The sequence below is a fragment of the Nicotiana tabacum genome, chromosome 18 (assembly GCF_000715075.1).
Source record: "Nicotiana tabacum cultivar K326 chromosome 18, ASM71507v2, whole genome shotgun sequence".
Lineage (NCBI taxonomy): Eukaryota > Viridiplantae > Streptophyta > Magnoliopsida > Solanales > Solanaceae > Nicotiana > Nicotiana tabacum.
In genome coordinates this window covers 11,719,392-11,791,480 of record NC_134097.1, presented here as the reverse complement: position 1 = coordinate 11,791,480, position 72,089 = coordinate 11,719,392, and the positions used below count along the sequence as shown (strand labels likewise).

General features: G+C 39.1%; 2 protein-coding genes and 1 long non-coding RNA gene across 3 annotated transcripts; all 3 read right to left on the bottom strand.

Annotated features, from left to right (window-relative positions):
- Positions 1–21,255: 21,255 nt before the first annotated feature.
- LOC142172868 (uncharacterized) lies at positions 21,256–23,987 on the bottom strand. Its single transcript, XR_012701893.1, has 2 exons — positions 23,778–23,987; positions 21,256–22,623 (listed from the first exon to the last, which is right to left on the bottom strand). It is a non-coding gene; the product is annotated as an uncharacterized LOC142172868 (long non-coding RNA).
- Positions 23,988–27,532: 3,545 nt separating this feature from the next.
- LOC107771581 (uncharacterized) lies at positions 27,533–28,369 on the bottom strand. The gene has a single exon (XM_016590988.1). The coding sequence runs from the start codon at positions 28,367–28,369 to the stop codon at positions 27,533–27,535; it is 837 nt and encodes a 278-aa protein (XP_016446474.1).
- Positions 28,370–41,712: 13,343 nt separating this feature from the next.
- Positions 41,713–42,793, bottom strand: LOC142172415 (uncharacterized). Its single transcript, XM_075236024.1, has 2 exons — positions 42,662–42,793; positions 41,713–42,237 (listed from the first exon to the last, which is right to left on the bottom strand). The coding sequence occupies exons 1-2, from the start codon at positions 42,791–42,793 to the stop codon at positions 41,713–41,715; spliced, it is 657 nt and encodes a 218-aa protein (XP_075092125.1).
- Between the last annotated feature and the right edge of the window lie 29,296 nt (positions 42,794–72,089).

Here is a 72,089-nt window from a genome sequence, read left to right as displayed (position 1 = left end):
CTTCGATGATCATCCTCAGGCATAGCAGGAACTACATAATCCTGAGCAACTGCAACCAGTTGGGCTGGTTGTGCCTTTGGTGTCTGAAGTCCCTGAATAATCTGCTCGGGTGTGCGAGCGACGGGAGTCCGAGTGCCTCCCCGGCCTGAGAAGTGGTTGCGGCCGTCGAGATAGAGACCGCCTGAGCAAGGCCGGTACATGCTGTCAGAATCTGAGCTAGGGCCTCGTGAAGGCCTGGAATCACAATAGGCACAGGTGGTGCCTGAGCTAGTGCATCAACAACTGGAACCTGGTCCTGATCTGGGACAACCAGTGTATCTGCAAGTACTACCCCAGCTCTGCCCCCACCACGGCCTCTACCGCGGCCTCGGCCTCTTGCGGCCCTGGCTGGTGGTATTGGTGGCTGGCCCTCTTGACCGGTAGCACGAGTCCTCACCATCTGTGAAAGAATGAAACAACAAATGTTTAGTTACCAGAGTCAACAAATTCGCACGACTAGAATTCAAGAATGTGGAGTTTCTTAAAGGTTATGCAGCCTCTCGAAGATAAGTACAGACATCTCCGTATCGATCCGCAAGACTCTACTAAATCCGCTCATGACTCGTGAGACCTATGTAACCTAGGCTCTGATACCAATCTGTCACGACCCAAACTAACCCTGTCGTGATGGCGTCTATCATGGAACTAGGCAAGCCGACTTATTTCCAAAACAAACCAATATTTTTATTTCAAGGATAAATTTCAAGGCCATTTAACATAAAAACCTTCGTAAAGGAGTTCAAATCAAAATAAAAGTGTGGAAAGAAAAGTCCGGCATCGGGGTGTCACTAGTCATGAGCATCTACTACAATTTGTCTAACAATATCAAGGCTAGCTCAGCCTAGAAAATAACTAAATACAACTAGAGGAAGATAACAGGGAGAATAGCAGGATGATTAACCTACAATTTGAGTCTAAAAGAATTTGAGTCTAAAAGAATAAAGTTTTCTATATGGAGGAAAAAAAAGGATGATTAACCTGCAATTTGAACTTTGAATTTGCTGCTATGAAGAAGAATGTAGTTCTCTTTGTATTTGTAAAACAAATTAAATATTCGTTGCTTTTGGGAGATATTAGCAGACTAGCGGACAAGATAAAAAATTGGAAAAATCATGAATTAGGGCTTAAATCAATAAAAAAAAAAGGTCTTTACTTTTAAATTTAATACTTTAGAGTTCCTTTTTAAACCTTTTGAATAATTACCAAATTGAATTTTGAGAATTTGGGTATTATATGAAGGACTAATTCAACAAATTTTGTTTTAATTTGAAAAAGTCTCTGGGACTTACTCCTTACTAAAAGAACGCGCCCCGAACGCCCCGACGTACGCCCCGAACACCCGGGTATACGCTCCAAATTGCGGGGCGTACGCCTCTTGAGACTTTCGCCCCACACCATCGCTCCGGGACGTTTTTGGTACGCCTCGCCCTGGGGCTCGCCCCAAAAACGCCTTTTAAAACAGAGATGTTGATACGCAAAACGTGGTCCATATATAGGATTTGGAAAAGTTTATCCAATAATGTATAGTAATTGATTAAAAAGTTGTATTACTTGAAAAATGTTGTATGTGGTAGTTATTGGTGATGGGTCCCAAAATTGGGATTTTTCATTTAAATATTTGGTTAAATTATTGCTTGTACGACTTGTGACGATGATGATGCTAGTAACATGGTATTACATGGCTTCATCTAATTTAATTAATGAGATTTAGGTGGGATACTTGTAGTTTGGTCAGAAATTTTGAGTGTTCCACACATAATAGTTTGGTTTTTTTATTCTTATTTTGAAATTTAATTAATTTGGTTCGTGCCGCTAAATTACATTTAGGACATAGAGCTTTTCCTATCAAATATGATTTTATACACAGAATTTTAACCCAAAACCTCTATTTAAATATATAAGAATATATATATATATATATATTTATACACAGAATTTTAACCCAAAACCTCTATTTAAATATATAAGAATATTTATCACTCCACATTAATCTTTGGTGATGATAGAAAACATCCTAATTGCAGTATTTCCTCCATCTTATTTTATTCATCTTCCTTGAATTAGACACGTTTAGATATGAAAATGAGCCAAATATATTTTTTTTCCTGAATTTGTCACATATATATATAGACCCTCCCCTTACCTTATGAAAGTAGAAAGATGTTTCCGACAGACCCTCAACTGTTATTACAAAGCCATCAAAAAACGGGGAGGGATGGGGGTTGGGGGTGGGGTGGGGGCAAAAAGAGAAAGGAAATGAAGTTACCTAAATTAGTCCCAATTTTCGATCAATCAATCATTCTATATTGATTGATCGGGGTGGGGTGGGGTGGGTGGGGAGGGGGCAAAAAGAGAAAGGAATGATCCCAATTTTCGATCAATCATTCCTTATATCATCACTCTGAATTAAATCTCTGAGATCACTCAATTTTCGATCCACATTTTTTATCATCGCTCTAAATTAAACCTCTGAGATCACTCAATTTTTCATCGATCATTCTATATCATTATTCTCAATTAAACCTCCGAGTTCACTCAATTTTCAATCGGTCAATTTTTTGTCATAGCTATCTCGTTCGGTGTAGCAATGTGAATAATTGAAGTGAAAGAATAGTCTTCTATTTTGCTGTTTTTTCTCCTTATTTTGAGATGAATTTGGAGACTAGTTCATTGTGTCAGGTTGGTGCGATAACGTGTATGGTAAAACTCACTTTTTTTATTTGGCCAGTCATAAGTATTAGGGCCAGTCATATGTAACCGATTCACCAAAAATAATTACAGCGCCAAATATATAAAATATATATACAAATTATGTATGAAATATATAAATTATATGTATATTATACATTAATATACAAAAAATAATTCATTGGGTATTATTTTAAAAGGCGACTACTCTATATAGATTTCCCAAAGTAATTATGCTATGTCATTGTCAAAATGTATTTCACAAATATTTTAGACTTTATATCATTGTCATATTAATGGTGATGAGAGGACCATTTCTTGCAAGTTGCAAAGGGTTGCTTTTTCCAAATGGGACTATTTTTAATTTTCTTTGGTAATATTACTGTCGACATGCATGCAAAATTATTTCAAAATTTACTCTCTTCTCAATTAATTAATTTTGTAAGATTTTGGAAGACACTTCCTTTTGTTTTCTAAAACAAATCATTAGTTTCCTCAACCCCCCCCCCCCTCCCCCCATGCAAAAGAAAAAAGAAAAAGAATCAAAAAGAAAATACCGTAATTGTTTTTTCTATATCCACTTTTAAAATTTTGATCATTGAGAAATATTTTTTGTGGTAAATAATATTTTTTTTCTTGTTTTTAGCTATTCAACTATGATCTATATTGCCATTTTTTTCTAGAAAATTTAATCCAAGCACAGATATCTTTTCCAAAGAATAAATAAAAGTTAACCTTAGTTTTTCAATGAAAACGCTCGCCAGTTAATTGTCTCAGACATCGTTAGAGAAGAAGCCGTTGATAAATTCTTTTCAGTTAAGTTGAGCTTAAATGCGCTCCATATAGAAACTATTTTTTAAAATTGTGATATTCGGATCAACTTGCATGTATCTCAATTAATTTTACGAGGTACTTGTTATCTTCCACAAGCATACGTATAAAATAACTCTATCCATACAAAATCCTTTTTATCTAAAAGAATTTATTGTTAATTAGTAGAAATTTAGTGTTGGAACAATTTTTAGAGGCGGAGGATGGCCGAAGGGTAGTCAGTTGAGCATCCTTCACTTATATGATTTTCATTTAGTGTATGGGTGCCATCAAATAAATATAATATGATATGGGTAATTTAAAAGGCAATTGTAGGAAGGACGTGCAATTAATTTAACGTGTCTTGTTTAATGGAATAAATTTCAGGATGATTAAGGAAATTAAAAATAATTAATTTTTAGTAATGATTAAATAACTTAAGGAAGCATGATAATTTGTTTTTCACAAATAGATGGATCAATTAAGTCGTAAAGATTATGAAATTCAAGCTAACAACTTTTATTGTATCTCTTGTTTTTTAATTACTAAACAAGTAAACATTTATAGGATCTTTGTTTCTTACCACTTTTTTCTCAAGAAAAAAAAAAATGTTCTCGTACTTTTTCATCAATTAATCGTATCTTTTCACCTCAAGTCTACCTCGTATAAGAGACTCAGCGGTGAAGATGTAAATTCAAACTGCAATATCACATATATTTTATCCGGTAAATTCGGGGGGAAGTACCTAAATGGATATCTTAGGATTGCTATTTACGGATTAGTCACGTACATATTTTGTCTTGAAAATTTAAACTAAAAATATTAAATTTCAGGACAATTTAGGACATATGTGTCCGAAAAATGAACAGAAAAATTAAAATTTAAAATTTTGGCTAATTTCTAAATAGCAGTCCTTTTAGAGTAGTTACATGGTGTCATTTCTATAGTAAACACCTAACTGGGCCAAAATATCAAGTAACCAAATTGGTAAATAAGGCCTATAATAGTGGTGGGCTAACTGGGCCAAAATGTTAGAGACATATATCTCATCAATTCCCAAAATCACAGCTCACATATAGTTTTGAGATTTTTATAATGTCGGTGTAACAACTCAGCTCATTAGTGATGATGTTCGTTTTGGGTCTAGGCCCGCTTGGTTTTAAAACGCCTCACTAGAGTCCAAAACTTGTTTACTTATATACCGAGCATAAGGGTGGCAAGTGGGCCGGTCCAGACCCGGGACCGTGGGCCAAACGGGCTAAACCGGTTTTAGTGGGCCTGGGCCGGTCCTATAATTTGGGCCCGCCAGGCCCTGGACCATTTATCCCGCCAGGGACCGGACCGGTCCCTTAGCGAGCCAAACGGTCCCAACGGCTATTTTTTTTATTTTTTATTTTAAAATATAGCCGTTGGGCTGTCAAAAATAGTCGTTGGCTATTTATAAAATAGCCATTTAATCCCCCAACTTTGTTTTAATCCCAAACTTTATATAATTACACTTTTCTCTATTTTCAACTATAAATACCCCCTCATTCTTTCATTTTTTCTTACAAAATCATCAATCTATCACAATCTCTCTCTAATTTTCTTCTATAATTGCTACTATTGCTTACTTTATTGTTACAATTTGTGAAACAATTGTGAAGTTGGTGAATTGAAATCTTCAACGATAATCAATTTTCAACAAGTTGTTCGTCAATTCGGTAAACTCGTTCCAACTCTTAAGTGGCATCAGAGAGCGCTTTCAGTCAAACAAGACTTCAACTCGGTGATTATAGAGCGTCTATGAGGGAGAGCTTGGAAAAATCAGTACTTTTCAAAGATTGGATTTGGTCGGAAAGAAGGAATTTTGGACTTGCTGAATCACAACCAGATGAAGACGAAGATAACGAAGAAATGCTAGCTGAACTTGCGGAGGATGTTTCTTCGCCCGGAAGTGGCGATGACCAAGCTACCTTTTCGCCACCACCAACAGAAATTCCTCCGGACCTTGATAGATTTATGAAGTTTATATGAGATACCATGTAACTTGTATGAACGAAAATTAGTATGTATTATGTAACTTATATTTTGGCACATCTTAATTAGTTTCTTTTTCTTCTCAATGGTGGTATTAGCTCCTTGTTGTGCTCATTCCATAAGGGGATAAAGACTAAGAAAGATATTGCCATATTTTTAATGCTATAATAAAATTACAAGGCATATCTCTTTACAATATTTTTATCTTTAGACTTAGATATTATTTTTAACATCCTTTTATCTCTAATTTCTTTTTATTTTTTTTTTTAAAAATTCGTTGGGCCCACTTAGCCCATTTAGTCAGTGGGCCGGGACCGTTTAGCCCGGGACCAAACGGTCCCGGGTCGGTCCCTGCAAAAAGACCGTTTAGTCCGGGCCCGTTTAGCTCGTTTAATTTGGGACCGTCCCGCGATCGGGACCCCTTGCCACCCTTAACCGAGCATCTCTCCTGTGTTTTGTCAATGTAGGATTCACGTAAATGGTGGCACATACACCTCCCCCTCAGAGTCCTCACTGAGGTTTGCCGAACCATCGTTCAAGGTTGCACGCAAACTTGCAAAGTGACGCTATACCCTATGTAAAGTAACTCGCCCAAAATAATATCGTACCTAACACTTTATAGTAGTAAAAAATAGCTTACGAGCTGACACTCTCTAATGCCATGAAAATTCATTTATAATATATGTATAACCGTGTATAATCTATATATAAAGAGAATTGGCACTCACTAAAACCAAAAAAACATTATTTTCCCCCTCAATTTTTTGGCTTTTCTTTCTATTTCTTTCATTTATGTGCTATATCAAAAAAAAAAAAATCTAAATACATGGCTCTTCATTAAATGTCTTAATTTCATATTAGTTACAATCTTTAATATGCAATATTAAAAAATCCAAACGATATGACTATTCATTAAACATTACAATTATTCCATATCTTTTTTTTCTTCATAATAATTATTTCATATTAGTTACAACTCTTTTCACCTCCCCAACTTCTCCTATTCTTTTCGTATAAATTCACTTTCGTTTGTGTCTGTATTTCAACTTATGTAGGTTAGAGGTAATGCTTTCTTTCATGATCTGAATTTGTCAGTTACGTAATTCAATTCCTACGTATCTAATTCTGCCTTGGCCATTCAGAACGTGCTTTAGTTATTTCACTTTAGATACCTTAGCTTCTTTTAGGATTAACTCCATTTCGTGACCTCTAATATTTATTTTTGGTTATCTTCTCGTTTATTTCATTACAGAAAGTTAGGAAGATTAATGGATGATGCAAGTAGCATACGTGAAGAGTGAATTACTTCACAAAAATTAGCAAAGCAGAAGATAGAATTGAAAGTTGCAATTTATAAGGTTGTTCAACACCCAAAGAAAATGTATCAACAAGACATGATGCAAGACATCTATCATAAGGCATCGTATGTCCTCCAAGAAAATGAAAGACCTATAAGAATCTCAATTATTATGGACATACTCCGTCATATTCCTCAAATAATTCTGAATACTTACCAAAATTATCACGAGAAAGCATAGGAGAATTAGATCGAGTTGATAGAGCAAGTCGCTAAATTGCCCTTATTAGAAGAGATTCGATTTGTGTTAATTCCTGCACATGCGATTAAAGCAGTGTAAGAAGTGAAGGTGCAGAAGATGAATATGAAGGAGAATGGGGTGAGAATTATAGTATATTTCTTGATTTATTAATGTCAAAAGATGTTGTTGAAGTAATTTGCATGCCATGCAACGAAGAAGGTGCTTGCATGGTGATGACGTCCAAAACACACCTCGATAAGAGATATGCTACGGTTGTATGCAGTATAATTTACCCAACTATGAGTCGGGGTCGAATCCCACAGGGAGCTATGAAACGTTCTAATTGACTCAATTACTAAATAATCTAAGCTGAACAAAGAGGAACAAATATACTTGGATTTTTGTGGCTATTAACTAATGAATTAGATTCGACTAACTAACAACAAACTAAACTAGAAGTCGAGAATAACTTAAGAAAAGTTGTAGATGATAAAAAGGACTAAAGTAGAGAATCCCCCAATTGTCGGGCTAACTTTGAGTGAAATCCTGAAACTTTGTTTGACATTATTCTATCAACCTTGGACCTAAAGTTGTTCGCTAGAGTTTCCCAACTACTAACGACACCATTCTTGAACTATTTTCCCCAAAATAATCAAGATAATAAACTTGTCCAATTCTAGGTCATAGTCGAATCATGATATCCCGATAACGATTCTAAATCGGGTTAAGTAATTCCTTAATTCAACCCAAATTACTGTTATTTGGCTGACCTAACCTTGTCAATCTTTCCCAATAATAACAAGAAATAGGGCATAAATAATTGCGAGCTCAAACAAATGAATTTATTAAAACCGCAACCAAACAAATAGAATAAGTATCAACGATTCAGGAATATTTACTCAAAACTGCCCAACAACGGGTTCATCAATACCCTAGCTAGGGAATTTAGCTACTCATGTTTATACTAAAAATAATAATAACTATTCTCAAAACAATCTCCATAATAAATGAAAATAAGAAAAATTGAGAGAAACTCTTCAAATCTTCGATTAGGATGGTTTTTGGACTCTTCCAAGCCCTTACTTGCTTCGAAAGTAGTGTTCTCTTCTTTCCCCGTTGAGATCCGACTGGGGAGGCGAAAGAAGCTTTTATATCGTGTAAAATTTGCTCCAAAGACCAAAATATCCTTATAAATTTTGCCCAGAAATTCCTGTTCGTGTGCTAGGCTCGCGTTGCGCGCGCACCGTGCACTCTGCATTTGATGTTGTCCAGATGAGCGCACACTGAGTGCACACTAGAGGAAAAATGTGTTGTTTTTGCACTTTATCTTTTTCTTCAATTTGAGCAGATTTTCGTCCCAAAACTTCAAAAATTCCTTCAATTCTTCTTTCAACTCCCTATCAACCAAAGAGCATCAATTATGCATAATTTTGGTGAATTTTAACCACTAAACTATTCAAGAACACTTGAGAATGAGGTTAAACTACTATTAAAATATAGAGAATTATGCCAAATATCACTACCTCACACTTAGGCTTTTACTCATCCTCGAGCAAACAAGAGAAATGGTTCAATCTTAACACACATAAACAATCAAAACCAATTCAAAACTTCTCAACAAGCAGATTCTGGTGAGATCAACCATGAAATTCAGATGTCCTTTAGTTTACTCATACTCACACATTGAAAAATTGAAACTTCGTGACCACATAACTTTCAATGTACCTCACAAGCAACGAAGTGCCCCAGAACTCACACATCATGTAATTAATCACATAAAAATGGGGCAATTAGCAATCACGAACTCTCACACTCAGCAATGAATTTTCACGTGCACATTAAACAATACCATAAGCTTGACTATTTTGTTGCTATCCACTAATATAGGCATCTCAAGTAAAGAGCAAGTAGGACTTTTCTATGGTTGTGATGTAGGCTCAGGACATGTAGGATAATAATGGCAACAATGGCTCAACTCCCTATGGCACTACCATCACCTCATACTTAAGTACATTTTCTTTTTTTTGAATTATATTCTCCCTTTCTAAATTACACACCAAAGCGAAGAACTTTCCACCATCACCGTGTATTGTCAAGCCATTGATCATAGTAGCCCCACCATAGCCATCTTTGTATGGTAACTTCAAAACCAACAATGCTTCATTGATGTACCCCTACCTTGCATACATATCTCTTAAGGTTGTGCATATCTTCAATAATTTTCTAGGCATGTTCATAAAATTAGTTACACATCAACAACATAAGATTTGTCATTAACACTGCTTCTATTTTGCACTAAAAAGCACGATTGACATCCCTTTTCTTTTATTTCTCACATTACTTCCTTCATACACTCAGTACTTTCACAATGTTCAAGTGACGAGTGCCATTAGGGAATAGAGTAAGAATTTATGCAATTAACTTCACTGGCTAAGGGGAATCATTAGGTTATCAAAGAAAGAAGGTGAACATGTCATTAGGTACAAAGGGGTTATCTAGGGGTAATTTACAATTATAGGTAGGTCAATTTAGGCTCGTGTGGCTAGACAAAGATGGTGTCATGACCCGAAATTTCCACCTCCGGACCGTGATGACGTCTAATATTTCACTTGCTAGGCAAGCCAAAGTTAGAATAATATTATCTATTTTTAAATAATTTTTATATTATTAATAATTAAGGAAACAAAGGCGGAAGCAAAGTTTGAAGCATAGTGAAATAATCCATAAAATAAGGGTGTCTAAATACCATCCCAGAATTGGTGTCACAAGTACATGAGCTTCTAGAATAATACAAATAAAGGTTTTAATAAAATAAAGTTGTCTGGAAATAAACACACAACTAAAGTAAAATAGACGGGGACTTCAGAACTGCGGACGCCATGTAGTTATACCTCAAGTCTCCTCTGAATAGCTAAAATCCGAGCAAGTCTATGGCACGCCGCTAGGACCAACTCCAAAATCAGCACAAGAAGTGCAGAGTGTAGTATCAGTACAACCGACCCCATATACTGGTAAGTGCTGAGCCTAACCTCGATGAAGTAGTGACGAGGCTAAAGCGGGTAACTTACATTACCTGTACGCAATATGAGTAACAACAACAATAATAGAAATAAATCAGGTAACTCATTCATAATAATTGAAGCCAACTCAGCAGTCATAACTAATTATCATTTCCATCAATTCTGTTACAGCGTGCAACCCGCTCTCACAATATATTCACATTCAATTCTGTTGCAGCGTGCAACCCGCTCTCACAATATATTCCTTTAATCAAATCTGTTGCGGCGTACAACTCAATCCACCAATATACATATATATGTATGCCGACTTTTAATAAGTCTGTTGCGGCGTGCAACCCGATCCTCCAATCTGGACTTTTCATAAGTCGGTCGCGGCATGCAACCCGATCTTTCAATATGGACTTTTCATAAGTCTGTTGCGGCGTGCAACCCGATCCTCCAATATATTTATTATAATTAATTCTGTTGTGGCGTGCAACCCGCTACTCCAATATATTCATTTACCAATTCTTATAGAAGAAATTTCCCCAATAATTGCAACAATTAATAAAAATTATAAGACAACAAGCATATAATAATTATAATTTAATTATGAAACAAACAATGACAAATAGCAGATTATTATAGAATTCAGGGAGAAAATAGGCAGTTTAATATTTAATATGCTAAATGTCAAATAACAATTAAAACACATAATTCAAATAGCATGTAACAATTAATGCAGAAATTCAAGAATTAATATTTGACAAAGAATAGGAGAGAAACAGTTAATATAATAATTAATTTATAATTTTTCAAGTAAGCAGGCAAATAATTAATTTGACGACGTATAGACACTCGTCACCTTGCCTATACGTCGTTCACATGCAATTCACATAACAATTAAATTAAGGATTCTATTCCCTCAAGTCAAGGTTAACCACGACACTTACCTCGCTTTGCAAATTCCAATCAATTACTCAACCACAACTTTTCCTTTTAAATTTGTCTCCAAAAGTTTCAAATCTATTCACAAACAATTCGATATATTCAATACTAATTATATGAATTAATTTCATATGAATTTACTAATTTTCCGGATAAAATTTGAAATTCATTAAAATATTCGGTAGTGGAACCCAAGTCTTAAATCTCAGAAAAACTTACGAAATCCGAAAACTCATTCCGAGACGAGTCCAACCATATAAAAATTATCAAATTTCGATATCAAATGGACTTTCAAATCTAAATTTCTCGTTTTTGGAAGATTTTAGAAAAATCTGAATTTTCTTCCATAAATTCACGGATTCATGATATAAATGAGTATGAAATCATAAAATATAATAAATATAGGATAAGAAACACTTACCCCAATATTTTCCCGTGAAAATCGCCCAAAATCGCCTCTTGAGGTTTTAGATTTTGAAGATTTGGGAAATGAATCAAAAATCCCGTCCAAAAGTCATTTTGTTCAGCTACAGGTGTCGCAATTGCGACCTGAGCTTCGCATTTTCGCAAATGCGAAGAAACACTTGCAATTGCGATGCCCTTCACAATCCCGCTGCCTTCGCAAATGCGAAGATTATGTCGCATTTGCGACAATTGGCCCTTCGTAATTGCGAGGACTGTTGGCCTAGGCTTTCTTCAAAATTGCGATAAAAATCTCGCAATTGCCATACCTGCTTGGTTCGCATTTGCGATGCCTGATCTCGCAATTGCGAGATCAGAGGCGTGCAACAAGTTCAGTTATACCACCAAAATTTTCTAAGTTCAAAACATCCCGTGGCCTATCCGAAACTCACCCGAGCCCCTCAAGACCTTATCCAAATATCGCAACAAGTCCCATAACATCTTACGGACTTACTCTGGGAGAGGGGGGGGGGGGCCCAAATCACATCAAATAACATCGAAGTTGCAATTCACACCTCGATTCGAACTTTGAGTTTTAAACTTTTCCATTTGCAAATCTCGTGCCAAAACATATTAAATGAATTCAGAAAGACATCAAATTTGGCACACAAGTCATAAATGACATAATAGAGCTGTTCAAATTTCCAGAATTGGATTCCGGCTCCGATATCAAAAAGTCAACCCCGTGGTTAAACTTGAAAATCTTTAGCCTTTAAATTACTAGTTTCCGTTAAATGGTCATAACTTGAGCTAGGGACCTCCAAATTAAATTCCGGGAATATGCCCAAGTCTCAAATCACGATACGAAGCTACCTAAGCTGTCAAAACACTGATCTGGGTCCGTTTGCTCAAAATGTTGACCAAAGTTAACTTAGTTGAGTTTTAAGGCTCTATTTCACATTTTAATCCATTTTTCGCATGAAAACTTTCCAGAAAATCGTACGTACTGCGCACGCAAGTCGAGGAATGATAAATGATGATTTTCGAGGTCTTAGAATACAGAATTACTTATTAAATTTAAAGATGACATTTTAGGTCATCACATTCTCCACTTCTAAAACAAACGTTCGTCCTCGAACGGAGTTAGAAAAAGTACCTGAGCTGGAGAAAAGGTGTGGATATTTACTCCGCATGTCCGACTCGGACTCCTAGGTAGATGCCTCTACCGGCTGACCTCTCCAGTGCACCCGAACTGAAGGATAACTCTTAGACTTCTACTGTCGGACCTACCGGGCTAGAATAGCCACCGGCTCCTCCTCGTAAGTCAAATCTTTATCCAATTGGACTGAGCTGAAATCTAACACATGGGACCGATCACCATGATATTTACGGAGCATAGACATATGGAACACCAGATGAACCGCCGATAAACTAGGTGGTAATGCAAGCCTGTAGGCTACTTCACCCACCCTTTCAAGAATTTCAAAGGGTCCGATATACCTAGGGCTCAACTTGCCCTTCTTCCCGAACCTCATTACACCTTTCATAGGTGAAACCCGGAGCAATATTCTTTCTCCAACCATGAATGCAATATCACGAACTTTATGGTCGGCATAACTCTTTTTCCTAGACTGAGATGTGCGAAGTCGATCCTGAATAATCTTGACCTTATCCAAGGTATCCTGTACCAAATCGGTACCCAACAACCGAGCCTCTCCCAATTCAAACCAACCAACTGGCGATCGGCATCGCCTTTCGTATAATGCCTCATATGGAGCCATCTGGATGCTCGACTGGTAGCTATTATTATAAGCAAACTCCGCAAGTGGCAAGAAATGATCCCAAGAACCTCCAAAATCTATAGCACAAGTGCGGAGCATATCTTTCAATATTTGAATAGTGCGCTCTGACTGTCTGTCTGTTTGTGGATGAAATGCTATACTCAACTCCATCCGCGTGCCTACCTCACACTGTACAACCCTCCAGAAATGTGAGGTAAACTACGTACCACGATATGAAATAATAGACATGGGCACACCGTGAAGGCGGACAATCTTACGAATGTAAATTTCAGCTAACCTCTCTGAAGAATAGGTAACTGCCACTGGAATGAAATGTGCTGACTTGGTCAACCTGTCCACAATGACCCAAACTGCGTCAAAGTTTCTCTGCGTCCGTGGGAGCCCAACAACAAAATCCATAGTGATACGCTCCCACTTCCACTCAGGAATTTCTAACTTCTGAAGCAAACCACCAGGTATCTGATGCTCGTACTTAACTTGCTGGCAATTCAGACACCGACCTACATAGGTAACTATGAGCCCGTTTGGATTGGCTTATTTTAAGTGCTTTTAAGCCAAAATAACTTTTAAGCCATTTTGTAGTGTTTGGATAGAGTAAAAAAGTGCTTTTAAGCATTTGTTTTTAAGCTAAAATGACAAAAACAAGCCAAAAGCCAAAAGTTAGAATTCCTAACTTATGGCTTAAAAGCTATTTTGGCTTAAAAGTCACTTAAAATAAGCCCATCCAAACGGACTCTAAATGTCAAACTTCTCCAAAAATAATGTTGCCGCAAATCTTGATATATTTTGGCGGTACCTGGATGAATAGAATACCTGGAACTGTGTGCTTCTTCACGAATTAATTCACGAAATCCATCCACATTAGGCACACAAATATGACCCTGCATTCGCAGAACCCCATCTTCCCCCACAACAACCGGTTTGGCATCACCGTGCCGCACCGTGTCCTTAAGGACAAGTAAGTGAGGGTCATCATACTGCCTCTCTCTGATGCGCTCATATAAAGAAGACCGAGCGACTGTGCAAGCTAGAACTCGACTGGGTTTTGAAACATCTAACCTCACAAACTGATTAGCCAAAGTCTGAACATCTGCAGCTAAAGGCCTCTCACCAACATGAATATACGCAAGACTGCCCATACTCACAGCCTTTCTACTCAAAGCATCGGCCACCACATTGGCCTTTCCGGGGTGATACAAAATGGTGATATCATAGTCTTTCAACAACTCCAACCATATTCTCTGCCTCAAATTAAGATCTTTTTGTTTGAACAGATACTGAAGGCTATGATGATCAGTAAATACCTCACATGAGACACCGTAGAGGTAATGCCTCCAAATCTTCAGTGCATGAACAATGGCTACCAATTCTAATTCATGAACAAGATAATTCTTCTCGTGAACTTTCAACTGCCGCGACGCATATGCAATTACCTTGCCATCTTGCATTAATACTGCACCAAGCCCAATGTGAGATGCGTCACAATATACCATATACGATCCTGAACCTGTGGGTAATACCAATACTGGCGCCGTAGTCAAAGCGTTCTTGAGCTTCTGAAAGCTCATCTCACACTCATCTGACCATCTGAATGGGACACCCTTCTGGGTTAGTCTGGTCAATGGGCTTGCTATAGATGAAAACCCTTTCACGAACCGACGATAATAACCTGCTAAATCCAGGAAACTCCGGATCTCTGTAACTGAAGTAGGTCTAGGCCAATTCTGAAAAAACTCAATCTTCTTAGGTTCTACCTTTATGCCTTCTGCCGATACAACATGCCCCAAAAAGGCAACCGAGTCTAACCAAAACTCACATTTTGAAAATTTGGCATATAACTGATTATTCTTCAAGGTGTGAAGCACATTTCGAAGATGCTGCTCATGTTCCTCTCGACTGCTGGAGTAAATCAAGATATCATAAATCAATACAACCACAAAAGAATCCAAATAAGGCTTGAACACCCGATTTATCAAATCCATAAATACTGCTGGGGCATTTGTCAACCCAAATGACATGACTAGGAACTCGTAATGCCCATACCGAGTTCGAAAAGCTGTTTTAGGGACATCAGATGCCCTAATCTTCAACTGATGGTAACCAGACCTCAAATCGATCTTCAAAAATATCTTGGCACCCTGAAGCTGATCAAATAAGTCATCAATTCTTGGCAGTGGATATTTGTTTTTGGTAGTGGCCTTGTTCAACTGCCGATAATTTATACACATCCGCAAAGAGCCATCTTTCTTCTTTACAAATAATACTAGTGCACCCCAGGATGAGACACTGGGTCTAATGAATCCCTGATCAACAAGTTTTGTAACTGCTCTTTCAATTCTTTTAACTCTCGTGGGGCAATACGGTATGGTGGAATAGAAATAGGCTGAGTGCCCGGAGCCAAACCAATACAAAAGTCAATATCTCTGTCGGGTGGTATTCCCGGCAAATCTGTAGGAAATACTTCTGGAAATTCACGAACAACTGGTACTGAGTCCATAGAAGGGACATCCGCATTGGGATCGCGAATATAAGCCAAATATGCTAGACATCCTTTCTCTACCATACGCCGAGCTTTCATATAAGAAATAACCTTGCTGGCAGAATGGCCAGGATTTTCTTTCCACTCTAATCGAGGTAACCCCGGCATAGCTTGGGTCACTGTCTTGGCATGACAATCCAATATAGCATGATAAGGGGACAACCAATCCATACCCAAGATGACATCAAAATCTACCATATCAAGAAGTAGAAGATCCACCCTAGTCTCAAGATTAACAATAGTAATCACACATGAACGATATACATGATCTACTACAACAGAGTCTCCCACCGGTGTAGATACACACAAAGAAGCACTTAGAGAATCACAAGACACAACCAAATATGAAGCAAAATAGGAGGACACATAGGAATAAGTAGATCCTGGATCAAATAGAACTGAAGCATCTCTATGGTAAACTGGAATAATACCTGTGATCACAACATCAAATGACTCGGCCTCAGGCCTAGTTGGAAAAGCATAAAATCGGGGCTGGGCCCCACCACTCTGAACTGCGTCTCTAGGACGACCTCTAACTGGCTGGCCTCCACCTCTAACGGTCTGACCTCCACCTCTAATGACCTGACCTCCACCTCTAATGGTCTTGACCTCCACCCCTAGCTTTCTGAACCCTACCTCTAGTTGGCTGAGCAGGCGGTGAAGCAACCGGTGCTGGTATGATGGCACGAGAATCTTGTCGAGATATGTTACTCGCCAATCTAGGGCAATACCTTCTGATGTGACCAATGTTTCCACACTCATAACACCTATCCTGATGCCATAGCTGCTGAAGCTGAAGCTGACCCAAATGGGTCGGATAACCACTGTAGTAACTCTGGAGTGGTGGTGCACTGATAGGAGCTGAATGTGCACTGAATACTGGCTGCCCAAAGTAAGGCATAATAGGATCGTGACTCCCTGAAGCACCGGGAGATACATGAAGTGCTGAATGAAATGGTCTGGGAGGATGACCCCTACCAAAATTACCCCTGCCTCCAGACGAGGCACCACTGAAACCACCAGACTGATGAGGCCTCTTATCAAACCTTTGCCCTCTCTCCAATGCAAGAACCATCTCGATCCTCCTGGCGACATTAGCAGTCGCCTGAAAAGAAATCTCACTTCCGGTTTCCTTGGCCATCTGAAGTCTGATAGGGTGAGTGAGTCCTTCAATAAACCTCCTGACTCTCTCTCCCTCCGTAGGTAGTAAAAGGAGAGCATGACAGGCCAAATCCACAAAACAGGACTCATACTGAGTAACAGTCATACTGCCCTGCTGTAGAAGCTTAAATTGCTTTCAGAATTCCTCTCTCAGTGTGGTAGGGAGGAACTTCTCCAGAAATAGCTGAGAGAACTGCTCCCAGGTAAGTGCAGGTGATCCGACTGGTCGGTTCATTGTATAATCTCTCCACCACCTCTTGGCAGAACCCATCATCTGTGATACAGCAAAATCGACCCCATTGATCTCAACTATACCCATGTTCCGCAACACCTCATGGTAGCGTTCAAGATAATCCTATGGGTCTTCAGAAGGTGTACCATTGAAGTGAACTGGAAAGAGCTTGGTAAACTTATCCAGTCTCAATAAGGCCTCAAAAGATATGGCAGGCCTATCACCGATCTGTGCCACAATAACTGGATGAACTACCCCAACTAGCGGGGTTGCTGGAGCCTGATTCTGGGAAGCCATATGCTCTGGAGCGGGAGTAGTGGGAGTTTGTGCTCCTCCCCCAGCCTGTGAGATGGCTGGTGCCACTAGAAATGTACCATTTTGGGCCACGCCCTCCATAAGACTTACTAAATGGACTAGAGCGTCCTGAAGTACTGGAGTGGCTATGAATCCTTCTGGGACCTGAACTGGTCCAACTGGTACATTCCGAGCTGGAACCTCCTCCTGAAGGTCCACCTGAGGTTCTACAACAGGTGCAGCTGCTCGAGCTCTGGACTGAGCTCTACCTCGGCCTCTGCCTCGACTTCTAGCACGACCTTGACCTCGACCTCTACCCCTGGCCGTAGTTGCCACTGGGGGTTCTGGTCCTTGTCCATCGATAGAGGTATTATGTGTTCTCACCTTCTGCGAGAGAATAAGAGTAGAATGGTTCAATCATCGATGATAAAATAAAATCGCATGACAGAATAAGAAAGAAGTGATATTGTTCCTAAACTTCATAGCCTATGAGAGATAAGTAGAAACGTCTCCGTATCGATCCTTCAGACTCTACTAAGCTTGCTCGTGACTCGTGAGACCTATGTAACCTAGTGCTCTGATATCAATTGTCACGACCCGAAATTCCCACCTTCGGACCGTGATGGCGCCTAACATTTCACTTGCTAGGCAAGCCAACGTTAGAATAATATAATCTATTTTTAAACAATTTTTATATTATCAATAATCAAGGAAACAAAGCCGGAAGCAAAGTTTGAAATATAGTGAAATAATCCATAAAATAACGGTGTCTAAATACCATCCCAGAATTGGTGTCACAAGTGCACGAGCTTCTAGAATAATACAAATAAAGGATTGAATAAAATAAAGCTGTCTGGAAATAAACACACAGCTAAAGTAAAATAGATGGAGACTTTAGAACTGCGGACGCCATGCAGTTATACCTCAAGTCTCCTCTGAATAGCTGAAATCCGAACAAGTCTATAGCACGCCGCTGGGACCAACTCCGAAATCTGCACAAGAAATGCAGATTGTAGTATCAGTACAACCGACCCCATATACTGGTAAGTGCTGAGCCTAACCTCGACGAAGTAGTGACGAGGCTAAAGCGGGTCACTTACATTACCTGTACGCAATATGAGTAACAACAACAATAATAGAAATAAATCATGTAACTCATTCATAATAATTGAAGCCAACTCAGCAGTCATAACCAATTAGCATTTTCATGTTGCAGTGTGCAACCCGCTCTCACAATATATTCACATTCAATTCTGTTGCAGCGTGCAACCCGCTCTCACAATATATTCCTTTAATCAAATCTATTGTGGCGTGCAACCCGATCCCCCAATATACATATATATGTATGTCGACTTTTAATAAATCTGTTGTGGCGTGCAACACGATCCTCCAATATAGACTTTTCATAATTCTGTTGTGGCGTGCAACCCGATCCTCCAATATAGACTTTTCATAATTCTGTTGCGGTGTGCAACCCGAACCTCCAATATGGACTTTATATAAGTCTGTTGCGGCGTGCAACCCGATCCTCCAATATGGACTTTTCATAAGTCTGTTGCGACGTACAACCCGATCCTCCAATATATTCATTATAATTAATTCTTTTGCGGCGTGCAACCCGCTCCTCCAACATATTCATTTATCAATTCTTATAGAAGAAGTTTCCCCAATAATTGTAACAGTTAATAAAAATTATAAGACAACAAGCATACAATAATTATAGCAGATTATTATGGAATTCAAGGAGAAAATAGACAGTTTAATATTTAATATGCTAAATGTTAAAAAATAATTAAAACACATAATTCAAATAGCATGTAACAATTAATGCAGGAATTCAAGAATTAATATTTGACAAAGAATATGAGAGAAACAATTAATATAATAATTAATTTATGATTTAAAACAATTTATGAATTTTCAAGTAAGCATGCAAATAATTAATTTGACGACGTATAGACACTCGTCACCTCGCCTATACGTCGTTCACATGCAATTCACATAACAATTAAATTAAGGGTTCTATTTTCTCAAGTCAAGGTTAACCACGATACTTACCTCGCTTTGCAAATTCCAATCAATTATTCAGCCACAACTTTTCCTTTTAAATTTTCCTCCAAAAGCTTCAAATCTATTCACAAACAGTTCGATATATTCAATACTAATTATATGAATTAATTCCATATGAATTTACTAATTTTCCGTATAAAATTCGAAATTCATTAAAATATTCGGCAGCGGGATCCACGTCTCAAATCTCGGAAAAACTTACGACATCCGAACACCTATTCCAAGATGAGTCCAACCATATAAAAATCATCCAATTCTGATATCAAATAGACCTTCAAATCTAAATTTCTCGTTTTTGGAAGATTTTAGAAAAATTTGAATTTTCGTCCACGGATTCATGATATAAATGAGTATGAAATCATGAAATATAATAAATATAGGATAAGCAACACTTACCCCAATGTTTTCCGTGAAAATCGCCCAAAATCGCCTCTTGAGGATTTAGGTTCTGAAAATTTGGGAAATGAATCAAAAATCCCGTCCAAAAGTCATTTTGTTTAGCTGCAGGTGTCGCAATTGCGACCTGAGCTTCGCAAATGCAAAGAAACACTCGCAATTGTGATGCCCTTCACAATCCCGCTGCCTTCGCAAATGCGAAGATTATGTCGCATTTGCGACAATTAGCCCTTCGCAATTGCGAGGACTGCTGGCCTAGGGTGTCTTCACAATTGCGATAAAAATCTCGCAATTGCCATACCTTCTTGGTTCGCATTTGCGATGCTTGATCTCGCAATTACGAGATCAGAGGCCTGTAAAGGTTTAAGTTATACCAGTAAAATTTTCTAAGTTCAAAACATCCCGTGGTCTATCCGAAACTCACCCGAGCTCTCTAGACCTTATCCAAATATCCCAACAAGTCTCGTAACATCATACAGACTTACTCAGGGGCTCAAATCACATCAAATAACATCAAAATTGCAATTCACACCTCTATTCAGCCTTTGAGTTTTAAACTTTTTCATTTGCAAATCTCGTGCCAAAACATATTAAATGAATCCGGAATAACTTTAAATTTGGCACACAAATCATAAATGACATAACGGAACTGTTCAAATTTCCAGAATTGAATTCCGGCTCCGATATCAAAAAGTTAATCCCGTGGTCAAACTTGAAAATCTTTAGCCTTTAAATTACTAGTTTTCGTTAAATGGTCATAACTTGAGCTAAGGATCTCCAAAGTAAATTCCGGGCATATGCCCAAGCCCCAAATCACGATACAGAGCTACCAGAACTGTCAAAATACTGATCTGGGTCCGTTTGCTCAAAATGTTGACCAAAGTCAACTTAGTTAAGTTTTAAGGCTCTAATTCACATTTTAATCCATTTTTCACATGAAAACTTTCCGAAAAAAATTATACGGACTGCGCACGTAATTCGAGGAATGATAAATGGTGCTTTTCGAGGTCATGGAATATAGAATTACTTATTAAATTTAAAGATGACATTTTAGGTTTCTTATTAAATTTAAAGATGACATTTTAGGTTATCACAGATGGCCTACAATCATTTCTTAACTTGAGAACATCCTAGGATTTCGCCTCAAATAACAAGCCGGGCAAGTCCTAGAATGACATGTGAAGATGGAAATGCTCAATTTGAACTCACCACTCTATATACATAGAATTCAGAGTTCACTCAATTTCAACCCTCAATATGCAAGCATGAGATGAAAAAGACAATTCAAGCATACTTGGTGACTCTTAGAGAAGGCATATCAAGGTTCCGAACTTTCCTTAAAACAAAAAAAATGCCTGTTTAAAAAAAAAAGCTCCTTGGGAAAGAACCATGGAAAAGAAAATCCAAGAAGAATAAAAGATACTAAAAAATATAAAAAATAAAAGTATTCACAAGCAAGACTACTCCCACCCCCACACTTATGATTGTGCATTTCCCCAATGCACACAAATTAAACAAGTAGGGTGTAGAGGCACTTCCCTAAACTATCACATCAGGAGTGGTTCCATCCTCTGGCCTTGAGCCTGTAGCAATGTAGCCCAGAGAAGTAGTAGTAGCAGAAGTGGTGGCATCAGTCTCACGTTCGGTCTCAAGTCGAGTGGTCGATGACAGGACAAACAAACAACGCTCATCCTCGTCCAAAGTTAGTTGTGTCATGATATCACTAATATCAATATGGCGAGCAGCCATATCTCTCTCCGTCACCAACCATATACGAGTCAACATCCGGCTCATGCATGCTAGTTGCTGCTCAGTTGTGAAAGCCGTCAACTTCTCTTCCTTATGGCTCTTTATAGAAATAATATATTTCTTCTTTGGAATAAAAAGCTCCATTTCATCACCGGGCTCCTTCAAAATACGCAAACTCATCATATACTTGGTCAGTGTGCTTGCAAAGAACAACCGCAAATGATAGTTATCTCTTGTTTGCTCCATTTCTCTGTACATCAGGGCCCCAACATTTACATCTGTTTTGGTCATCAATGCATATGTTACAATAACTCTTTCAAACATAACATGAGTGTTGCCTTCGCAAGGAATGAGCCTGTGGAACACAAAAGAGAGATATGCCCGAGCTTTTCTTGTTAACCATTTGTAAACTAGGGGATTGTAGGCATTACTCTTTCTCTTTATCCACTCTGTGTTCGGATTGTCAACACAGAGCACCTTTTGGATGACCTTAGTTCTCCAACGGTGTAATATCTGTTTGCTCTAATTTCAAAAATCCATTCAAACCTTCAGAGTTGATGTCAACCTTAACACCACGAACCATCACTATGTCGCCCTTTGTGAATTTCCAATTCGCATATAGTTCGCGAACTAAGGTCAAATTTGCCTTGACCATACTCTGAAGCAGAATATCCCATCCACTTCTTTTTAGCTCCGTCAATAATTTAGGGTATTTTTGGCCATAAGTATTTTCGTCAATGGGATGTTCAGGTAAGTGTTTCTTTGTCAGCAGTGACTCGTAAAATTCCCTGGCTCCTTCAACAAACATCTGTTTGGACGAGTTTGGTCACTTGGTGACAGGTTGCTCTACTTCAGCTTCTTGTTCGGGAGTTAGTGTTTGCTTGCTTTTGCCACTCAACTTTTCTTTGATGCATTAGATGAGTGAGCCAACAATTTTCTGCAAACAAAAAAAATGATAATAAGTATGTGTTCTGATGGGACGAGGCAGACCAAGCATCCAGTCAACAACAATGTTGGATTGTACGTCCAATGTTCAGTAACCATAGATCTATGAAGTTATATGTAACAATTCTGCCATCATCATCCAATTTAACAGGGTGCCAAGAACAGAGCTTTAGGGTACTCAGACTTCCCCCTCCAACTGTATTGGTGCAACATACATTTTAAAAAACAAACAGTAAGATAGCTTGCAACATCACCCCACAATGGCAAAATTAGGCTACCCGAGCACATAGTGACTTTACTCTGGTGCTACATTCCCACAAACACAGACAAAATGGATGCTAACTCAAGCTTTGAACATTAAAAAGATTGAGTACAAGGGTTACCACACACTTTAAATTTAGAGCATCCTGCAAGTCAACATTTAACACCACCGCAACTTACTCTATCCACAAAAGTGCGCAACTAGCACACAAGGTGTCCATGCACTTTATGTCAAAGTACAAAGAAAGAGCATGACCTTCAACACAACAGACAGACTCACTGTCAAGTACCACATATGATATGTGAGAGTAGGGCCTAGGGCCTCCAGTTGTACAAATGACACGCATATGATACTACAATATAGCTATTGCCAGATGATCACTACATCTAGAACGACATTCAAAGTCCAGTTCATACGAAAAAAGACGTAGTTACTCAGACTTCACTAATTAAACCAAATTCTAATTGTGACAATTCAGCAAACACAAGATTTGCGCAATCTTTTAACCGTAAACTTTTCACAAAACAACTAAAGGTCTGCCCTACCAGGAGTCTTTCAAGAAGTAAAATTGGCAAACCATACAACTTAGCACTGAAACATTAACAATTCTTCAAAAAGTATTAATAAAATTTCAATTGTCCCCAAAACCTAAAGTAATCACAAGGGATATGAAATTTGGATCGAGAATTTAGAGCAGGGGGAGTGGGGAACAGAGCATAACGATGGGGCAACATCAGTCCTAGGTTCAAACTCTAGGTCGCCTGACTCTAATGGTCACGACAGAACACCACAAAAGAAAAAAAAGACAAGGGAAGAAGAAGAAGAAGAAGAAGAAGAAGAAGAAGAAGAAGAAAAAAGAAACGACAGAGAGATAGAGGTGATACCTGTTCGCCGGCGGAGAGAGAGGGTGGGCGTATATGAAGCGTGAAGGGGGTGTGGGAAAGGTTGCAGGTGATCAGAGAGAGAGAGAGTATGTGTTTTTTTGTTTTGTTTTATTTTGTTTTGTTTTGTTTTGTTTTTAAATTAGGGTTAAAATATTAGAGAGGGTCTGAGATTAAAAAATTAAAATTAAAAAAAAGAAAATAAAATTTTAAACTTACCCGATTATATCTCATGCCGAGCGCACAACAGTGCACAAATGCACTTATTTTTGCATTTTTTTAGGAGGACAATTGAGCGCGTGGTGACCCTGCGTCGCACAATGTAGTATTCTCAAACTTAAAAACCTTACATTAAGCATACATTACAGCGATAATGTGCTGTTTTTATACCAATGGACCCAAGAATCTATCACTCCACACCCTACGCCGCGAGGTCAAGCTCTTACTCCGCTATTCTTGTAACTTTCGCTACCAATATTACAAAGCATAAAAATCAGTATATATATATATATATATATATATATATATATATATATATATATATAATTCCTATAAGCTAAAACTAAAACTATGGTTCCTATTTTTTTTCCAAATATTGAATACTTAAGAAAAATCAACAATTATGAGGAAGGTTAGAAACTTGGGTTGCCTTCTAACAAGCGTCTTATTTAATATCGTGGCACGACTCAATGACTCGGATCAAGGGTCTTTTAACTCCATCACAGACGCTAGTCTATTTTCCTCAACCAACCCATGGTAATGCTTCAAACGTTGACCATTTACTTGAAACTTTCTACTGCCATCCTTGACCTTAACTGCTCCATATGGAATACCTGAACCACTCTGAACGGGCCAGACCACTTCAAGATGTGCTTGTCATGAGCTATTTTCATCCACTCCTTTTATAATTTTGAACTCTCATAAGCTTGTAGGCAGAAATCATCTAACTCATGTAACTCTGTTAGTCTTTGTGCTCCAGCAGCTTCCAAATCCAAGTTCAAACTCTTCAACGCCAATAGAGCCTTCTGTTCAAGCTCTACAGGTAGATGGCATGCCTTTCGAAATACAAGCATGTATGGTGACATCCTAAGAGGAGTTTTAAATGCCGTGCGATATGCCCATAATGCTTCATCCAATTTATTTGTGCAATCAGTCCTAGTGCCATTAACTGTCTTTGTGAGGATGTTCTTAATTTCTCTGTTTGTCACCTCTACTTGGCCACTTGTTTGTGGATGATTTGGTGTTGCAACCTTATGGCGAACGCCATATTTTTCCAAAATCTTGTCAAAAGCTCGGTTGCAAAAATGAGTGCCTCCATCACTAATTATTGCCCTTGGAGTACCAGACCTGGTGAAAATATTTCTTTTTAGGAACTTGATCACTCCATTGGAAGCATTTGTTGGTATTTCCACTGCCTCGACCCACTTTGACACGTAGTCAACTGCAACTAATTAATATGTATTTATTACCAAATGAGGATGAACGGTCCCATGAATTCTATTCCCCATACATCAAATACCTCAACCTCCAGATTTGTTCGCATAGACATCTCATATCTTCGAGAAATGTTACCTATGCGCTGGCACTCATCACACTTTTTCACCTAGTTACGTGCATCTTTAAAGACTGTTGGCCAATAGAAACCTAACTTAAGAACTTTCGTTGTTGTTCGGATAACTCCGAAGTGTCCTTCATATGGAGAAGCATGGCAAGCCTGCAAAACAGATTTTATTTCTTTCTCGAGGATACACTTCTTAATCATATTGTTAATACAAATACAAAATAGGTACGGATCATCCCAAAAGTATGAATTACAGTCACGAAATAACTTTTTCTTTTGATCAGGGGAAAATCAGAAGGTACCATACCAGTTGCTAGATAGTTTGCTATGTCTGCATACCACGACACCATGTCAAGTGAGGTGGCCAATAACTGCTCATCTGGAAATGTTTCTTGTATCTCCTCTATTTTCACCATATTCTCAGCTCTTTCTAGCCGGGAAAAGTAATATGCCACTTGATTTTCAGCCCCTTTTCTATCTTGAATCTCTAAATCAAACTCTTGCAGGAGTAACACCCAACGAATCAACTATGGCTTGGATTCCTTCTTAGATATTAGGTACCTGAGAGCTGCATAGTTAGTGTAAACAATTACCTTTGAGCCTATCAAGTACGCTCTGAACTTATCAAATGCATACACCACTGCCAACATCTCCTTCTCCGTTGTGGTGTAGTTAAGTTGTGCCCCACTTAACGTTCTCCTTGCATAATAGATAAGATGCATGGTTTTGTCCTTCCGCTGTCCTAAAACTGCTCCTATAGCGTAATCGCTTACGTCACACATAAGCTCGAATGGTTGCTCCCAGTCAGGTGCAACAATGAATGGTGCAGTTACTAACCTCTTCTTCAGTTCTTCAAATGCTAGCCTGCAGTTATTAGAAAACACAAAAGGGTGATCTTTTTCAAGCAATTTAAACAATGGATTAGCAATGTTAGAGAAATCTTTGATAAACCGTCTATAGAAGCCGGCATGACCGAGAAAACTTCGTATTGGTTTAACAGAAGTGGGTGGTGGCAACTTCTCTATCACATCGACCTTAGCACGGTCGACCTCTATACCTTTGCTGGAAACCTGATGCCTTAAGACTATGCCTTCTTGTACCATGAAATGATATTTTTTCCAGTTTAATACTAAATTCGTTTCTGTACACCTATTTAAGACACTTTTCAAATTTTTCAAGCAATCTTCAAATGAATTTTCCACCACCGAAAAATCATCCATGAATATTTTCATCGTGTCCTCCACCATATTTGTAAAAATGGCCATCATACACCTCTGAAATATGGCCGGTGCATTGCACAATCCAAATGGTATCCTGTGAAATGCATAAGTGCCATGCATGCAAGTAAATATTGTCTTTACTTTGTCCTCAGGGGCAATATGAATCTGATTATACCCTGAATAACCATCTAAGAAACAAAAGTACTCTCTCCCAGCTAGTCTATCCAACATCTGATCGATAAATGAAAGTGGGAAATGGTCTTTTCTGGTGGTATTATTAAGTTTTCTACAGTCCATACAGATGCGCCATCCAGTTATAGTCCTGGTAGGTATCAACTCATTGTTTTCATTCTTTATCACAGTCATCCCACCTTTCTTTGGGACACATTGAACGGTGCTCACCCATGTGCTATCAGAAATAGGAAAAATGATACCTGCATCTAACTACTTTATCACTTCTGTTTTCAACACATCCTTCATGTTCGGGTTTAGCCTTCTTTGATGTTCTATGGAAGGTTTGCGTCCCTTTTTCAATAGAATCTTATGCATACAAAAAGCAGGGCTAATACCTTGATATCAACGATCGTCCAACCTATGACAGTCTTATATTCTTGTAATGCTTGTATAAGCAAATCTACCTGCACACCTCGCAAACCTGATGAGATAATAACAGGTAAAGTAGAGTTAGGCCTCAAGAATGTATACCTGAGGTGACTTGGATATGGCTATAATTCTAACTGAGGCGGTTCCTCAATTTATGATTTGGCAGTTGGTGTCTTTCTCTCAGATAAATTTAATGGTTCAAACTTTGGCTCTCTTTGCCAATATCCTTGGCCTTCAAGAGCCAAGACCCACTCTGCCAAATCTTCATTATTCAATTTATCTAGATTCAACAAATAAGCTTCCAAAGGATCTGCAGGATGAACAATTTCCTCCTTTTCTTGTATAATCACATCCATCACTTGCAAAATTGAACATTATCCAATGTCACTTGGTCGTTTCTTTGATTTTTGTACATGGAAAACAGTTTCTTCATAATTCAAATTCATCTTCAGTTCCCCTACTTCACAGTCAACAAGTGCTCTTCCCGTAGCTAAGAAGGGTCGTCCCAATATGAGTGGGACTTCAATGTCTACCTTGCAATCCAATATAACAAAATCTATAGGAAAAATGAACTTGTCAACTTGTACTAATACATCATCAATAATACTTTCTGGGTGTGCCAGGGTACGATCAGCTAGCTGCAGTCGCATAACTGTCGGTCTTAGGCTTGGTAGGCCAAGTTTCTTATAAATGGCTAGAGGCATCAAATTGATGCTGGCTCCCAAATCACATAATGCCTTAGCAAAAGAATAATCCCCTATCATGCACGGAATGGTGAAACTTCCAGGATCTTTTAGTTTTTGAGAAATGGGCCTGGTAACTACAACACAACATTCCATTGACAGCTGTACCGTTGCCATGTCCTGAAAGTTAATCTTCTTTGACAAGAAGTCTTTCGTCCTTTTAGCATACATAGGTATATCTTTCAGTGCCTCCAGTAAGGGAATATTGACACTAAGTTGTTTTAGGATTTCAAAGAATTTCCGGTACTGATCGTCCTTTTTTTTCCTTGCGAATCTTTGAGGGAATGGTGCAGGAGGCTTTTTCTGTACAACTAGCCGTTCTGCTTCTTTTTTCCCCTCCTTCGGTCTCACTTTTTCTGGCACTACCTCTAGTACTTTCTCCGATTCAATTACATTCTTAGACACAACTTGTTGAATCACTACATCAGTGAGGTTATTTTGATCATCTGACTCAAAATGTTCAGCCATGGGTTGAAGTGCATCCCTAGTTATTTGTCTTTGTTGTTCTCTAACTAGATCTCTTTCGTTCCTCAGACTTACCGCTAGCACAAGATGAGTCCTAGTGTCCTTGGGATTAGCAGTTGTGTCTCCAGGTAAAGTGCCCTATGGTTTGTTGTTCACGGCTGAGGAGCGTTGTCCCAATTGTGTTTCAATGTTCCTAATGGCCGCAAAGTTGGACATAATTGCCTCTTCCATTTTACCTTTGTCTCCTACCAATTATTTCAACATGTTTCTGATATCAGACATGTCATTATCCTCTTGTTTTACCATAGGTTGCGGTTGTTATTGATATCTCGGCCAAATATATACGCGGGCACCTAAACTTGTGCAAAATTTTTATTTAGACACTTGAACTCAGGCTAGTACCTATTGAACACCTAAAGTCCTCCAAAAGTGTATTAATTAGACACATTTTGCTGAGATAGCCAAAATATAAAGTGCGTGCATTTCCAATGCAGTTGACCTGGCAAAACAAACCAATGAAACAGAGACACTTGGAATTTGATCCCAAATAATTAGGAAAAAATAGTTTTGAGGGGAAAATAAATAAACAACTCCGTTATAGCTAACCCCCCCCCCCCCGAAAACAAAAACTCTCTTTCTCTCTCCCGATATGTCCTTTCATTTTTTCGAGTAATGTTTTCTTAAATTTGCATGAGCTTTTTGCAGCTTAAACACATGAAGAATTAGTTGATATAGTGTTAAAATGAGATTCGTAGTAGAAATTGGGAACTAGAATTGATATAGAGGAGATCTTGATGCAACCACCACTAACCCAGATAGAAACTCCATTAACAGAGAAGAAACAATGCTTATGAAATATGTAAAGAGGATAGACAAATAAGTAAAGTGTCTCTACTTAGCTGTGAATTTCAAATAACTTTCTGCTTGACAATTTTAAATCTTTAAGTTTATGTTACCTTAATCGTCTTACCAACTCTGATAACAAATGCAATTTTTTGATTTCAGTACACATATTCGACAACCAATTTTGACTCTGGTTTTCTATTATCAAATTTACAAGGAAAACTGTAGCTGATGGTGGTGTTAAAATTGGGTGGGATTGGAAAAACCAGATCTAATATTTTTTCAGAGTGTTCTTGGCGGAGAAGGGAGAAGCGGGCTTCCTGCTGGGCCGGCCATGGAAATTTCTAGCAAGGTAGGCAGACCTTCAGGCAAAACCAGAGTAAAAGAAAAAAATATGAAAAAAGAGAAGAAGAAAAAAAATAAATTTACTGCTTTTTGAGATACTAAACGTGCTTTAAGAGAGTGGAAAATACACACTTTGCCATGTCAGCAAAATGTGTCTAATTGGAACACTTTTGGAATAGTTTTGTTCAGTAGGTATTAGCCGAAGTTTACGTGTCTAAACGAAAAATTCGGACAAGTTAAAGTGCCTCCGCATGTATTTGGCCTTGATATCTCTGTTGCGGTCATGACCCAAAATCCACTACAGGTCGTGATGGCACCTAACGCCGCCATCAGGCAAGCCAACAGTGATTGATCGACTTAATTACTCATTTTATTACTTTTGAAATCATAATTTCCATTAAGTAAATTGTATGAAATAGAATTTACAGGGTGAAATAATAATTACGTGAACTACCATACTAAACATCCAATAGGAACCCCCAAAACCCGGTGTCATAAGTGCATGAGCATCAACTAGGAAATTTGATAAAATACAACATCTGTCTGGAATACAAACTAGACAGAAGAAGGTAAATAACCCCGATTGAGACTCTATATGTTGCGGATCGTAACATGGAATGCAGCTCAACGTAGTCCCCGCAATAGCCGCACCTATGTGCCCAAAAGATCACCAGACATATATGTACCTGCACAAAATGTGCAGCAAGTGTAGCATGAGTACGTAAATCAACGCGTACCAGGTAAGTATCTAGCCTAACCCCAGAGAGTTAGTGACGAGGGGTCGACATCGACACGAACTAGTGGTCCAATAAGACAGTTACAATAAGAAGTAAACAAATATGGGGCAGAGTAAACAAGCAAAATAAACAAGTGTAAATACGTAGTACAATCCTCCTCTCGACCGCAACTCAAACTCTCGATTAACAGTTACCTCCTCAATCAGAGAATATATATGTAATGGATCTTACCAGATAGATTGCCATAATTAAAATCAGGAAAATTCCCAGGTCCATGGGCATCTTGACAAAATATTACACACGATTCCATAGGGGTATTTTATAGAAATACCGAGGTGTGTGGCCTGATCCCATCATAAGATAGTGCATAACCATAGATACATCTATTATATTGCCGAGGCGAACGGTCCGCTCCCATGAGAGTGTGATACATAATCCTGCCAAGGCGTAGGACCTGATCCATCATAATGTGCGCACTGCCGAGGGTCGAAAGGCACGAACTATCGAGGGTCGAACGGCACGAACCATAGATGTATCTATTACACTACCGAGGAGAACGACCTGATCCCATTAGAATAAGAAGCTTTGACGGGTCCCTGACCCCACTCAAAAATAAACGTATGCGTTATGAACTTTAAGGAAGCTTTTCGACGAAGACACACAACGCGGGAGAAATTCTTAAGGAGAGTATAATTATTCCACGGCTAATCATGAAGCCCGTCAAATCTCTACAATGGCAATTCTATCACTCCACGCAAGTCTAGTCTCAAGTCGTAATGTGAAATAAAGGAATTAAACGAGCAAAGATAACCCATATAGTACAAGTATAGCATGGTGTGAACCTAAGTCTACCCTAACAATAATATGAATCTTGCTAAGTACGGACTCTCGTCACCTCATGCGTACGTAGCCTCCGCATCAAGTAACACATATCAAATACATCACCTAGGGGTAGTTTCCCCCTAATAGAGTTAGACAGAAAACTTATCTCGCTCCGAAGTTCCATAACTAGCTTCAAAGCCTCTCTAACATCTCAAACCGATGCCTGTCGCTCTAAAACTAGTCAAACAATTCTGCAAACCAATAAAAATATACTCTGATACTCATAATAAATCATTTTAAACAAATTCTCAACTCCGCTCGAAAAGTCGATAAAGCTACCCCTCGAGCCCACGTGCCCAAATTTCGAAAATTTTCGAAGATAATCATTACCCATAACAACACAGACTCAAATATATAATTTATTCTAAATTTCATGTCCAATTTCGTGGTAAATGTCCAAAGATACCAATTTCTAGGTTTCTTTCAAATCTCACAATTTCTATCAATTTTCATGCTTGAATCCATATAATAAACCATATATTTAACTCACAATGTGAAGAAATCACTTACTCCATTATAGTTGACGAAGATAGCACTCGAAAAGTCTCCAAAATCGGCTTCCATGGAAAAAATGAGATGAAAATGGGCCAAACCCCCATTCTAAAAGAACACACTACCTAGCCTGACCTTCGCACCTGCGGAACACTAGCTGCTTTTGTGGCTCTGCACCTGCGGATAATCCATCGCAGGTGCGGCTTCAGCACAACCCAACATCCCTTGCTTCTACGCCCAAAGTAGCGCACCTGCGCTTCCGCTTCTGCGGGCCACAAGCGCTTCTGAACTCACGCACCTGTGCCTCCTTTTCCGCTTCTACGGCCCAGGCCTTCTTGGCCAACCTCCGCTTCTGCGCTCCAACGGTCGCATCTGCGATCTCGCAAGTGCGAAAAATCCTTCGCACCTGCGGCTTCTGCCCAGTTCACTCCTAGCCACTTCTACGGTCCACTTCCTTGCTTCTGCGAGGCCGCTTCTGCGATGAATCTTCCGCAGAAGCGGTTACACCAACAACCAGATTTTCCAGCTTCTCCTTAAGTCCAAATATCGATTTGTTAGCTATCCAGAATCCATCTGAGGCCACCAGGACCTCAATCAAACCTACCAACAAGTCCTAAAATGCCATACAGACTTAGTCGAGCCTTCAAATCTCATCAAACAACATCGAAACTACGAATCAACGATCAAAAATCTTTATTTAACTTTCAAACTTCGACGAATGCGTCCGAACCGTACCAAAACATTTCGAAATGACGCCAAACTTCACAAGTCATAAATCACAATACGAAGCTATTCCAAGGCTCGAAATCTCAAACGGACATCGATAACACCAAGGTCCACCTCAAACCAAACTTAAGAAATTCTTAGACCTTCAAAGTGCCAACCTTCCATAATAAGTGCCGCAATGCTCCCGGACGATCCGATACTCAACCCGAACATACGTCCAAGTTCGAAATCATCATACGAACCTGTTGGAACCTTCAAATCCCTATTTCGAGTTCGTTTGCTCAAAAGTCAAACCTTGGTCAATTCTTCCAACTTAAAGCTTCCCAAATTAGAATTTTCCATCTGAATCCACTATGAACTTCCCAAAATCCAATTCTGACCATACGTACAAGTCATCATACATTAAGTGAAGCTACTCAGGGCCTCAAATCGCTGAACGACGTGCTAGAGCTCAAAACGACCGGTCAGGTCATTACATTCTCTCCCACTTAAACATACGTTCGTCCTCGAACGTGCTAAGAACTGTTCCGGAGTTGTCCAAAATCTCTGTTTAACACCTCGTGCAGCTACCCGTGCCACTACAACCCAGTTGAGCATATTAGCTCGAGCCAGACTGAAGATCCTTCCTGCTACCTTAGTTAACAAGCTTTAGAACCATATTCCAACATCCAGAATTCTCTACGATACCAGATTCTAACATAAGAACAGCGTATCAATCACCACACACTGAACCCAACATGACCATGCTCCTCCGCTGAAATCACACCATGCACCACATAACTCATTTTCCCAAGATAATCTTCCCCAAGCACAACAGCTGAAATTTCCATGGACCTGAAGCCAGTAGTATACCTCATAACATATATAAGCCATGTTTCAACTTTCGCAATAATGCCACGACGGAAGAGATATGTACAAACTCATAACCACCTGCCGAATCACAAATCTTGGAGGCTCTCCTCCTGACAAGAACCATTACCTCATTCTAAACTGAATAATGATATTTGCCTTTTAATATACCCTTCCTAACTCTGATCGCAATGATCCCAGGCCCAATAACCTCCCATCGCCCAGTACAAGTATCTCAGGCAATAAGCTCTCAGACACTGCCAAAAGTCTCATATAATGCTCACAACGTGCCAACAAGCTACAAACTCGAATGTGATACATAAGAAAAGCGAACTCTGGAAAAGAATTACCCAGCCCACATAACTAATAAAACAACCGAAAAGATGTTATGAACCTTTCTCATAGAATGAGAAACAAAACACACAAGAATAGATATATGGAACTGTACTCAACATCTCACTATTGCGGCGTGCAACCCAATCCACACATGATACCGATGCGGCGTGCAACCTGATACAACCATGATATCGTTGCGGCGTGCAACCCGATCCAAACAATATACCGGTGGAGGCATGCCACCCGATCCGCACATAACAATCAAGAAGAAAATACAAACATCATGCCGTAAAGCTTATACTTACGAAATGCCTGAATATCGGCCACAAGCACGCCGAGTGCATAATACAAATTGTGGGGAGACGGATAGTGCCGTATTCTACGAAACCCAAGCACAACTAAGGTGAAATAAATGACCTGCATCTCGAGAGCCATCTTTCTCTCACAACACCACAAACTATATGGGACCTCAATACGTGTGCGAATAATCAAATCGTCTCAGAACCCACATGGCACAATAGAGATGACATAGAATAGCTAATGACGGAAATAACATCTAAAGCCTGAAGACTCCTCCGTAAGCAATGCTATGCTGAAATGAACACATCCGACCTAATACAGAGCATACATTCACATTTAGACCCATCCAAGGAACTCAAGCCGATTCTGATCGTACAATAATGGGCTAATAACCTTTCAAGGATCCATAATAACCTTTTCCCATGACACATAGAACATCCATCAAATATATAACAAACTCACACGGTCCACAGCCCGATTAATAGAATGACTTCCTAGCCTAAACTCTCACATTAACGATAGTACCACAATCTCCATACTTGGTTTCAATCATTAATCAATCAAGTGACTACATGTCACACTTATACAATCTTCCTGTGCGATATGCTCCCACGATCTTCCGCACCAGGTAGTAAAGTCTTCAAATCCATACCACCGGCCGTACTAATGCTATAAAGCAAACCGGGAATCCGCAAATAAGTACACAAAGCCTCTTACATAGGACATTGTTCTCAGGTGATGCTACAGAAAATACCAACTTACTCTAAACATCTGAATTCCTTCCTGCTCATACGAGCTCGTGACATTCTCGCCAACACCAAACTGCAACTTTGATCCTCAACTTCCAATTCCCACGCCGCTTACTGCACCTAACATGCTACTAAGCGAGAGTACAAGAATTTCATCATAACTCATGGACCACTAATAGAATAAACACTTCATCATATAGAAACCCTTCACTTAACTCATTTCAGGAAAACCATTGCAACACGCGACTGAAGTCCCATAACCGCAGAAAATACAAACCTCAAGTTGTGGTCTAAACCACCATAACTCTTCCGGGATCCATCTACACATAACAGGCCATAATAATCGAATGCCCCCAAATAAATCAAATTATGGCGGTCGTCAAGCCTCGCACGTACTGCCACAAATCACCTATATAAGTTAACACGCTAAAGGAACTGATCATTGCTACCATCATGCTGACTCAACCATTGCTAACCGAACCAACTTCTTCTAATTTACTCTGGACTTGCCTCAGAAATTAATAATAGATCCATTCAAAATATAACGAACTCAATTCGCACTCATCCTGAGTGACCCAATTTTACGAGACCATGTTGTCTCAAAACCCACGAACCATCTCATACCCTTCTTGTGCGCAAATTAGCATCTTCAACTGGTACACCCATTCTAATATTTTCTCTATGAATCCGAAGTTATTTTCTCCCATTCCTCCAATACTGCACCGCAGATCGATGATAACATAGAACACTCCAAGTCCATTTCATAATCCACTGCAAAGGCTCGATACTTAACCACGCCATGGACTCGAAATCCTTAGGCGCCGCATTTTAATTTTTTTGAACCCACTAGGACCGTTGTTGAGAGTCACCCACTCTGACTTGGTCCGAATATAATCAACTCGAAGGCTCTGCTAGCACATGAACACCCTCTCAAAGAAGCAACCGGCCGAGTTCCTTTCCTTGTACATCACATCCACACGAATCATAAACTCTGAGTCCTCCCAAAACCTGAAACATGGATCGATAAGGCCAAATATAGCAGACATTCCTCAAATCCCTTGCTTGAATTACCACTGATGTTTTCTTTCCTTAGTCGTAATAACCCACCAACAGACCGATAACCAGAAACCTCACAAGTAGACAATCACAAAATCCAATCATAGACAGTGGGGCTCCCCCACTTAGTTTGAAGCTACAATTACATAACCCTGGAACCCACCAAGATTTCCTTCTTCCCCATTGATATCAATTGAAAGTCCAATAATACATTCCAAACTCGAAGTCATGTTGCATCCAAATAAAATCCGTAGACCTAGTCACTGTCCACCATAATTCCCAAGTTGCTCTAAACTTTCCTCAAGGTGTGTGGTTATCCTACCACAGAACCCATATACTACTTTGCCACTCTCCCACTTTGGTTAAACCCTCTCCTTTAAGCAACTTCTCGGCTTCTGCTTTTCATACTTGACCTACTAGTAATTCAACCACCGCAAGACTCCTTCCGCCATGTCCTTCCTCATCCTTCGCTGCCCAAATACTGCCTCAAAGAAAAATCCATCTCTATGGCACCTGATCTGACCAATTGCTACCAACTCTAAGCCTCCTCAAAGATCATCGTTTTTGAGCCATTAGCTTTAGGAACACCGATTAGATTCTGAAGCCAACATACACCTACCATATCTGATAACCGCTTCTTAGGCACTATTTCACAACATCCTGCCCCGAAGGCAAGTCAAACAAAACCATAATACGACGAACCTTAATGCGTTCCGACAAGGACGACGACACCACATCAAAATGAGAATTCCATCACACTCGAGAACATCAAATCTCGCTACTTCATCAACCAAAGCCTAAGCATTCATAGACCAATTGTCATTCCTCCGCTGTATTTAAATGTTGAACCCCTAAATCATGTATCGAGAAATCTTCCTTTCAAGTCATTCACTGCCTTGACACATAGACAAACACCCTATCATTACACCAACAATGTGCAATAACAACGTCTGAACATTACCGCAATCTGCGTGCAGTCTCGAAACCAACAAAAATACAACTACTAAGCCGAAATGACAAAACATTTTTCCGCAAGAAGACAATAATAACTTGCTCGAATGCGTAGAGAGAAACATCCTGCCTGACGTCTGTAGTACCACTACAACTCCTCGATGCCCAATTGACACTAGCGCTGGCATTCGTATAAGAATGAGTAGGAAGGATATAAAGGCATGAGCCTCAAAGGAATCAAATCGCACGATGAGGAATCAAGAAGGGAAGTGCTCCTAACAGTCCTGTAGCCACTCGAAGATAAGTACAGACGACTCCGTACCGATCCACAAGACTTGCTCATGACTCGTGAGACCTAAGTGAATCTAACACTCTGATACCAAGATGTCACGACCCAAATTCCACTACAAGTCGTGATGGCGCCTAACGTCGCCTTCCGGTAAGCCAACGGTGATTGATCCACTTAATTGCTCATTTTATTACTTTTGAAATCATAATTTACATTAATTAAATAGTATGAAATAGAATTTACAGGGAGAAATAATAATAATTATGTGAACTACAATACCAAACATCCAGTAGGATCCCCCAAAACCCGGTGTCACAAGTGTATGAGCATTAACTAGGAAATATGATAAATTACAACATCTGTCTGGAATACAAACTAGACACAAGAAGGTAAATAACTATATTGCAGACTCTGTATGCTGCGGATCGTAACATGGAATGCAGCTCACCGTAGTCCCCGCAATAGCCGGGCCTATGCGCCCAAAAGACCACCGGACATATATGTACCTACACAAAATATGCAGCAAGTGTAGCATGAGTACGTAAATCAACTCGTACCCAGTAAGTATCTAGCCTAATCCTAGAAAAGTAGTGACGAGGGGTCGACATCGACATTTCCTAGTGGTCCAATAAGACAGTTACAATAAGAAGTAAACAAATATGGGGCAGAGTAAACAAGCAAAATAAACAAGTGTAAATACGTAGTACAATCCTCCTCTCGACCGCAACTCAAACTCTCGATTAACAGTTACCTCCTCAATCGGAATATATATATATATATATATATATATATATATATATATATATATATATATATATATAATGGACCTCACCAGATAGATTGCCATAATTAAAATCAGGAAAATTCCCAGGTCCATGGGCATCTTGACAAAATATTACACACGATTCCATAGGGGTATTTTATAGAAATGCCGAGGTGTACGACCCGATCCCATCATAATCTGGTACATAACCATAGATACATCTATTATATTACCGAGGCGAAAACGACCAGCTCCCATAAGAGTGTGGTACATAATTCTGCCGAGGCGAATGACCCGATCCCATAAAAGTATGCGCACTGCCGAGGGTCGAATGGAACGAACCATAGATGTATATATTACCCTACCGAGGAGAACGGCCCGATCCCATTAGAATAAGAAGCTTTGATAGGTCCTTGACCCCACTCACGAATAAACGTGTGAGTTATAAACTTTAATGATGCTTTTTGATGAAGATGCACAACGTGGGAGAAATTCTTAAGGAGAGTATAATTATTCCACGGCTAATCATGAAGCCCGTCAAATCTTTACAATGGCAAGTCTATCACTCCACGCAAGTCTAGTCTCAAGTCTTAATGCGAAATAAAGGAATTAAACGAGCAAAGATAACCCCTATAGTACAAGTATAGCATGGTGTGAACCTAGATCTACCCAGACAATAACATGAATCTAGCTACGTGTGGACTCTCATCACCTCATGCGTACGTAGCCCCCGCATCAAGTAACACATATCAAATACATCACCTAGGGGTAGTTTGCCCCTCATAGAGTTTGATAGGAGACTTACCTCGCTCCTAAGTTCCATAACTGGCACCAAAGCCTCTCTAACACCTCAAACCGATGCCCGTCGCTCTAAAACTAGTCAAACAATTATGTAAACCTATAAAAATATACTCTGATACTCGTAGTAAATCATTTTAAACAAATTCCCAATTTTGCTCGAAAAGTCGATAAAGTTACCCCTCGAGCCCACATGCCCGGATTCCGGAAACCTTTGAAGATAATCATTACTCATAACACCATGAACTCAAATATATAATTTATTCCAAATTCCATGTCCAATTTCGTTGTAAAAATCCAAAAATACCAATTTCTAAGTTTCTTTCAAATCTAAAAATTTCTACCAATTTTCATGCTTGAATCCATATAAAAAACCATATATTTAACTCACAATGTGAAGAAATCATTTACCACGTTATAGTTGACGAATATGTCACTCCAAAAGTGCTCCAAAATTGGCTTCCATGGACGAAATGAGATGAAAATGGGCCAAACCCCCATTTTAAAAGAACACACTGCCCAGCCCGACCTTCGCACCTCTGGAATAGTAGCCGCTTCTGCCGCTCCGCACCTGCAGATAATCCATCGCAGGTGCGACTTTAGCACAACCCAACAACCCTCGCTTCTGCGCCCCAAGTAGCGTACCCGCGCTTCCGCTTCTGTGCTCGCGCACTTGCGCCTTCTTTTCCGCGGCTCAGGCCTTCTTGGCCAACCTCCGCTTCTGCGCACTAACGGTTGTATCTGTGATCTCGCAAGTACGGGAAATCCTTCACACATGTGGCTTCTGCCCAGTTCACTTCCAGCCGCTTTTGTGGTCCACTTCCTCACTTTTGCGATGAATATTCCGCAAAAGCGGTTACACCAACAACCGGATTTTCCAGCTTCTCCTTAAGTCCAAAAATCGATCCATTAACCATCTAGAACCCACCTGAGGCCCCCAGGACCTCAACCAAACCTACCAACAAGTCCTAAAATACCATACGGACTTTGTCGAGCCTTCAAATCACATAAAATGACATCGGAACTACGAATCGATGATCGTTATCCTTCTTTAACTTTCAAACTTTCAAACTTCGACAAACAACCATACCAAAACATTCTGGAATGATGCCAAACTTTGCGCACAAGTCATAAATAACAATATGAACCTATTCCAAGGCCCGGAATCCCAAACAGACATTGATAACACCAAGTTCCACCTTAAACCAAACTTAAGAAATTCTTAGACCTTCAAAGTGCCAACCTTCCATAATAAGGGCCACAATACTCCAGGACGACCCGATACTCAACCCGAACACACGCCCAAGTCCAAAGTCATCATATGAACCTGCTGGAACCTTCAAATCTTGATTCCGAGTTCGTTTTCTCAAAAGTCAAACCTTAATCAATTCTCCCAACTTAAAGCTTCGGAAATTAGAATTTTCCATCCGAATCTACTCTGAACTTCCTGAAATCCAATTCTGACCATACGTACAAGTCATAATACATTAAGTGAAGCTACTAGGGTCCTCAAACCTCTGAACGGCATGCTAGAGCTCAAAAATATCGATCGGGTCGTTACAGTTGCTGTTATGAATATGCTATTTGTTGTTACATATTGTAACCTGGTGGTCTCTGATGTGGTACCACTTGACCTTGGGGTCTGACATTGCCTGAATTGTTCCATTGCATTTGTTGATGGGCTGGTCTCCAAGATTGTTGTCCATTTTGTCTATGTCCTCCATTGTAGTTAGACACATAATTCATATCCTCACTATACCCTGAGATTCATGTTCACCTCTCTACGAGCAAATATGTGGTTGATTAACATATGGCGTGCATAATCCCCCATTTGTTGTATCCACTATATGGACCTACTTTGTGCCTATCTCATCGATCTTCTTAGTCAAGAGACTCATCTGTGTCATAAGAGTAGCAATATTTTTAGCATTAGTGTTATTCAGATCAAGTGCTACTGAATGAATTATAGGAGTGATTGGTGCATCTCGAGTCTGCCAGCCTGAATTTTGACCCATCTTATCCAGAAGTTGTCTTGCTTCAGTAAATGATTTGCTCAGAAATTCTCCCCCAGCTGAAGCATCAACATTAGCCTTTAAACTGTCAGCGAGCCCCATATAAAACCTCTGATGTGGACATTTACTAGCGCCCCCTTGAACCTTTCCCATGTCTCCTGTAAGTTTTCCATTGGCTTTTGCTTGAATTGTAGGATCTCATCAACCTACTTTTTTTAAGCAACTATACCACTCGACAACACTTGCCTAGTGGATAATATATATATAAAATCCCAAAATAGGTCCAAATCTTACAAGATGTCCAAACCAAAATAGAAGTTGCATGAAGCTACTAGCTATTAAAAAGATAGAAAAGCTAAAATCTAATGAACTAGCTATTACAACATGATAAGTTGAATTCTTCCTTCTCCTATTAGTGTATGTGAATCTAATTGTCATTGGCAAATACCAAGCAGCACCTATCAAGCTCTCACCAGGCGCCAGGGTATACTGTCCAATGAATTCCAAACATCTCCACCACAGAGTTGAAACCAGCATAGTCTTCCAAGTATAGCTACAATATGATCTCCATATGCAGTGGACTGATTTTTTCCAAGTATTAATCATGTCCTCACTCATCAAAATTAATGTGTAGAAGAGGAGCCTGGATTTAGGTAGGCTTTGCAAGGCAAAAGCCTGGCTTGAGCTGGCTTTAGGCAGGCTTTGCAAGGCAAAAGCCATGCCTGAGCTGGCTTTAGGCAGGCTTTGCAGGGCAAAAGCCAGGCTTTAGGACGTCTTTGCAAGGCAAAAGCCAGGAATGAGCTGGGCTTTAAGCAGGCTTTGCAAGGCAAAGGCCATGCGTTGAAATTGTGCCTTTTTTTTGATCTTGTAAGCTCAGATCCTTCCCTACTAGAACCTTTAATGTAGACATCATTCTAGATATTGCTAAACCATCCTCAAATTGAGCATGAAAGCATGCTAATACCACTGAGAAATGATTCAACAATCTCCAAAAATACCATATAATGGATTCATCATTTTTCTTAGCATTTAGACATATCAGAAGTAGGATAAATTGTACCAACTCACACCTGCTTATCGCATTTTTTATGTACACTATCAAAGCACCCCCAGAATGAGCATGGGACCATGGTAATACCATTGGAAAGTACCTTAATAGCATACTAAATGAGACAAAGAAACATGCAGGTTTGTGCAGAGTCCAATCCATTGAAGCCATCAGTCTGGGGTTCTTCTCTTTGCTATCCTATCCCTAAGGTTAGGTGATTGGGATTTGTCTATATTGATCAACCTCCTCCCTGCACTAGGCAATTCAGAGAATGAATGAAACTCAAATGTACCTGCAAAAGAGAACACAATATTAGCTATAAAATCCGCCAGTGAGTTGCCTTCTCTGAACACATGTTGAAAGATCACATTGAAGTTGTCTTTCATCTCTATAGTTTTCTTTACACCCTGTGCAATTACCCAAGGAGGATCCCATTCCCCTTCTATCGCCTTCTTCATCACCAATGAATCAGTCTCTAATATGAGAGGGTGAAGATCATGCTCCACACTGTATTCCAACCCTTGAAGAATAGCCTTAGCTTCAGCTACCACATTAGTTGTCACTCCCAGGTCTACTGCCCTAGCATACACCATATCACCTTCATCATCCCTCACATAAAAGCCTAGGGAGCTAGGTCCAGGATTGCCCTTTGAAGCTCCATCAATATTATATTTGTACCAACCATGAAAAGGAAGCTGCCATGTTACTCTTGTAGTGATCAATATAGGTTTATATCCTTCAAAGTATTGAATTATGTCTGGCCATAACAATGGAATATTAGGGATCCAAGCATACCTCACCCTTGCCAGTTGATGCAATGTCCTATTTATCTCATGAATCACCCTATTTGTGGACACTGAACCACCATGTTTACCTGCATTTCTTCTCTTCCAAAACTCCCAAGTGATGATAGCTGGTGCTTCTTGAAATAGTGACTTTAATTTTGGACAACACTAAGCATACCACCAATGCCTTATAATCTACTTCAATTGAATCAACCGAAATTCCAACAGCCCCCATGAACAAGTTCCATACCTTAGAGGCAGTAGGACTTGTGACAAATATATGCTCAGTGGATTCCTATTGGGGCTTCTGACAACACCAACACCTAGACATCACCATTTGCCCTTGCCTCCTCCACATGTCATCGGCGGCTATTTTCTGCCTCCATAATCTCCACAAGAAGAAGGATATCTTGAATGGCAAACCTTTAATCCACATTAACTTGAATTTCTGATTAACATCAGTCATATGCCTTAATATTTGCCAAGCACTGCTAACACTGAACTTGCTGAAGGAGTTGGCATCCAGTATGGCCTATCCCAATATCCCTTACTGCCTTCATAATGCACATTTAGCCTTATATGTTCTGCAATTTCCTCATTGAATGTTTGATCAGCAGCTGATCATCTCATGCTTCCCCTTGCCGCAGTTCTGCCACCTCCTGAAGATCTTCATTGATTGGAAAGTCTTCAGGTAATACGTGATAAAGTGCATCCAATCCAGTCCAATTTTCATGCCAAATATTATTTGTTCCACTCTTCAATTCCCATACGATCTCATGTTCTACTTCTTCCCTAGCATTCAACATTTATCTCCAAATATGAGACCCTTCCCTAAAATGCACCACTGTTGGTAGATCCTTCTTACAATACTTATTTCACATGAAATTAGACCACAAAGATTTTGTGGTCCTAAACCTCCACCATAGTTTAGCAAATAGTGCCCTTGAGACATCATGTAAGGACCTAAAACCTAGGCCCCCTTCCTCTTTAGGAAGAAATTTTTTTGCCATGAAGCCCAGTGTCTGCTTCTCCCTTCTTACTTTGTGCTCCAAAAGAACCTAGCAAAAGTCTTATGTAGATTCCCCAGGATGTTGTTTGGTGGATCAAGGACTGATAACATGTGAACTGGCATACTATGCAACACATTAGAGATGAGTGTTGCTTTTCCTCCAAATGACAGTAACTTTCCTTTCCATGAATGCAATTTAGCCTTCACCTTCTTGATAAGATCCTCATAATAGCCCTTCCTCATTCTAGTGTAAAAAATAGGACGCCCTAGATATGTGAAGGGGAATTTACCTCTTGCAAATCCTGTAATAGCTCCAACTACCTGAAACAATCCATTAGCAACCTTTGAATGCATGTAGTATGAACTCTTATCTTTTTTGATTATCTGACCTGATATCTTCTCATAGTTCCCCAACACTACCATAATCTTGCTCAAAGAGGGAGGATGAGCAGATGCAAAGATTATCGTATCATCAGCATATGCCTAGTGGTTTAAAGGATCAGATCACTTAGGAATTCCAAACCCCACAAATGACTTGTCTTCAAAGAGCTTATTCAAAGACCTGGAAAGTACCTCAGCTGACAGAATGAACAATGCTGGAGATAGGGGATCCCCTTGTTTCACACCCCTTGTCGACCTAAAGAACCCTGAGGACTGCCCATTCACCAATACTGAATACCAGTTATTTGACATCAAGTTCCATACCATGTTGATGAAGTGTTCAGAAAATCCCATCTTCCTTAGCACATGCAATAAGTACTTCCATGAAACCCTATCATACGCCTTAGCCATATCAAGCTTGATCACCACATTAACTGGCTTTACCCTTAACCTTATGTCAGTGACAATTTCTTGAGTCAATAATATATTCTCAAATATACTCCTACCCTTTACAAATCCGGATTGATTAGGAGTTATTAGAGATGGCAAATAACTCTCCAATCTGTCATGTAACACCCTAGACAAGACCTTATTAATGAAGTTGCTCAAACTAATAGGTCTTAAGTCAGAGAAGGTCTCAACTCTAGGTTTCTTGGGCAGCAACACTAGATTGGTGTGAGTGATGGATTTAGGCAATGCGGCTCCTCCATAGAAGTGTAGCACCATGTTGTGTATATCAGCACCAATAACATCCCAGCATGTTTGATAAAATAGGCTAGTGAATCCATCAGGACCACTAGCACTCTCCCCACTAAGCTCAAAAACTGCTGCCCTTACTTCTTCAATTATTGGCAATCTACTAAGTTCCAAATTCGGATCCATAGTGACCATTGAAGGTACATTATTGAGCAAGGAAAATTTAGAAGAATCACCTTCATTTGTGAATTGTTTTTGATAGAAGTCCACTGCAGCTGTAGCCAATTGCTCATGGTCTTTAATCCATACCCCACTGCCACTTTTTATCCTCTTCAGTTGCAATTTCTTTCTTTTTCCATTGACATGATTGTGAAATAAACTTGTATTATTATCTCCTTCAGTAAACCAAGTCATCCCAGCTTTTTGCTTCCAATACTGCTCCTCAATACTCAAGTATTGCTTCAATTCAGATTGAGCCTTTTGAAGCACAATCCTATTCTCAGTTGTAGGCTCTTCTTCAAACAACATCTCCTTCACCCTAACAATGTCCTCCAAAATAGCCAATTGCTTGAAGATATCACCAAATGTTTCCCTACTCCATTTTGAGAGTGCTGCCTTCACCCTCTTGATATTCTGGTTGAACATCAAAAACGAATCCCCTATGAAATCAGCTTACCAATTCTGCCTCACCACATCTATAAATGTAGCATGCTTTGTCCAAAAGTTCAAGAATCTGAAAGGCTTGACAAAATTGATTGTCGGTACCCCACATATCATTAGCAATGGTGCATGATCTGATCTAGTTCTGATTAGATGCTCAAATTCAATAGTTGGAAAAATGTTCTGAAATGGCAAATTCACAAAAATCTTATCCAATCTTTTGAATATACATTCAGCATTGGATCTCCCATTCCACCATGTGAATGGACTTCCTTTGTACCCTTGCTCAAACAAACCACAAGAGTTTACACAAAATGCAAAATTCTCATATTTAGGAGGGTGTACTGGAAGTCCCCGTATTTTCTCATCTTCATGCAATATCACATTGAAATCCCCTCCTACCAACCATGGTAATTCCATATCACTTGCTAAGTAATACAAGTGATCCCACAAATCCAACCTCTCCATTGTTGAATATTTTGTATAAACAAATGTCATCATCATGTGATACCCCAGGTCATGGTGAAACACTCTCACAGTCACATGTTGCTCAGTATCCTCCACTAATTCCCATTCCACCACTGCATCAAAGAACAACCATATTTGCCCATTAATATTTGCATAAGCAGTCTCCATATTCAACCTCCTTTTATATCTATCAATAGAGTTCCTTCTTTTGAAAAGGCTCATCAATGCAACTACATAAAAATTATGCTCCCTATTCATGTTGATAACCCTAGGAAAGGATGATTGTGTATTCACTGACCTTATGTTCCATATTAATATTTTGATCATCATCATTTAGATAGAGAAGCTGCCCTCCTGGGCATTATTCTTGAAGGTTGTGGTGGATCTTTACTCTGATTCTTCTTAGTTTTTTTTACCTCCTTTAGCACTAGTTGTGGGTGATAAATCCCCTTCCCTAGCCACTTGTTTGAAGTTTTCTGCAGTTGATTCATCATCTCCTTCATCCTCCATTGGATTTTGTCTCAATAAGTCTTCATCAATTGGTGTCACATTGTGTGTAACTAAATCATGTAAATGTTGTAGAGGAGTCTTAAGTGGAACATTAAGATGTAGCTGCATAATTTGATCAGTGCCAGATTCCATAAGCACTTCCTTTATTTCCCCATATGCTCTTGGAACAATTGCCCGCTTATCAGCATATTCATACTCCTTGAATTGTAGCTCATCGACACTGCCTAGCCCAGGAGTTACTGTAGCAGTCTGCTCTAAAAGCACTGTTCTAGTGAGATCACCACCCTTCCCATTGCCTGAAATTTGGTCTGAACCCACTATATTATCCCTAATTTTCACATCAACATCTCCCTCAAGTTTGTTCTCTGATGCATACACCGGAATACCATCTACATAGGCCAAAATCTCTCCAGTTGCACTAAGGTTAGGGTTTACTGTAGCTTCCTCATCAGGTCAACCCGGCTTTAGCCTGGCGTCGCTAGCGTAACGCTTGGGGAGCCTGGCTTTAGGCCTGGCGTCGCTAGCCTAACGCCTGGGCAGCCTGGCTTTAGGCCTGGCGTCTCCAGCCTAACGCCTAGGGAGCCTGGCTTTAGGCCTGACACCGCCAGCCTAACGCCTAGTGAGCCTGGCTTTAGCCCTGGCATCGCCAGCCTATCGCCATGTGAGCTTGGATTGTTGTCCTTCTTCACCTTGTCTTCTGTTGTCTTAGTTTTGCCTAGCTGATCATCCTTAACCTCAACTGCATCGTTCCATAAGACCTTTGTAGAGTTTACCTCATCAAGATCCTCAATCTACCCAGAATCTTTAAATGTTTGAGATGGAATCTCATGACAAGATTGGTTTGTGGTCCCATTGAGTTGTTTTAGCTCCTCTTTGCTAGTCCCAAACCTTCTATGAACCCAGTTGATTGTGGACTGAATCCCAGAAGGAGTAGGACCATCTTTAGAACTGAAGACTGGTTTTTCCCCCCACCAAAACCAGTTGGTTATTCCCGTTTATATCACTTTGTTCCTTCTCTAATACTGCAAATTTATTCCTTGCTTGAACCTTGTTTGTCTGATCTTCTTCGACCTCCACCAGTGAAAATTATTAGTGGTGTGCACCTGCTGTACACCAGCATTCACTGGCACGATTGCATTGCCAGTTTGCCCTTGTACCTGGGTTTTGTTATTTTTGTCGGTTCCCCGATTATCCCGTACTTCCTTCCACTGTTCACCTACGTTCCTAACTACTTTTCCACTCATGAGAATCATTAAACGGGTAGTGTGATTTTTGATTTTTTCTTGTTCATCAGCAGCAGTATTCCAGTTGTTCGACTCAGCAAGATCATTCCTGTTCTCGTTGCTTCGATTCTCAATAAGCTCGGGGTGCAAACACCAACATTCAATTTCATCATGTCCTTGTAGTTTACACTCCTTACAATATTTTGGTAGCATGTCATACTGAATTCTCACCCATTCTGTTCAAATACCACCAGTAGCTTCATCATCAATATCCAATCGCACCTTTTTAGGTAGTTCGGCCAACAAATTGACAAGAACTTTTACTCTTGCGCAACTCGGCCTAGTTTTGTCTGTAGTTGCCGCGTCAAGACACACTGGCCTTACCATAGCTATAGCCAAAGAAAACAGAGTTTTCTTTACAAAAAATGTAGGCAGCAATCCAGGAAAAGAAATCCACGCCATTGCCATCGGAGTTTCTTCACCTGCTTTAAATTTTGCATCGTAGATAAGAGTACGCAATTGGTATTCGTACCCATCTTTGGATTTGATGTAGTACGTACTTTTCGATGTGAAATTGAGGAAGTCTTGCCATAGAATTAATCTAATTAACACATGACGATCTCTAAGGAATTCGATATTACACTCACCTTTGATACCACATTGAGTTGGAATTATTCGGCGAAGCTCGTGAATCTCCGGAGATCCATATGAAAGCTTACCAACGACAACATATTGGAGGCCTTCAATCACGTTCATTCGATCTACCTATGCCTCTGTGAATTTAACCACTGGTTGGCCATTCAAATACACTGTTGGTCGCAGTGGAATGGGTTAAATTGAAGCTGCAGCAGTAGCCATCGCTGGAGGATTTAAAGAATTTGGTTTCAAAATCTTAGAGTAATCTAGAGGAGCTGGGTTGGAGTTAGTTGTTGTATGTTGTTGTGCAATGCTGGGGGAGGGCAGACCAGCCGAAAAAGATGGCTGGTCGTCGGCCATTGTGGCCATTGAAGCCTAAAGCTCCAGCTTGTCCGCGATGAACAATAACGAAGTCACTGTTCACGGTACTGTTTGGCACTGTTTACTGCTACAGTGATGGCGAAAATTTGAGAGAAAAAATTCTAGATAGAGAATTTTCCAGACCTAGCTATCTATCTTTTTTTTTCCAGATATCTTTTTTCAATCTTGTGCCTTTTTTTTCTCCATGAGTTGTTTGATTTACAGTACAAAATGGCCAAATAAAGACACGAATTGTGTGCCGTCTTATTTGGTGGGAAAAATTTATTCATAAATTATTTGACTATTTCGTCCCAAGTAGTAATGGAATTGATGGGGAGTGAATTCGGCCAAATTTGTGCTTCACCTGTTATTGAGAATGGGAAGAAGAGCAATTGCTTCTGGTGTCACATTTGGCTGCCTCTGAGTAACACATATTGACAAAAAGTTTCTCAAGTATTGTTGTGGGTCTTCAAATTCCTTTCCTGAGAACATTCCCTTGTTTTGCAATAAGTGCAATATATTATTGGTAATCTGAAAGCTCTCGGCTTGTATCTGTGGGACTGCAATTGTTGTTGCCAAGTTATCAGCTGTGGGCTGAGCCTAGTCATATAAAGTGGCTTCTGGCACGAGAGGAACAACACCTGGATTAAGGTTGTTGTTGATTTTATTGTTATTATTTAAATTGTTGCCCATTTCGATTCCAAGTTCAAGTTGATCTTGTTGTCTCAGTGATTGCTTGTTTTTATTTTTTTCACTATTTAATGTCCTGAATGCTCGCTCAGGTTCCGAAAAAGATTCAAAAAGTTCACCGGTCTTCGAGGGATTTCTAGGCATACACCTACACACCGAGATTAACTGTTAGGAATGAAATCGAAATAAATAAAAAAAATCAACTTTAAACACTTAACAATTTTATTTTATCAACTAAAACTTAAACTGTTAGCTCCCCGGTAACGACGCCAAAATTGATGGCGTCCAAAATACACCTTGATAAGAGATATGCTATTGTCGTATGCAATAAAATTTACCCAACTATAAGTCGAGGTCGAATCCCGCAGGGAGCTATGAAGTGTTCTAATTGACTCGATTACTAAATAATCTAAGTTGAATAAAGAGGGACAAATATACTTGGATTTTTGTGGCTATTAACTAATGAATTAGATTCGACTAACTAACAACATACTAAACTAGAAGTCGAGAATAACTTAAGAAAGTTGTAGATGATAAAAAGGCCTAAGGTAGAGAATCCCCCAATTGCCGGGCTAACTCTGAGTGAAATCCTGAAGCTTTGTTTGACATTATTCTATCAACCTTGGACCTAAAGTTGTTCGCTAGAGTTTCCTAACTACTAATGACACCATTCTTGAACTATTTTTCCCAAAATAATCAAGATAATAAACTTGTCCAATTCTAGGTCACAGTCGAATCATGATGCCCCCATAACGATTCTAAATCAGGCTAAGTAATTCCTTAATTCAGCCCGAAGTACTGTTATTTGACTGACCCGACCTTGTCAATCTTTCCCAAGAATAACAAGAAATAGGGCATAAACAATTGCAAGCTCAAACAATTGAATTCATTAAAATCGCAGCCAAACAAATAGAATAAGTATGAACGACTCGGGAATATTTACTCAAACCTGCCCAACAATGGGTTCATCAATACAATAGCTAGGGAATTTAGCTACTCATGTTTATACTAAAAAAAATATAATAACTATTCTCAAAACAATCTCCATAATAAATGAAAATAAGAAATATTGAGAGAAACTCTTGAAATCTTCGATTAGGATGATTTTTAGACTCTTCCAAGCTCTTACTTGCTTCGAAAGTAGTGTTCTCTTCTTTCCCCGCCGAGATCCGGCTAGAGAGGCGAAAATAAGCTTTTATATCGTGTAAAATTTGCTCCAAAGACCAAAATATCCTTGTAATTTTCGCCCAGAAATTCTTGTTTGTGCGCCAGGCTCGCGCTGCGCGTGCACCATGCGCTCTGCATTTGATCTTGTCCAGATGAGCGCACACTGAGCACACATTAGAGGGAAATGTGCTATTTTTGCACTTTGTCTTTTTCTTCAATTTGAGCAGATTTTCGTCCCAAAACACCAAAAATTCCTTCAATTCTTCTTTCAACTCCCTATTAACCAAAGACCATCAATTAGGCACAATTTTGGTGAGTTTTAACCACTAAATTATTCAAGAACACTTGAGAATGAGGTTAAACTACTATCAAAATATAGAAAATTATGCTAAATATCACATGGCATGCAAGTAATTTCAATAATACCTTCTGAACTCAACTTATCAAAACATATGTTATACTTTTCAATCATATTCACCTTCATATTCAAATTCTCCACCTTCACTTTCTTCATGCTTCAACCACATGCCTCGATGTAGGAATAGGCAAACTCAGTCTCTTCTAGTAAAGGTAAGTTCACAACTTGCTCTATCAACATTCAACTCGACCTCATTCTTGCTTGCTTTCTCGTGATAATCTTAGTAAGGATTCAAAATGCTTGAGAAATACGACGGATTAATGTCCACAGCGATTAGGAATCTTCTTAGACTTTCATTTTCTTGAAGGATTGATGAGGCCATAAGTTCGATACCTCGCATCATATCTAGTGGAGAGGAACATGTGAAAATACAAGCATTTGATTTAATTTGTAAGACCATGTCTCTTTGTTCTCTATGTCAAGATATAACTATTGGCTATATGATAGTTGAAATGAGCGATTATAAAATCCATCATATGTGATGGTAATTAAGGTGCACGTTTTGGACTCGACGTGGGAAGAAACAATTATCCCCTGGCAAATTTGCATGGATGCTGAGATTGTCGTTTCGATGCTCGATTGTCCAAAGATAAGGGTTGTTAGTCGTATGGTTCAATTCTCTCGTCATTATTACAAACAAGACGACGGAGGTTTAACTTAGTGATTTACGGAAAAGAAGCAAAGGGTAAGAATACTTGCTAGCTACTTCATTGGTCGGTTCTTAGATATGAGGACATTATACACAAGGATATGGAGAAATTTAAAACCTAAATATTGTAGATTAAATTACGATTGACAAGGGATAAAAATGCACATTTATTTTCCTGATTTGTGGTGCATTATATTGTAAATATGCACAGAAGAGGTAAAGCTTTAAATAAACTTCCATTTTATCTATTAGTGTTACGGCCAAATGCACACGCAAGTTGTAATGACCCAACCGGTCATTTTGACTTTTAGAACCCCGTTCCCTAAAATAAAACTTTTCGTATGTGCTTTTAATGATTTATGACTTGCGGGGATGGTTGGTTCGGGATTTGGATGTGTTTGGGTTGAAATCGGAACACTTGGTTCCTTAAATTGGCTTTAAAGGCCAAGTTTGACTTCGGTCAACATTTTGAGAAAACGACCATGGAATAGAATTTTGACGATTTCAACAGCTCCGTATGGTGATTTTGGACTTAGGAGCGTGTTTGGAATTTTATTTGGAAGTCCGTAGTTAACTTAGGCTTGAAATGGCTAAAATAGAAATTTAAGTTTGGAAGTTTGATCGGGGAGTTGACTTTTTCATATCGGAGTCGGACTTCAGTTCCGAAAATTTTCATAGCTCCATTATGTCATTTATGACTTGTGTGCAAAATTTGAGATCAATCAGACTTGATTTGATAGGTTTCGGCATCGAATGTAAAAGTTAAAAATTCTAAGTTTCATTAAGCTTGAATTGGAGCATGATTCGTGATTTTAGCATCGTTTTATGTAATTTGAGATTTCAAATAAGTTCGTATGATATTTTAGGACTTGTTGGTATAATTGGTTGCGGTCCCGAGGGTCTCGGGTGAGTTTCGGATGGTTAACGGATCAAACGTTAGACTTAAAAAGCTGCTGTAATTTTTTTCTTCTGCTGAAAATTCTAGGTTGTGATCGAGCCCAGATATCGAGTTCAGGGTCGACGGCCAGGGTCGAATCCAGGGACGAGGCTCAAGATCGAGCCCAGATATCGAGCCCATATCGAGGGCCATGATCGATGCCATGCTCGAGGGTCATGATCGAAGGCCCAGGCTCAATGTCATGATTGATGCCAGGCTTGAGGGCCATGATCGAAGGCCCAGGCTCGAGGGCCATGATTGAAGTCACGATCGAGGCCTAGTTCCGAAGGCTGCCTGGGTAGATCTATAAAGGAGGGAATTTCGTCCCATTTGTCATTTTTGACGAACTTGAGCTTGAGCAGAGGCGACTTTTGACAGAGTTTCAAGGAAAAATATTGGGGTAAGTGATTCCAACTCGGATGTAGTCTATATACATAAATATATCATTGTGTTCACCTTTTAGTTAGTGTTTTGAGATTGAAATTTGGAAAATTTTTAGAAATCTCATAGAAACGAATTTTTGAGATTTTGATATCGATTCGGAGTCGAATTTGAGTGAAACTTCTATGGTTAGACTCGTAATTGAATGAATTATCGGATTTAGTAACTTTCGCCGGATTCTGAGATGCGGGCCCCACGGTCGAAAATTTTAATTAATTTCGGGATTTTTATTGAAAATGTAGTATTTTCTTATAGAATTGATTCCTATAAATTTTAGTAATTGTATCGAATTATTTTTTGTTAGATTCGCGCCAATCGAAGTTGGATAATTGAGAAAAAGGCCGACTAGTGGATTAAATTGGAGCAAGATGAGGTGAGTCTCTTGTCTAATCTTGTGAGGGGGAAAATTACTCCATAGGTAATAAAAGTTTTAATTGTTGCTAATTGTGGGGGGCTACGTACACACGAGGTGATGAGAGTCCGTGCGTTGCTACTATTAATGCTAAAGTCCGGCTAGTCCTAAACTCAAAGCATGAATTACTTGTATAAATTGTATTCCTTGTTTAATTAATATTACTTGGTATATATATATTGTGAATTGTTAGCTAAAAATATTAAAGGATGGAAATCTCATATACTTGATTTTCTGTTTAAATTAATTAATTGTTAAGAGAAATTATTTTTCCTCCCGAATTTATCTTATAATAAATATACTCTCCTTCCGGAGGCACATAAGAAAATGTCCTCCTTTCTTGTTGACCGAGCCGAATGCCTCGGCAGGATAGATGCATCTATGGATCGTGCCGCACGTCCCTCGGCAGTGTACACGACACTCTGGATCGTGTCGTACGACCGGCAAAAATCGTGCTTAATAATAATAATAATAATACGATACTTGGACAGTTTATTGCAGCTTGTAAAGCTATTTGTTCCATTGAAATGTTATTGAAATTGAAGGACTTAATTAATAGACTGGAAATTGTTACATTTGAAAGATTTTAATTATTTCTGCTAATTGAATAAAATTATTGTTAACTCTGTGAATCATGCTGATTTGAATAATTATAATTTATTCCATTTATTATTGTTGACCCTTAGTGAGTGTCAAAGTCGGTCATCTCGTCTCTACCACTTCGAGATTAGGCTTGATACTTACTGGGTACACGTTGTTTACGTACTCATGCTACACTTGCTGTACTTTTTGTGCAGGATCTGAGACAGATACTAGTGGAGGACCTATTATCGTACATCCTCGTTATCCAGGGGCGTAGTGATGAGCTGCCTTTCTGAGCCGTCCTGCATCTACCAATGCCTCTTCTTGTATTTTTAATTTGTCTATTTTTATTTTAGATAGTATTTGGAGTTTTGTATAATCTACTAGATGCTCATACACTTGTGACACCAGATCTTGGCACACACATTGGTAGAATTTGGTGTCTTATTATTTTTCTTGGATTTAAATTTTATCGCTATATGTTTAATTTATTAGTTGGCTTGCCGGCGCCATCACGACCTATAGGTGAAATTGGTGCGTGACACAAGTATACAAGGTCGTCAATTAATAAAGTGATTAAAAGTCGGATGTCGAACCCACGATGACTTGTTATCAACTATTAACTAAATTAGACTATCCTAGTTATCTAAACAAGAATTAAACCTAAAAGTATTTTGAATTTAAACTAACTAAAATAAAGAAAAACAAATAGGACGTAGTAAATTCTAAACAAAGGAAGAGTGAATTTTTATGTTATCATGTGATGAAAATGATCTAAGGTCATGGACAATCTAGCAATCCTACTGTATTAACTAATTAATTTATCTGGTTTGTTGGTTGACGGGATTAATATTGCTCATAAGAATTTGTCGTGTTCTTACGCACCTATTCAAAGTAACCTAACGCCTATATGTCTATAGAGTTAGAATCAACAAGAATGCATTCATAATTCCCGTATAATAACTAAGCAAGGCAATTAGCTTATGTCTATCCTAACTGCAAATCCATTCCTCCATCTCAGGTTCAAGAATTTGCTCTACTCAATCATATATGCAATCTAGAATTCTCACTTTCGAGTTCAATTCTAGATTCGTAGATAGTATTCACTTGATGATCAAACAATCAAATAATTAAGCGCAAGATGGAATTAATAAAGAAATATGAATAATCAATAAATCAAAATCAATATCCAAACAACATAATTATAAAAGAACCATAACCCTAGAACGTGAAGCTTAGCTCCATATGGACACGTTAACTAAACCACATATAATCCAAAGAAACATAAAAGTTACTAAGGTTATAGCAGAAGAAAGATGAAACAATGAACTTCGGCCTCCACAGTTGCTCCTTGCTCTCCAAAGTCGAATCCCCCTCTCAAAAACATCCAATCCTTCACTAATCACGTTTAGGAATTATTTATAGGCTAGGGTCGAAGTCTACAAGTCCAAAATAAAGTAGTAAATAATTGATTTGCGAACTGGGGCAACTGGGTGCCTGACCTCCCGAGGCCAGGACTGGAGCGCGCCAAAAACCTCGTGAGGCCAGACTGGGCGCGAACTCTTCCTCGCCTGGAGCCAGGCGTCCCTTGGCTTGTTGCCTGGTGTGACGACCAAAAAATCACAAGTCGTGATGGCACTTAACTCAGTCCTTTAGATAAGCCAAATAACAGAAAATGCATTCCAAATGAGATTATAGGGAAATAGTGAAAAAGTATCTGAATATTTACAAATTGACCTAAGAACTGGTAGTACGACTCATGAGCTTCTAAGACTTGGAATGTACAAAGCTGGTACAAATAATTACACGATCTGTTTGAAATTTACATAAACAGATTACCAAAATCTAAGCTACCAAGGACAAGTGGCAGCTATATCCGGAATGTACGAGCATCTTCAAAGTCAGCATCCGACATCACCAGCAGTTCCGCTCCAAATATCTGCACGCAAGAGGCAGAAGTGTAGTATCAGTACAACTCACCCCATGTACTGGTAAGTATCTTGTCAAACCTCGTCGAAGTAGTGACGAGGCTTTTTAGTTTAAAGATACGCACTGATAAAACCTGCACCGCAAATCAATAATAGAACTATACCACGATATAATAGAGAAGAATACATGAAACGAATACTAGCAGTGATCACAATTTAGCATCTTACAATACCTCGACCAATCCTTTCCTTGGAATGAAACCGATAAACCACGACAATCACATCATAACTTTCATAGCATGAGGAATGTACTTAGATATCAAGTCAATTACACGGAAACACGCTTCATGCTTTTATCTCATCCGCACCTAATATACGTATAACAAAACCAACCAGAGGATAGAAATACCAATAAAAAGTAGGAAATATGCAAGTAGCAATAATGAACGAGGATATACATGTGGGCAACAGTAAAACACTAGGCGGAAAGCATGCGAGTAATGACAGCAATTGGAAAACAAGGAATATAAACTTCAATTAACTAGCATGATGGAGGCCTAAGTACATATATAACAAATAAGAAGAAAAAGCACATGATCTCTACAAGTTAATAAGTAGAGGCATGAATGACTAACATAGAAAAACGGCATGTACTAAAATGCAATAGAATAGACAAGACATGGAGGTAACTGTAACAGTAGGAAATAGGCATGTGTTTGCAAATTAAGCAAGTAGAAGATATGGACAACACAACAACGATTGAAATAGAGAGCAAGGATAGGACAATAACAACAACTCACGCAAGGTCTATAAATACGACAATAACAGCTCAAGATAAAGACATGAACATATACATGGAAAACAGATATCATAACATAATGCATGTCCCTCGTCCTCGCCTGCATGGAAACAACTATCGTGCCATGATCTCTCGATAATATAAAAGCATAAGAATATAAATGAAATTGTACGACATCACCCTTCGTGCTTTTACACTCAAATGATGTGGCACGACATCACTCTTCGTACTTTTACTCTCAATAATATGGTACGACATCACCCTCCGTGCTTTTACTCTCAAATAATATGGCACGACAACACCCTTCGTTCTTTTACTCTCAAATAATATGGCACAACATCACCCTTCGAGCTTTACACTCTCCCTCACATGACAATGTATAAATAATGGCACGGCATCACCCTTCGTGCTTTAAGACGTGATAAAACCTGCACCGTAAATCAGCAATAGAACTATACCATGATATAATAGAGAAGAATACATGAAACGAATACGCAAACAATAACTGTATACTAGCAGTGATCATAATTTAGCATCTTACAATACCCTGACCAATCCTTTCCTTGGAATAAAACCGATAAACCACGACAGCTACTTCATAACTTTCATAGCATGAGGAATGTACTTTGATATCAAGTCAATAACACGGAAACACCCTTCGTGCTTTTATCTCATCTTCACCCAATATACGTTTCACAAAACTAACCATATGATAGAAATACCAATAAAAGGAATTACAAAGTAGGAAATACCCAAGTAGCAATAATGAACGAGGATATACATGTGGGTAACAGTAAAAAAACTAGGCGGAAAGCATGTTAGTAATAACAGTAATTGGAAAACAAGGAATATCAACTTCAATTAACTAGCATGATTGAGGCCTAAGTACAGATATAACAAATAAGAAGGAAACACATGATCTTTACAAGTTAACAAGTAGAGTCATGAATGACTAACACTGAAAAACGACTTGTACTAAAATACAACAGAATAGACACGACATGGAGGTAATTATAACAGCAGGAAATAGGCATGTGTTTGCAAATTAAGCAAGTAGAAGATATGGACAATACAACAACGATTGAAATAGAGAGGAAGGACAGGACAATAACAACAAGTAACACGAGGTCTATAAATACGACAATAACCGCTCAAGATAAAGACGTGAACATATACACGGAAACACCTAATGTGCCATGATCTCTTGATAATATAAAAGCATAAGAATATAAATGACATGGCACGACATCACCCTTCGTGCTTTTACTCTCAAATGATGGGGCACGACATCACCCTTCGTGCTTTTACTCTCAATAATATGTTACGACATCACCCCTCGTGCTTTTCCTTTCAAATAATATGGAACGGCATCACCCTTCATTCTTTTACTCACAAATAATATGGCACGACATCACCCTTCGTGCTTTACACTCTCCATAACATGACAATGTATAAACAATGGCACGGCATCACCCTTCGTGCTTTAAGACCTGATAAAACCTGCACCGTAAATCATCAATAGAACTATACCATGATATAATAGAGAAGAATACATGAAACAAATACGTAAACAATAACCAAATACTAGCAGTGATCACAATTTAGCATCTTACAATACCTCGACCAATCCTTTCCTTAGAATGAAACCGATAAACCACGACAATCACTTCATAACTTTCATAGCATGAGGAATGTAGTTAGATATCAAGTCAATTACACAGAAACACCCTTCGTGCTTTTATCTATCCTTACCCAATATACGTATAACAGATCCAACCAGATGATAGAAATACCAATACAAGTAATTACAAAGTAGTAAATACGCAAGTAGCAATAATGAACGAGGATATACATGTGGGCATTAGTAAAAAACTAAGCGGAAAGCATGTGATTAATGATAGCAATTGGAAAACAAGGAATATCAACTTCAATTAACTAGCATGATGGAGGCCTAAGTACATATATAACAAATAAGAAGGAAGCACATGATCTTTACAAGTTAACAAGTAGAGGCATGAATGACTAACATAGAAAAACGCTTTGTACTAAAATGCAACAGAATAAACACGACATAGAGGTAATTATAACAGCAGGACAACACAACAAGTCCCTCGAGGTCTATAAATACGACAATAACCGCTCAAGATAAAGATGTGAACATATACATGAAAAACAGATATCATAACATAATGCATGTCCCTCATCCTCGCCTGCACGGAAACACCCATCGTGCCATGATCTCTCGTTTATATAAAAGCATAAGAATATAAATGAAATGGCACGACATCACCCTTCGTGCTTTTACTCTCAAATGATGTGGCACGGCATCACCCTTCATGCTTTTACTCTCAATAATATGGTACGACATCACCCTTCGTGTTTTTACTCTTAAATAATATGGCACGACATCATCCTTCATGCTTTTACTCTCAAATAATATGGCACGACATCACCCTTTGTGCTTTACACTCTCTCTCACATGACAATGTATAAACAATGGCACGGCATCACCCTTCGTGCTTTACACTCGTCCATACCAAACATGTGTATATATGTGACAAACAAGGCAGGAAGCACAAATAACATCAAGCAGAGTGTTTAAACGAATATTCCAAACAAATCCCAATCACAACTTTCCAAGCTAACGATGATTCAATAAACCCTCAAGAACCGTATTATTCCAGTACTTTCACAAATCTCCCAAATGATCAACAACACAAGTATAGAATCTAGTATCTCAAGAAGATCGGCTGTAACAATGTATTAATGATTATGCACAGAGATGACTGAATTAGACACATCAACGTATTCTCAGAATTTCGTCAATTTTGTTCAAGTCATGATAAGCTAGGTCTTGATTTCTAACATTTAATACTATATTCTTAGTATCTAAGAGTCAAGTAAGGCATGAAGCAGGAAGGTCTCGTAATTCTACAAACACAAATATAACATAATCTACCCCCAAGCATGATTAACCATGGTACATACATATACGCTCGTTACCTCATATATGTATCACCCCTGCATGTAGCAAACAATGTCAAATAGGAGGAAAAATTCCCTCAACAAAGTTAAGCAAGACACTTACCTCCATTCGGCTATCTCAACACTCAATTTATCCTTTTTCCTCTACAAATTCGCCTCCGCTCAGCTCAATCTATCCAACGACGACTTGAATTCATCACACAATTCAAGAGAAAACAATTTCAATTAATAAATCTATAATTTTTATTAAATTTCTAAAAAGTCAACAAACGTCAAACCCCGGACCCATCCGGTCAAACCCCGGGTCCAAGGGTAAGTCTTGACTACCCATAGCCTCACGAGTACAAATATATATATTTTGTTTTCAAATCCGAGTCCTATTCGACTCTCAAATCACAAATTTCCATTTTTTTCAAAACTTGACAAAAGCCCCAAATTTTTCCCTAGATTTCTCATGAATTTGATGTTAAATCTTATATAAAATCATGAAATATAGTTGAGTGTTGATTAAAGATACTTACTCAATGATTTGGTACGAACATCCCTTCATAAAATCGCCTCTTATCGAAGCTAGGGTTCAAAATATATCAAAATGAAGCTAAGTCTCGGAATTCTCAGCATTTAACAGGCCGCAGATGTCGCATTTGCGACACGGGGTTCGCAAATGAGAACCCCGCAAATGTGAACATCTTATCGCAAATGCGAACCAAAAGTTTTCCTGTGAAGGTCGCATTTGCGACACAATACTTCGCAAATGCAAAGACCAGCATTTCGCAAATGCGAATTTTCTTCTGCAGCCCAGACTTCGCAAATACGATGGCTGCTTCGCAATTGTGGTTGTCGTATTTGCGAACAAAACACAGCAAATGCGATGATACCAGTACCAAAAATCAAAGTTTATGAAGAATCATTCTGAAACTCACCCGAGCCCCGAGGCTCCAAACCAACCATGCGCCAGGTCCAGAAACACAACACGAACTTGCTCGCGCGATCAAATCATCAAAATAACCTCTAAAACCATGAATCAGACGCCAAAACGCATGAAGATCAAACTAAACTTCAAGAACTTCTAGAATCGCAACCAAGCGTCTGAACCATATCAAATCAACTCCAAATGGCGCCAAATTTTGCAAACAAGTTCTATATGACAAAACGTATCTACTCGAAGCTTCAAATCACGCATAACAACCTCAAAACGAGGAATAGCACCTAAAGTCAAAATCAATAAACTTTGAAACATCAACTTCTGCAACCGATGCCGAAACCTATTAATTAACGTCCAATTGACCTCAAATAAACTTTTTGCATTTCACTATGAACTATTTTCAACAAGGTGAAAGCAAAAATACACGAAATAGGAGTAAGGAGTTACATTTCATCACTGTACTATTGTGGCGTGCATCTCGATCCCATCATATCAATCCATATAGGATACCCATCGAGCCAAAATACTTGGGCTCACTGATCACATGTGCATCAACATCAAGTACAAAAGAGTGCACAAACATATAATTGTGGGAAAATTATTAGGAACAAATGATACTGAGAAGGACAAGCACAACTATGGTGCAATAAGCAAATCAACATCACAAAGGCCACCTCGCCCATAGTGCCATGAAGTCATAAACTGAATCACAATATACGTGAGAAGAATCATGTAACCCTCACAAACCGTCATAGTATAAGAGAGAGACATATAACATAAACCAAGGCTTGAATAACATTCATTCCGCCCGATGATATACATGCGGTAACAACTGCGCAAAAACAAACAAATCCGATCCTATACATAATACACATTTTCATTAGGCTCAAAATAACCCCCAAACCAAGTTCTGATCCTCCCCAAAAATGAAATTAACCTTCCAAAAGTCTGTAGTAACATTTCCATAACACCTACTATCAGTGATCCAATCCTCAACATTTCTTCACAGCTCGCAATAAAGGAATAGTCTGCCAACGAGAACATCCCATCTCTGAACCTCATGAATACCAGAATTTTCATATCTAATTTCAACACCGCTACTCAAATGGCTGACACGTAACTCATACTCCATCATCTTACGGAAATGCACCCATAAGTCAAAACATAATGTACCTGCCAACAGGCGAACTCTTCTCTGGTAGGAACAGATAGTGCCAGCAAAACCTTAGACACCCGAAACCGTCCATGTTATCAAGAACTCATATCCTTCCCTCCAAAACTAGACCTCAACCTTGTACATGCAATTTTTCAACCCCACATGGCGCATCTCCTCTAACATGTTAACTCGCAACACTACGAAAGTTCCAAAATCTACTCCGAACCATGTACAAATTGAACACCTCGTCAATCGAGAATTTTCCATTTAACTCAATCCAGGAGAACACCACCATGCTCAATATAACTTCTATACATGTGGTAAATACTAACTACGACCGTGGTCATAACCATCATAAATTCTTCAGAACTCAGTAACACATAATCGAGTAATCATAACCAATCGCCTCTAACTCAACCAAGTCACGCACTGCCAACTCGAAAGTAACTCAATCCGATATGACCGCCCTGAGGGAACTTCCTAGGAACCCGAAGACATTTCTTGCATCAATCCAACATTGACATGTAGACCTTTTCCAAGCCTACCCGTAGACAAATCCAAAAGTCCTTAAAGGCTACATAAGAGCTGGATCTCGCCAGAACCTTCTCGATAACCACTCATCTTACTCTGATCTTCAATACACAGCTAATATGCATCAAGCAACTCGTGCTTCACCCGCATATGCCCATTCAAAGAAATAACCATGCAATCTCTCGGTCCGAAAACTGATACGGCCCATGATCCTACAATCCGATCGTTATTAGCATACTCCGCCACTTAGCTCGAAGCCATAGAACACCTCATCAGCAACCTAAAGTACCATATCTTCACAGCATGCCCCGATTCCGCATGGCTATTCAGCTGAATAATTTAAAAACACATACAATACTGGTCATAGAACACTCCGAAGACTCTCCCAAGCGCTTACCTATCAATGAAATAGTCAAACAACTTCCCCAAATTCTCTGAAATGATGACATATGCACTCCACCGAATGGAAACCTCATATGAGACACGCGATCCAAACTCATCATGCAGGTGATGGCCCACCGATTATTACTCAAATCGACACCTTGTCATGACCCACCTTAATCACAACAACCAGGCCACCAGCTAATCTTTCCAAATCTGTGCTTACCAACCAGATATAAGAACCCACCTCATACCACAAATGAACGACTGAAAGAATTAACAATGCACCTGCTCCTGAGGCTAGACAACACATCACGATGATAATCAAGCATCCGTAGCCCTTCGTAATCCATCTGCAGCAGCACCGATCGTCGGCACATAGCGAATATCGAGTGCACAACATCACATATGAGCGATTGGAAGAGTCAAAGTCGTAGATTTCAAGCTGAAACAAGGTCGACACAATAAGGAAAGAAGAAAGTGAAATATTCCTAAATTCCCTATAGCCTCCCGAATATCGGTATGGACGTCGTCATACCGATCCACATGACTCTACTAGACACTTGCTCATAACTCGTAGAACCTAGTGCTCTGATACCACCTTGTCATGACCCATAAATCACAAGTCGTGATGGCACCTAACTCGATCCGTTAGGTAAGCCAAATAATAGAAAATACATTCCAAATGAGATTATAGCAAAAGAGTGAAGAATTATCTGAAAATTTACAAATTGACCCTAGAACTAGTAGTACGACTCATGAACTTCTAAGATTTGGAATTTACAAAGCTGGTACAAATAATTACACGATCTATTTAAAATTTACATAAACAGATTACCAAAATCTAAGCTACCAAGGACAAGTGGCAGCTATATTCGGAATTTACGAGCATCTTCAAAGTCAGCACCTGACATCACCAGCTGCTCCGATCCAAAAATCTGCACGCAAGGTGCAGAAGTGTAGTATCAGTACAACCGACCCCATGTACTGGTAAGTATCTTGTCTAACCTCGTCGAAGTAGTGACATGGGTTTTTAGTTTAAAGATACTCACTGATAAAACCTGCACCGTAAATCAGCAATAGAACTATACCACGATATAACAGAGAAGAATACATGAAACGAATATGCAAACAATAACCGAATACTAGCAGTGATCATAATTTAGCATCTTACAATACCTCGACCAATCCTTCCCTTAGAATGAAACCGATGAACCATGACAGTCACTTCATAACTTTCATAGCATGATGAATGTGCTCAGATATCAAGTCAATTATACGGCAACACGCTTCATGCTTTTATCTCATCCGCACCTAATATATGTATAACAAAACCAACCAGAGGATAGAAATACCAATAAAAGGAATTACAAAGTAGAAAATATGCAAGTAGCAATAATGAATGAGGATATACATGTGGGCAACAGTAAAACACTAGGCGAAAAGCATGCGAGTAATGGCAGCAATTGGAAAACAAGGAATATAAACTTCAATTAACTAGCATGATGGAGGCCTAAGTACAGATATAACAAATAAGAAGGAAACATATGATCTTTACAAGTTAACAAGTAGAGGCATGATTGACTAACATATAAAAATGGCCTTTACAAAAATACAACAGAATAGACACGACATGGAGGTAACTGTAACAGTAGGAAATAGGCATGTGTTTGCAAATTAAGCAAGTAGAAGATATGGACAACACAACAACGATTGAAATAGAGAGCAAGGATAGGACAATAACAACAAGTCACACGAGGTCTATAAATACGACAATAACCGCTCAAGATAAAGACATGAACATATACAGAGAAAACAGATATCATAACATAATGCATGCCCCTCATCCTCGCCCGCACGGAAACACCCATCGTGCCATGATATCACGATAATACAAAAGCATAAGAATATTAATGAAATGGCACGGCATCCGCCTTCGTGCTTTTACTCTCAAATGATGTGGCACGACATCACTCTTCGTGCTTTTACTCTTAATAATATGGCACAACATCACCCTTCGTGCTTTTACTCTCAAATAATATGGCGCGACATCACCCTTCGTGCTTTTACTCTCAAATAATATGGCACGACATCACCCTTCGTGCTTTACACTGTCTCTCACATGATAATGTATAAATAATGGTACGACATCACTCTTCGTGATTTACACTCTTCCTTACCAAACATGTGTATATCAATGATAAACAAGGAACGAAGCAACAATAACATCAAGGAGAGTGTTTAAACGAATATTCCAAACAAATCCCAATCACAAGTTTCCAAGCAAACGACGATTCAATAAACCCTCAAGAACTGTATTATTCAAGTACCTCCACAAATATCCCACATGATCAATAACACAAGTATAGAATCTAGTATCTCAAGAACATCGGTTGTAGCAATGTACTAATGATTATGCATAGAGATGACCGAATTAGACACATCAATGTATTCTCAAAATTTCGTCAAATTTGATCAAGTTATGATAAGATAAGTCTTGATTTCTAACATTTAATACTATGTTCTTAGTATCTAAGAGTCAACTAAGGCATGAAGCGGGAAGGTCTCGCAATTCTACAAACACAAATATAACATAATTTCCCCCACCCCCCGAGCATGATTAACCCTGGCACATACATATACGCTCGTCACCTCATATATGTATCACCCCCGCATATAGAAAACAATGTCAAATAGGAGAAAATATTTCCTCAACAAAGTTAGGCAAGACACTTACCTCAATTTGGCTAACTTAACACTCAATTTAGCCTTTTTCCTTTACAAATTTGCCTCCCCTCGACTCAATCTAGCCAACGACGACTTGAATTCATCACACAATGCAAGAGAAAATAATTTCAATTAATAAACCTATGATTTTTATTAGATTTCTAAAAAAGTCAACAAAAATCAAACCCCGGGCCCGCCCTGTCAAAACCCGGGTCTAAGGGTAGGTCTTGACTACCCATAGCCTCACGAGTCTAAATATATGTTTTGTTTTCAAATCCGAGTCCTATTCGACTCTCAAATCCCAAATTTTTATTTTTTTCAAAACTTGACAAATTCCCCAAATTTTCCTTAGATTTCTCATGCATTTGATGTTAAATCTTATATAAAATCATAATATATAGTCCACAATTGATTAGAGGTACTTACCCAATGATTTGGTATTAAAATCCCTTCACAAAACCGCTTCTCATCGAAGCTAGGGTTCAAAATATATCAAAATGAAGCCAAGTTTCGGAATTCGCAGCATTTAACAGGCCGTAGATGTCGCATTTATGACATGGGGTTCGCAAATGCGAACCCCGCAAATGCGAACCAGAAGTTTTCGTGTCAAGGTCGCATTTGCGACCCAATACTTCGCAAATGAGAAGACCAGCATTTCTCAAATGCAGCAGGGTTCTTCACAAATGCGAATTTTCCCCAGCAGCCCAGACTTCGCAAATGCGATGGCTGCTTTTCAATTGCGGTTGTTGCATTTGCGACAAAAACACCGCAAATGCGATGATACCAGTACCAGAAATCAAAGTTTATGAAGAATCATTCTGAAACTCAACCGAGCCCCCAAGGCTCCAAAACAACCATGCGCCAGGTCCAGAAACACAACACGAACTTGCGCGCGCGATCAAATAATCAAAATAACCTCTAAAACCACGAATCGGACGCCAAAACGCATGAAGATCAAACTATACTTTAAGAACTTCTAGAATCGCAACCAAGCATCCGAACCATATCAAATCAACTCCAAATGGCTCCAAATTTTGCAGACAAGTTCTATATGACATAACTAACCTACTCGAAGCTTCAAATCACGCATAATAACCTAGAAACGAGGAATCACACCTAAAGTCAAAATAAATGAACTTTGAAACTTCAACTTCTACATCGATGACGAAACCTATTAATTCACGTCCAATTGACCTCAAATTTGCACACAAGTCACATCTGCCATTAAGAACCTACTCCAACTTCCGGAATTGGAATTCGACCCCGATTTTAAAAAGTCTAACTTTCGCCATTTCAAGACTAATTACGGACATCCAAATTACAATCCGGACGCGCTCCTAAGTTCAAAATCACTCAACGGAGCTAAACAAACTAACGGAACTCCATTTCGAGGTAAAATGCTAAAAAGTAAAACTTGGTCAACTCTTCCAACTTAGAGCTTAAATCTTGAAGTTCATTCTTCCACATCGATTCAGGATAACTTGAAAACCAATACCGACGATTTATGTAAGTCATAATAAAGCATGCGGAGATACTCGAGCCCTCAAAACACCGAGCCAAGTACAGATACTCAAAACGACCAGTCAGGTCGTTACATCCTCCACCACTTAAACATAAGTTCGTCCTCGAATGTGCCAGGAGTCGTTCCAAAGCTATCAAATCACGGTATAACCTTACTATGCATAAACCCGGGGGTGCCCATGTCACCCTGATCCACCTAAGCCCGCCAACACAACATAACTAGAGTTTCTTATTTCGACCTTGGTCCTTAAACCTTAGAACCCAATCTTTATCATCCAAAATTCATTACAAGACCCAAATCCCACATCTATACATTGTATAAATCTGAACAAGTTGTACCAAGTCATAACCATAACCCAAGCTGTATTCACATGATATACCCCATCACTTCGACGCTCACAACAGGAACTGCTAACCACCATCACTGCCCAAAAATAAATCTGGTGCTGGTAGCAATCCTCATATCAATTAGAACCTCGTTCAAAACCTTCATACCCTACCGATGATGAAAGAAACATGCATACCCTCTTAACCACTCATCCGATCAATAAGCCAAGAAACTCACTCGTCCGACCAGGGCCATTGTCCAAATCCTCAACAAAATATAGTATTATTCTTCTAACCCTTCCTCATCCCAATACATTAGTGCAAATCTCAGGTCTAGAAAGCTCATCTTAGCCAATACAAGCAGCCCTACCGACAAGTACCAACAATGATCATATGGAGCCCCACGCAACCCGATTCTATATACCAACAAGTAATAATTCATACATGACAGATAACATCAGAAAAACAAAATAAGAAGACTGCTAAGCAAGTTAAGCGGGCAAGACAAATAGTAACAAACAATGTACTGAGAAGGAAAAAAGAGTGCACAAAAATATAACTGTGGGAAAATTATTAGGAACAAACAATACTGAGAAGGACAAGGACAACTATGGTGCAATACAAAAATCAACATCACGAAGGCCAGCTCATCCATAGTGCCATGACACCTAAAGTGAATCACAATATGTGTGTGAAGAATCATGTAACCCTCACAACTCATCATAGTATGAGAGAGAGACATATAACATAAACCAACACGTGAATAACATCCATTCTGCCCGATGATATACATGTGGTAACAACTGCGCAAGAACAAACAAATCTGTTTCGATACAGAATACACATTCTTATTAGGCTCAAAAATAACCCCCAAACCAAAATCTGATCCTCCCCAAACATGAAATTAACCTTCCAAAAGTCTATAGTAAACTTTCCATAACACCTACTATCAGTCATCCAATCCTCAACATTTTTTCACAGCTCGCAATCAAGGAATAGTCTGCCAATGAGAACATCCCGTCTCTGAACCTCACGAATACCAGAATCTTCATATCTAATTTCAACACCGCTACTCAAATGGTTGACACGTAACTAATACTCCATCATCTTACGGAAATGCACCCATAAGTCAAAACACAATGTACCTGCCAACAGGCGAACTTTCCTCTGGTGGGAACAGATAGTGCCAGCAATACCTTAGACACCCGAAACCGTCCATGTTATCAAGAACTCATATCTTTCCCTCCAAAACTAGACCTCAACCTTGTACATGCAATTTTTCAACCCCACATGGCGCATCGCCTCTAACATGTTAACTCGCAACACTACAAAAGTTCCAAAATCCACTCCGAACCATGTGCAAATTGAACACCTCGTCAATTGAGAATTTTCCATTTAACTCTATCTAGGAAAACACCACCATATGCAATATAGCTTATATACCTGTGGTAAACACCAACTTCAGCCGTGGTCATAGCCATGATAAATTCTTCGGAACTCAGTAATACATAATCGAGTAATCAGAACCTGGGAATCCGAAGCCATTTCTTGCATCACTCCAACATTGCCATGTAGACCTTCTCGATAAGGAAATACCGCAGATCCGATTCCCATTCGCTACCGTTTCCAAGCCCACTCATAGACAAATCCAAAGTCCTTAAAGGCTACATAAGAATTGGAACTCGCCAGAACCTTCTCGATAACCACTCATCTTACTTTGATCTTCAATACACAGCTAATACGCGTCAAGCAACCCGTGCTTCAACCGCATATGCCCATTCAAAAAAATAACCAAGCAATCTCTCGGTCCGGAAACTGATACGGCCTATGATCCTAGAATCCGATCGTTATTAGAAGACTCCACCACTTAGATCTAAGCCATAGAACACCTCATCAGCAACCCAAAGTACCATATCTTCATAACATGCCCCGATTCCGCATGTCTATTTAGCTGAATACTTCAAAAACACATGAAATACTGGTCATAGAACACTCCGAAGACTCTGCCAAGTGCTTACCCATCATTGGAATAGTCAAACAACTTCCCCAAATGCTCTAAAATGATGACATATGCACTCCACCAAATGGAAACCTCATACGAGACAAGCGATCTAAACTCATCATACAGGTAATGGACCACCGATTATTACTCAAATTGACACCTTGTCATAACCCACCTTAATCATAACAACCAGACCACCAGCCAATCTTTCCAAAATCTGTGCTTGCCAACCAGATATAAGAACCCACCTCTCACCACAAATGAACGACTGGAAGATTTAACATTGCACCTACTCCTGAGGCTAGACAACGCATCGCGATGATAACCAAGCAACCATAGCCCTTCATAATCCATCTACAACATCACCGATCGTCGGTACATAGCGGATACTGAGTGCACAATATCACATATGAGCGATTGGCAAGAGTCAAAGTCGTAGATTTCAAGCTGAAACAAAGGCCACACGATAAGGAAAGAAGAAAGGGAAATTTTCTTAAATGCCCTGTAGCCTCCCGAAGATAGGTGACGTCATCATACCAATCCACATCATACCAATCCACATGTATAAAAGCATAAGAATATAAATGAAATGGCACGACATCACCCTTCGTGCTCTACTCACAAATGATATGGCACGGTATCAGCCTTCGTGCTTTTACTCTCAATAATATGGCACAGTATCACCCTTTGTGCTTTTACTATCAAATAATATGGCATGACATCACCCTACATACTTTTACTCTCAAATAATATGGCACGACATGACCCTTCGTGCTTTACACTCTCTCTCACATGATAATGTATGAACAATGGCTTGGCATCACCCTTCGTGCTTTACACTCTTCCTTACCAAACATGTGTATATCAATGACAGGCAAGGCAAGAAGCACAAATAACATATAGGAGAGTGTTTAAACAAATATTCCAAACAAATCCCAATCACAACTTTCCAAGCCAACGACGATTCAATAAACCCTCAAGAACTGTATTATTCAAGTACTTCCACGAATATCCCACATGATCAATAATACAAGTAAAGAATCTAGTATCTCAAGAAGATCTGTTGCAGCAATGTACTAATGATTACGCATAGAGATGACCGAATTAGACACATCAATGTATTCTCAGAATTTCGTCAAATTTGATCAAGTTATGATAAGATAAGTCTTGATTTCTAACATTTAATACTATGTTCTTAGTATCTAAGAGTCAAGTAAGAAATGAAGTAGGAAGGTCTCGTAATTCTACAAACACAAATATAACATAATTTTCCCCCCGAGCATGATTAACCCTGGCACATACATATACGCTCGTCACCTCATATATGTATCACCCCCGCATATAGCAAACAATGTCAAATAGGAGGAAATATTCCCTCAATAAAGTTAGGCAAGACACTTACCTCAATTTGGCTAATTTAACACTCAATTTAGCCTTTTTCCTTTACAAATTTGCCTCCCCTCGGCTCAATCTAGCCAACGACGATTTGAATTCATCACACAATGCAAGAGAAAATAATTTCAATTAATAAACCTGTGATTTTTATTAGATTTCTAAAACAAGTCAACAAAAATCAAACCCCCGGGCTCGCCCGGTCAAAACCCGGGTCCAAGGGTAGGTCTTGACTACCCATAGCCTCACGAGTCTAAATATATATTTTGTTTTCAAATCCGAGTTCTATTCGACTCTCAAATCCCAAATTTTCATTTTTTTCAAAACTTGACAAATTCCCCAAATTTTCCTTAGATTTCTCATGCATTTGATGTTAAATCTTATATAAAATCATAATATATAGTCCACAATTGATTAGAGGTACTTACCCAATGATTTGGTATTAAAATTCCTTCACAAAATCGCCTCTCATCGAAGCTAGGGTTCAAAATATATCAAAATGAAGCTAAGTCTCGGAATTCGCAGCATTTAACAGGCCGCAGATGTCGCATTTACAACATGGCGAACCCCACAAATGCGAACATCTTATCGCAAGTGCGAACCAGAAGGTTTCCTGTCAAGGTCGCATTTGCGACCCAATACTTCGCAAATGCGAAGACCAGTATTTTGCAAATGCGGCATGGTTCTTCGCAAATGAGAATTTTCCCTAGCAGCCCAGACTTCGCAAATGCGATGGCTGCTTGGTAATTGCGGCTGTTTCATTTGCGACAAAAACATCGCAAATGCGATGATACCAGTACTAAAAATCAAAGTTTATGAAAATCATTTCGAAACCAATGCGAAACTCACCCGAGCCCCCGAGGTTGCATACCAACCATGCGTCCAGGTCTAGAAACACATCACGAACTTTCTTGCACTATCAAATCATCAAAATAACCTCTAAAACCACGAATCGGACGCCAAAACGCATGAAGAACAAACTAAACTTCAAGAACTTCTAGAATCGCAACCAAGCGTCCGAACCAAATCAAATCAACTCCGAATGGTACCAAATTTTGCAGACAAGTTCTATATGACAAAACGGACCTATTCGAAGCTTCAAATCATGCATAACAACCTCTAAATGACGAATCACACCTCAAGTTAAAATCAATGAACTTTAAAACTTCAACTTCTATAACCGATGCCGAAACCTATTAATTCAAGTCCAATTGTCCTCAAATTTTGGACACAAGTCACGTTTGCTATTACGGACCTACTCCAACTTTCGGAATCGGAATCCAACCCCGATATCAAAAAGTCCACTCTTGGTCAAACTTCTCAAAAATTGAACTTCCGCCACTTCAAGACTAATTCGACTACGGACCTCCAAATTACAATCCGAACGCGCTCCTAAGTCCAATATCACCCAGCGGAGCTAACAGAATTGACAGAACTCCATTCCGAGGTCAAATGCTAAAAAGTCAAAATTGGTCAACTCTTCCAACTTGGAGCTTAAATCTTGAAGTTCATTCTTCTAAATCGATTCCGGATAACTTGAAAACCAACACTGACGATTTATGTAAGTCATAAAAAATCATGCAGAGATACTCGAGCCCTCAAAACACCGAGCGAAGTACAGATACTCAAAACGACCAGTCGGGTCATTACACCTGGTGCTAGGCTTCGTCCGATTTTCATAGTGTTTTTTCAATATCCTTTTATGCAACATCCATTCTTTTTCACATTCAACTTATTCTACACATGAAAACAACTTAATTGAGTTCAAATGTCGCACAATTATTTATTAAATACCAAAATGTAAGACAAGTAATGCATTAAAGATGTAGAGATATAGCCAAACATCACT

What these genes read in the sequence shown, in the direction of transcription:
- LOC107771581 (XM_016590988.1), bottom strand. Translation starts at nt 28,369, where the DNA reads ATGGCTGAACATTTTGAGTCAGATGATCAAAATAACCTCACTGATGTA.
- LOC142172415 (XM_075236024.1), bottom strand. Translation starts at nt 42,793, where the DNA reads ATGACTGATGTTAATCAGAAATTCAAGTTAATGTGGATTAAAGGTTTG. An exon ending in GGAGGAGGCAAGGGCAAATG is followed by an intron (nt 42,238 to 42,661) that starts GTGATGTCTAGG and finishes GTAACATGGCAG; the next exon opens with CTTCCTTTTCATGGTTGGTA.